The 70,499-nt window shown below is 49.7% G+C and overlaps 2 protein-coding genes across 4 annotated transcripts; one reads left to right on the top strand and one right to left on the bottom strand.

The window, feature by feature from the left end:
- Positions 1–18,980: 18,980 nt before the first annotated feature.
- On the top strand, positions 18,981–37,151 carry SDCBP2 (syndecan binding protein 2). Of its 3 annotated transcripts, none has more exons than XM_040247652.1 (9): positions 18,981–19,072; positions 27,822–27,956; positions 28,613–28,682; positions 29,303–29,403; positions 33,369–33,527; positions 34,358–34,533; positions 34,613–34,784; positions 36,333–36,424; positions 36,603–37,151. In XM_040247652.1, exons 2-9 carry the CDS (start codon positions 27,903–27,905, stop codon positions 36,655–36,657), a joined length of 879 nt encoding a protein of 292 aa, XP_040103586.1. In that variant the 5' UTR covers positions 18,981–19,072; positions 27,822–27,902; the 3' UTR covers positions 36,658–37,151. The 3 variants fall into 3 exon arrangements, with proteins under 3 accessions (XP_040103586.1, XP_040103589.1, XP_040103588.1); XM_040247655.1 differs by having other exon boundaries at positions 18,982–19,072; positions 27,884–27,956; XM_040247654.1 differs by lacking the exon at positions 18,981–19,072 and adding an exon at positions 23,540–23,885.
- Positions 37,152–37,701: 550 nt separating this feature from the next.
- SNPH (syntaphilin) lies at positions 37,702–52,395 on the bottom strand. Its single transcript, XM_040247651.1, has 4 exons — positions 48,183–52,395; positions 47,404–47,511; positions 45,110–45,259; positions 37,702–42,117 (listed from the first exon to the last, which is right to left on the bottom strand). The coding sequence occupies exons 1-4, from the start codon at positions 48,362–48,364 to the stop codon at positions 40,926–40,928; spliced, it is 1,632 nt and encodes a 543-aa protein (XP_040103585.1). The 5' UTR covers positions 48,365–52,395; the 3' UTR covers positions 37,702–40,925.
- Positions 52,396–70,499: the final 18,104 nt, after the last annotated feature.

Below are 70,499 nucleotides of genomic sequence, written 5' to 3'. Positions count from 1 at the left end.
AATAAACCTGGAAAAAATGCAAAGTGGAAAAAAACTAGAACAGAATAAGTACGAATTATGGCTTCTCTGGTGGCTCAGATGATAAAGTGTCTACCTGCAATGCGGAAGACCTGGGTTTGATTCCTGGGTTGGGAAGATCCCCTGGAGAAGGAAATGGCAATCCACTCCAGCACTCTTGCCTGGAAAATCCCATGGACGGAGGAGCCTGATAGGCTACAGTCCATGGGGTCACAAAGAGTCAGACACGACTGAGCGACTTCACTTCACATGGGACATTTAGGTGTGGCATACACATAATGAGAAAACCAGAAGAGAAAGAAGAGAGAAGAAATTACTTGTAAGGCATTGAAGTCATAATGACTTACAAGTTTCCAAAATTAATGATAGACACCAAACCACACATTCAAGAAGCTCAAGAAATACCAAGCAGGATAAATACCCAAAAATCAATGCCAAAGCATTTTATATTCAAACTGTAAGAAACCAAGGACAAAAAGAATCTTGAAAGAAGCCAAAGATGGATATGGAGGGAAATACCTTACTTGTAGAGGAACAAGGATGAAAATTACATTGGGCTTTCTCATCAGAAACCAAGAAAGGAAGAAGAGAATGGAGTGAGATATCCAAGTGTTGAAAGAAAATAACAACCAGCCTAAAATGTTGTATCCAGCAAAATTATCATTCAAAAATGAAGGAGAAAGAAAGTCTTTCTCAGACAAACAAAAAACTGAAGGAGAAAGGAGCTAGAGATCAAATTGCCAACATCCATTGGATCAAAGAAAAAGCAAGGGAATTCCAGAAAACCGTCTATTTGCTTCATTGACTATGCTAAAGCCTTTGTGTGGATCACAACGAACTGTGGAAGTTTTTTAAAGAGATGGGAATACCAGACCACCTTACCTGCCTCTTGAGAAACCTGTATCAGGTCAGGCAGCAACAGAACAAGCAGAACAAGCAGTTAGAACTGGACATGGAACAATGAACTGGTTCCAAATTGGGAAAGGGGCACGTCAAGGCTGTATATTGTCACCCTGCTTATTTAACTTCTATGCAGAGAACATCATGCGAAATGCTGGGCTGGATAAAGCTCAAGCTGGAATCAAGATGGCTGGGAGAAATATCAATAACCTCAGATATGCAGATGACCCCACCCTCATGGCAGAAAGTAAAGAACTAAAGAGCCTCTTGATGAAGGTGAAAGAGGAGAGTGAAAGTGCTGGCTTAGTACTTATTACATGCAAAAAACGAAAATCATGGCATCCAGTCTCATCACTTCATGGCAAATAGATGGGGGGGAAAATGGAAACAGTGACAGACTTTATTTTCTTGGGCTCCAAAATCACTGCAGATGGTGACTGCAGCTTGCTCCTTGGAAGGAAAGCTATGACCAACCTAGACACCGTATTAAAAAGCAGAGACATCACTTTGCCAAAGGTCTGTCTAGTCAAAGCTATGGTTTTTCCACTAGTCATGTACAGATGTGAGAGCTGGACCATAACAAAGACTGAGCACCAAAGAGTTGATGCTTTTGAACTATGGAGCTGGAGAAGACTCTTGAGAGTCCCTTGGACAGCAAGTTCAAGCCAGTCAATCCTAAAGGAAATCAATCCTGAATATTCATTGGAAGGACTGACAATGAAGCTGAAAACCCAATCCTCTGGCCACCTGATGTGAAGCGCTGACTCATTGGAAAAGATACATGCTGGGAAAGATTGAGGGCAGGAAGAAAGGGAGAGACTGGCATCAATGGACATGAGTTTGAACAAACTCCAGAAGATAGTGAAGGAAAGGGAAGCCTGGCTGCTGCAGTCCACAGGGTCACAAATAGTTGGACATGACTGAGCGACTGAACAACAGACCTGCCTTGCAAGAAGTGTTAAAAGAAGTTCTTCAGAGAGAAGGTAAATAATATCAATTGGAAATTCAGATCAACATAAAGAAAGAAGGTATCTGAGAAGGAAGGAAGGTATCTGAGAAGGAAGGAAGGTATCTGAGAAGGAAGAAATGAAGGTAAAATACACTCTTCATTGCATGTATACCTACCTAATCTTAGAGATAATTCTTTGTCCAAAGTAATAATAGCAACAGTGAACAGGGTGATTCTAGCATTTGAAAAGTGAATTGAATGGCAGCAATGTTATAAGGGATTGGAGGGAGGAATTGGGACCACTCCAAGGGACTTGGTATACCCATGAAGTGGTACAGTGTCATTTGAAAGTGGACTTATAAACAAGTATCAAATCATTAAGTTGTACACCTTCAGGTAATGTAACGTTATATCAATATGTCCATTGTCCCTCAGTAAATAAAAATATAAAAGAAAGTGGACTTGGATTAGTTGTAGACATACTGCACACTCCAGTGCAGCAGTCCCCAACCTTTTTGGCCCCTGGGACCGGTTTCATGGAAGACAGTTTTTCTGTGGACTGGGGTTGGTAGGCAGTTTTGGGATGATTCAAGTGCATTACATTTATTGTGCACTTTATTCCTATTATTACATCAATTCCACCTTAGATCCTGGAGGTCAGGGACCTCTGTTTTAGGGAAGCCGTTAACAACTTTTTAAAAGAAGCAATTGATATTCTGAGGAGAGAAAATGGAATCATACAAAATTGAAACCAAACACCGTCCACACTGCAGCACGTTCCAGCTCTACAGATAGCCAGGCGGCTGGAGCAGGAGAGGTAACAACAGGCGAGGCTGTGCCAGCGCAGGTTTGACTTCTAGAGAGGTGCCCAGGGATGCAGCAGGCACGCAGTGGCCACTTGCTTCTGCCGCTGGGCCTAGGCCCAGGCCCGGGAACACGGGAGGGATAACCCAGACCCTGAAGCACAGAGAGGGGTGTGACACAAACAGGTTATTAATGAGTTAGGCCTGGGACTCATGGACGATGGCTCCCTCCCTCCTTCCCTCATTCACCCCTCTCTGGGGATGCCCTGTGGTTAAATCTAGCAGTGATCATCAAAATGACACTTACCTGGAAATGAGTACAGAGGAGTGTCGAGGGTGGGCAGAGGGAGGCTTCCCAGTGTGGACTATGAGAGGGGTGTTTTCTGTAGAGAGTTGAGAAGCGGTAATGAAACCCCTGAAAGACGCCTGCTTTTTATTATCACTCTGCGCTAGCCGTTCTAATCCAAGTCAGTGATTAACTCTCTCCTCCTGGTAAAAATCTTTTGCGAGTCTAGGCTCTAAATGGTCACTGTGGTTACTGTTAAGTTTTAATAACAGGCTATTAGCACAGTTTAAAACTACTTTTCCTGTAATAAACACTGTGTTCTACATGGAAGTTAATCCAGAGAACTTTATTATACACTTGGCTCCCCCCACACACCCAGACTCAACTACAGGCATTCGTTTCTAGTTAGTAACAGTTAAACTCAACTCCAGACGCAGCTGGTGTGCCCTCCGGTGTTCCGCACACCCCTGAGTCTGATCAGCCAAGGTGACGAAGCAGTGACAGCGCTGTGACCGGAAGAGGCAGCAACAGGGCCCGCGCGACCTCCTGCTTTCACTGCACGTGCAGATCACACTCCAGACTTACCAGGTTCACTCTTTATTTATTTTTGCAAAAAGGAAAAAGACATTACAGTGACAGAAATATTAGTTCATCACTTTTCCTTTTTATGTACTGTAATACTATATTTGTTGATTTAGTTTGTTGTTTTTCACTGCTACAATTATATATATGTGAAGTCCAATAAAGAAACTTTTCCCACTCTGAATTTCTTTTCTGGTCATTATTCTTACAATTTATTTCGTGATTATTAATGAAAATTATGCTGCAGAGGAGGGAGCAGTGAGAAAATCGCTGAGCGTAAGCCCTGGCTTTGCCCGAAACTTCACATCGACTCCACAAGATGGGCTTCTGTAGCCCATTTTATAGATGAGGAAACTGAGGTTCAGAAAGGGAAGGGAAAAAAGCCCAGGATTACATTAATAAGTGACAGGAAAGGGGTTCAAGTCCAAGGTTGGCCCAAGTCCAAAGTCCATGTCTGAAATGCCAGCAGGTATTAAGGTTTTGCCAGAGCAAGACACAGCAAATGTGGACCTGAACTATGGTGGCCAGGGGGCTTCCTGCAGGATGTTGTGCCGGGATGGTCTGGGGGGAGGGCAGTGAAACCTGAGGAACTTGTGAGGAGACAGAGAAGAGGGGCTATCGCCTGAGCCCGGCCGCTCCCTGGCCAGTATGGCCTTGGACAAGTCCCTGGGTCAAGGAGTCCACAAATCAGGCTAGAACAGTGGTCTGGGCAGTGATTGTGGCTGGTGAGCGAATATGATCTTTCCCTACCCCGTTTAAGAACTGAACCCTCAAGTCCCCCTTGGCCCACACCCCCCAAACCCTGCACCTCTGGGGTTAGGAGTCCAGCTGCTGGCTGGAGGTCTAGATGGCGTTAGTTAGAAACATAAGCCTGGGTTCTGGACAGGCCTGGCTTTGAGTCCCAGATCCACCTTCTCAGATGAGTCACCTTGGACATGACTCCACTTGTTCCTGTTCTCAGTGTCCTAAACCATAAAGTTGGATCATTATATTGCTCTGAAAGAGTAGTTGTGAGAATGAAAAAACAAAAAACAAAAAACCTGATATTTACTGGAAAATTCTGGTACCCAAAGTTCCAAGAGTATGACTGATTTTTTTTTTTCATTAAATTTCCTAACCACCCTGTGAAGCTATTATTCTCATTTACAGATGTGGCAATGGAAGAACAGAGTGGTGGTGATCATTGCCCAAGGTCACACCCTTGTTCTGCTTGGCTTAGTGTCTGTCCCACAGGAAATGTCTCAGTTACAATTGTAACTAGTTCTGACACATGGGTCCCACACACGCATTTCCCTGTCTCTGGAATGAGAATGTGTCTGACAGCTGATGTCCAAAGAACATGTCAGCCAGCAGGCGGAGGGGGAGTTAGGTGTCCTCACTGTCTCTGGCCAGTTCCTCAGATGGCTGAGATCAAGCCTGATGGAATTTTATCAGATTGAATCCCTAATTATCCCTTACAGTGGCTTCTAAAATGATGCCACATGGAAATAGGTTATTGAATGTTCAGAAGGCTATCATCACCCAGGCAAAACAAACTTGCCAAATCCATCCAAAGAATGTGAAGAACTTTAATCTTTGATCAAGTCACCAAAGTGACCATGATATGCAATTTCAGAAATAAAATACACTACTGTAAGTTTTTTAGAGAACACACCTGATATGCCTTTTTCACCAAAAAGTTATTAAATAGATTCATTTTCTTTAGAAATCTTACAATTGATAACGTTATAAAAAAAGTAGAAGTAACTCAGATGTGTTTGACTCTTGGTGACCCCAGGGACTGTAGCCTGCCAGGTTCCTCTATTCATGAGATTACCCAGGCAAGAATACTGGGTTGCCACAGTATCAAATAAATCCAAAATGGTCATGATTCTTCCCATTGTGAGCACCAAAAACCCACTTTAAACTTGCTTAAGTGAAAAAGGTACTCTACTGGCTCTTGGATGTAGAAAGCCTAAGAATAGGCAATTGGCTTCAAAATCACTACAGATAGTGACTGCAGCCATGAAATTAAAAGATGCTTACTCCTTGGAAGAAAAGTTATGACCAATCTAGATAGCATATTAAAAAGCAGAGACATTACTTTGCCGACTAAGGTCCGTCTAGTCAAGGCTATGGTTTTTCCTGTGGTCATGTATGGATGTGAGAGTTGGACTGTGAAGAAAGCTGAGCAGTGAAGAATTGATGCTTTTGAACTGTGGTGTTGGAGAAGACTCTTGAGAGTCCCTTGGACTGCAAGGAGATCCAACCAGTCCATTCTGAAGGAGATCAGCCCTGGGATTTCTCTGGAAGGAATGATGCTAAAGCTGAAGCTCTAGTACTTTGGCCACCTCATGCGAAGAGTTGACTCATTGGAAAAGACTTTGATGCTGGGAAGGATTGGGGACAGGAAGAGAAGGGGATGGCCCAGGATGAGATGGCTGGATGGCATCACTGACTCGATGGATGTGAGTCTGAGTGAACTCCAGGAGTTGGTGATGGACAGGGAGGCCTGGCGTGCTGCGATTCATGGGGTTGCAAAGAGTCGGACATGACTGAGCAGCTGAACTGAACTGAACAGCTGAACTGGGAGCCTTTTGGTGGCTCAGACAGTAAAGAATCTGCCTGCAATGCAGGAGAGCTGGGTTCGATCCCTGGGTTGGGAAGATCCCCTAGAGAAGGGAATGGGAACCCACTCCAGTATTCTTACCTGGAGAAATCCATGGACAGAGGAGCCTGGCGGGCTACAGTCCATGGAGTTGCAAAGAGTCAGACACAACTGAGCAACTAACACACACACACACACACACACACACCTGGATCTGCCTCTCTGCAAAGGCTCCATTTCCAGCAGAGGCAGGACAGCTGCCAGCAACTCCAGCAGCCAACCCTCTCAGATTTGATGCTCCCATTCTTCTCAACATTTTGAATAAGTCCTAAGCCCAACTGCCGGTGACTGGAACGGGGCTACATGACTACCCTCTGGACAGTTCAGTGGAGGCTCAGGGAATGGAATGCAGGTCTGGACCTGGCTTAGTCACTATTGTCCCCTTGTAGTCAGGGGTAGTTTCAACTCCATCTACTGCCTGAGGCTGAGGTGGGGGAGGGGGCTTCCCCTGAAGAAAATCAGGGGTTGATTCCATAAGAAGAAGAAATGAATGCTGGATGACCCCAAAATTATAACTGTCTTTGGAAAATAATAATTGGTGATGAAAGGAAGTTTCAGAGAGGTGACTTGTACCAGATCATCCACCTGGCTGCTCAGGTGGCCTCAGAAGGGGAAAGTGCCATCATCAGACCACCTGTCAAGAGTGGGAAGAGTCCCTGAAGGTCCCTGGTGTGGTGGGGTGGGGAAGCTGGAGGCCTAGAGCTGGAGAATGATTGGTCCAAGGTCATACAGCAGCCCCTGGAGGAGATAAAACCAGAACACAGAGCTCAGATATCTTGGTCTCCCATCTAGTGGTCCCAGCTGATCTTGTGAGTACCCAAGGGGACTTTGGGATGGGGGTGTCCAGCTGGTTCATCATTCTTGGAGGAGAAGCTCCATCAGCCTCTTTGGGAAAGGACTTTCTCCCAGCAGATGTCATGGAGTGGCTTTGACAACCCCTGGCCTCATCCCTGCTGTACTGGGATCTCCAAGTCTATCTCAGTTGGAAGGGAGTTGGGTGAGCGGCCCAAGATTCCCACAGGCCTTCCCATTCCTTGGTGGTGCCAATCTGATGCCTTAATCTTGTATAAAATGGAAGCCCCAGGCCAGCGCCTCTAACTGCTCCAGTCACCCGGCCTTCTGTGGATTCTGGAGCCACCACTGCTAGCCAGGCTGGATCTTCCCATATCTTTTTCCACTCTGGGAAGGGCCACATCTTCACCCAACCACATCCTAAGAAACCGGCAGTGTTTCCTTATCTAGCGTTCAAAGCCAGGAACCCAGCAAGCACGAACCCACCAGCCCTGCTGTCTCTGAAATTCTCTGTGGTGGGGGAACTTGGGTGCACTAGTCTGATTCGGGGTGGGAAGAAGGCCGGGTAAGGCTTCCTTTGCATAATAAGTGCATAATTTTATGTAGATGGTGCGTCTTTTGGGGGTGATGGAGGGGCTTCTGATAGAGATTAGGAGGGGCTTAAGCACCCACTGAGCTTCCCTGGTAGCTCAGACGGTAAAGAATCTGCCTGCAATGCAGGAGATCTGGGTTTGATCCCTGGGTTGGGAAGATCCCCTGGAGAAGGAAATGGCAACCCACTCCTGTATTCTTGCCAGGAGAGCCCTATGGACACAGGAGCCACTTGCCCATCCCTGATGTTATTACCAATTTAAATTTGAGGAACCAGGCCTACCTCGAGGACAGGGCACCTTTGGTAGAAACGGAAATCAGGTCTTTCAGATAGTGGGAAAGACGTGGGGTGGGGGTCTGGGTGCAAGGACATCTTCCCAGCTTGTTGGGACTTCCAACAAGGACAACTGAGGACTGTATTTATGACATAGAAAGCTTTAAGTGAAAAAAAGGAAATTTACAAGAAAATGTGTGTGTAAGGAGGTAGGTAGGGTGTGTGTGTGAATCAAGTTTATGGTGGTCAAGAGCATAGGATTTGGAGCCAGACCACTCAGGTTCAACTATTGCTTTCACCCCTTACTTAACCTTGGTTATTTTATTTAAACTCTCTGTGCCTCGATTTCTTAATCTGTAAAATGGGGACAGTAACAAAGTGAAGACTCCAGGAGATAACTCCACCTAAAGCAGTGAACGCAGGTCTGGCACACCTGAGTGCTCAGACGGATTAGCCTCCTGTGCAGGGACCTCTTTCCTGCAATCAGCAGCCAGACTCCGGCCAGACCCCAGCTGGCCCCACCCTGGCTCCGGAAGCCAGCAGCCCTGCTGAGGCCGAGGTCCATTGTTCCCTCCTTCCTGCTCAGCTTCGCAGCTCCGGCAAGGGCGCATCCGGGCTGGGGAGCTCACCCTCGCGCCACCCCCACTCCACCCCCGCTGACCCACTCCCAGTCAGTCCCAGTCAGGCCCCTCTCATTCAGAGTTGGAGCCCTGGACTGCTCCGGGGCCTCCGTCCAGCTTGCCCCAGTCTCCTCTCTAGAAAAATCGAAAATAGCAAAGGCACCTCTCAGGGCTGCCTGAGGGTCCAATGAGATCATGAGTGCATGAGGCTGAGCTCCAGCTCTGGTGTCCCACCCAGAGTACAGCTGCCCTCGCAGGTACTGTCAGTCTGGGGGGATGGCTGTTCCTGCCAAGGTGCAAGGGGGACCGGTTCAGTCGTAGTGTCTGGGCTGGAGTGGATTTCTTAGATCACGCTGCCTCTCCTCACCCCACCACTCAACCTCTTCCCTGGCATGAGGCAAAAAGTGGGTAAAAGGGCTGGACAGCTTTCCCAGGCTGGCAGCTGGAAGAGATGGGCTCTGGAGTCCTCGCATCCTGGCTCTGCCTCAGAATTGCTATGTGGCCTTGGGCAAGGCCTCCCCTTCTTTGTGCTCCCCTTTCCCTCCTCCCTGGCTGTACTGTGGCCATCTGGGTAATTGTGGGAAAGTTGATCCCCCCAGGACTCAGTTTGTCTTATCTGCCAAATGGCCTGCACACCTAGATTAACAAGGTGGCTGCTGATCTCAGGAAGTTTCTTTCTTGTCAATCTGCTGCCCTGCCCCCCATTTCTCTGCTCAGACAAGCCCACCACGCTGGGCTGGCCACGGGAGGCTTCCGGAATAGTACATCCAAGTCTTATCAGTGTGTCTCTTTGTGCTGGGCAGGACCAGGATTGGGTTTTTGATATGCTTTCTCTCTACCCTCAGCCCAGGAGGCAGAACGGGCCTCCCTGTCCACAAGTTGGCTTTGCCGCAACATGAACCATACAGGCAGCAGGCTGAGTGGCCACTGAGAGGCCAGCAGCGAGCCTCCCGTCATCAGAGGGAGCTCGCGCAAGACGCGAGGCAAGGGGATGAACCAGGGCTCACATCACATCACAGCTTCAAAGCCTCAGCCTATCCTCAGAGTACCCTCCTGCGGCCTTCATGCTCCCATGGAGCCTCTCTGGCCATTGCCTTCCTGCCAGCGGCTGTCATCTTGCTGCCTTCCCTCTCCTGCTCCCCTCCTTTTGCTCCCCCATCCTTGGACTGCAACAGAAACCCCTGAATCTTCTCTTCCCGTTATACAAACAATTGGTTTGTTCCCAGTTTCGATAGGGGCAGTTGGGGGGGCTTGGATGCTCCCATGCTGTGCTGTGCTTAGTCACTCAGTCATGGCCGACTCTCTGCGTCCCCATGAACTGTAGCCCACCAAGCTCCTCTGTTCATGGGGATTCTCCAGGCAAAAATACTGGAGTGGGTCGCCATGCCCTCCTCCAGGGGATCTTCCCAATCCAGGGATTGAACCCACCTCTCTTGCATTGCAGGCAGATTCTTCACTGTCTGAGTCACCAGAGAAGCCCATGAATACTGGAGTGGGTAGCCTATCCCTTCTCCAGGGGATCTTGGTGAGCCAGGAATAGAACCAGGGTCTCCTGCACTGCAGGCAGATTCTTTACCAGCTGAGCTACTAGGGAAGCCCGGATGCCCAATAATCTCCATTGATTCCCCCCAAATCATCCCAAATAGACAAGGTCACCCCCAAAGAAATCTTGGGGGTATTTTCTGCTTTATAAACCCAGTCTTAAAATAAGCCCGTTGCCTCCCCTAAGCCTCTCTTTGCCAACCTTCTGCCCTCAAATTTGTCCACCCGAGCTCATCAAAGGGCTCGGTAGGGCAGAGGGTCTTCCACTGAAAAGTATTTCCTTCCATGAAAAGCTGCTGGGAATATAAAAGGCACATTTCCCCATGTTACTTTTGTATTTTAATTACTCTTCACCATAACTGCTGTTTGAGAAGTATGGGTTTGATTTTGCAGAAGAGGAACCAGGCGGATTGGAAGGCCTGTCTGGCCTGACAGCCCTAGGCTCAGGGTTGTCAGATGTCTTTCTTCTCTTCAGCACCTCCACGCCACGTAGGTCCCTGCTGCTGGCCTCAGTGTGGCCTCACCCCCACATCCAGGACACAGAGGCTCCCTCTGCCCCTGCACAGGTGACCACAGTCGCCTGGTGACCCCCCAGACAGAGGCCTGAGGTGGTCCATAGTGTCAGTCTCCATGTTATTTCCCAGGTTCTGCCCTCCAGGCACGTGGGGAGATGGCACTTCCTGCCCCCTTGTGATCGAGTGGGGTCATCTCTCTAGCCCTGGCCAGTGTGGTGCGTGTGAGCAGAAGCAATCGTCAGGTGCAGACGCTCTTCCTCCATCGTGGCTTCTGCTACCCTTTGAGCTGATGGCTTCTCCGTCGCCTGTGATGGGAGAGCCCCACCGGCTTTTGATGGATGTGCCGGTGCCGATAAGACTTGGGCGGTTTGTTATGCAGCGCGTGTGACCTCTCCTCCCTTGACTAGTACATTTCTCCAGAAAGCAGAACCAAGGTGGAGCTGAGAAATGGGGTGGAGGATGCTCAGTCTGGAGATCTGTCTTCTGTTCTTTTATGAGATGGTTCATCAGGTGTGACCATGGAGCCGGCAGAGGAGAGGCTCAGGGAAACAAAGGTTCTACGCATGCGCAAGTCTAGAGACAGGAAACATACGTGCCATGCGTGGCAAGAACACAGGGTGGTCAGGAGCAGGAGGGGAGAAGGCTTAAGCCACAGCCTTTACTGGGGTTTCCAAGAAAAAGGCAAGGTAGGGCAAGGTGAACAGTTTGGGAAGGACTGGTCCCAATAATTTCAGTGGGCTCTGGGCTGTAGGGGGATTTCCAGGTGCCGAATTCCTGGCCCTGGGGTGATTAGGCAGAGGGATTTCGCCTATCAGCACGGGCTGATAGATATCTGGCTCTGAGTGTATGATGCCAAATGCCCAGGCTGGATACCTGTGGTGTCTCGGGCCCAGCGGGGACCGACTGAAGCTGAGTTGGCCCTTTGCTGGATCTTAGAACATCTTGACATGAGGGGCAAAGACTGCTTGTTGCTTACCCAGTACGCATGCTCCCCTTTTCCTTTGTAACAGAACTCCAATATTATCTTGTAATGCACCCAGCCTTGCGTGCAACTGTGTGGCCATATGATTAAATCCTTGCTACCTAAGTACCTAAGTATGAAGTCCGCCTGGACTTCTTGGTGGGCTTCCTATAGGGGGTCACTCAGTTGGAGGTCCTTCTGCCCTCTCCTTCCTGCTATTGCAGCTGCAGCCCCATCCGCGTTCTGAGTGGTGCAGGTGGTACACAGTGAGTGTGAAAACTGTGAAGACTGGAAAGATGTTTCAATAGCTAATGAAGATCATAAAACCTCCTATAAAAATCCACTGCCCAAGAAGATGGGCCCCAATTCCCATGTGTTTTGTACCTGGCTAGCAAAGCCCTACAGTAAGGGCTGGAAGAAATATCTCTGGGTGGGCTGCAGGGACTGGGGACACTTTTCTGGCCCTGGAGGAGAGCGTTTCTTTAGCAAAGCAAATCAAACAACTGGGGAAGTGGGGCTTTGGACATACATTCTAGGGCTCTCTTTGCCTTCCTTCTCCTCCCCAAGTTGCACTAGGGCCCATGCACCTCCACCCCACAGCCTTCCCCAGAAGCTGGCTCTCTGCCAGGCAAAGGCAGGGAAAAGGGGTGTTCCCAGCTGGCTCTCCAAGCTCTCTTCAGAAGGGAAGCCGGGCTTCCCCAAGAAATGGAGCAGAGAATTATTAAGAGAAGACCAGTGTGGGGAGACCCCAGACCTCTCATGGCTGCTCTCTGAGCCAAATCCCTCCACTGACTTGGGTTCCCACCTATAAGATGGGATAATAATACCCTGCCTGCCTCCCTCCCGAGGATGTTAAGGGACCATCCTGCAGAGCTCAGAGGCATGCAGAAGGCAAGGGAATTACAAGGGTGCAATCTGGAAGTGTGGGGTTGGCCCTCTTACAGGAAGCAAAAAGCAGTGACCTACGTCTTGGTGATGGTCACCAGCCCTGGCTCAGGTCTAATGGACCCAGATCAACAGCGCTCATGCCTCCTGTGATCCTGGACCTGAGCTTTCTCATCAGTAAACTGGCATTGTTTCTGTAAACAAGGATGGAAGCCTTAGATGTGAACCACCGGGCGCAGCACCTGGTCCACGGCAGCTCTCAGAACCGGTTGGGTCTTCGACCACCCACCCCTGGTCTTAGTGGACATGTGCATTCTTACTGGATGCCCTGTTTTCAAGCCGCCTTTATGTCTGGTGAATGCCCCACCTAATGACACTAATGAGGGTGAAGGACAGGGAAGCCTGGCATGCTGCATGCAGTCCACAGGGACGCAAAGAGTCGGACATGACTGAGCAACTGAACGACAACAATGATACTTCCAACAGAGCAGCCTTAATTTACCAGATGCTTTGCAGTGAGGGCTGGGCACACGACGAAGACTCCCCCAAGTCATGTGCCCTCAGTGCAAAACTTTGGGGGATCCATGGCCCAAGGAGACAGGGGCACACAGACCCACTTTGTCCATGCCCACATCCAGGGTCTGGAGTCACCAGGGACAGAGGTTCTGCAGGGACTGGCCAGGTCTGGGAGTCAGTGAGATGGGTTGCCATGTCAGTGTCCCGTGATTAGGGGCTGAGAGGTGATCTGGGCCATAAGACTTCCACGCTGGACTCTCTGACTGACTTAGAGGTGGTGGGCTCCCCAGTAACCTTTAATAAGTTCCTTTCTTACTTAAGTAACCCATAGCCAGCTTCTGTCGATGGGCGATCACAAACCCTGGCTGACTCCCCTCCTCAAGCCCAAATGCCGACACTTCCCCTACCCCCAGGTTGCCTGTGTGTGTTTAGATGCTCCTCCTGTGCCTCTGGTCAAGCAGCTTGGCTGCTGTGACCAACTTTCACCAGCAAAGTACCAAGTTAGACCCAGGGCCAGGCTAATGAGGCTGGCACAGCCGCCACAACCTGCAAGGGGGAAAGCAGACAGATTCTAGGTTCAAATCCCAGTTCCATGGCTTACCACGTGTGATCATGGGCCCTCACCATACCTGTCTGAGCCTCAGTTTACTTGTCACAATACCCCAGTGGTCATGCTTTAGGGGTTTCAAGGAGGTAAGGGGTGGAAAGCCCCTAGCCCCATGCTTAGCACACTGTAGGCACTGGATCTGAGAAGAACCTGGGTTGGGAAGGAGTAAGACATTAGCTCTCATGTTATAGGTTGTGTCCCGGTCACTTGGAGAGGTGAGTCAAAGGCAGTAGGGTGCAGCAAGCCTGGTTGTTCCCTGGAATCTGTCTTTTTAACAAGTGTTCTCTACCCAGAGGTCCCTGTTGCAGGTGGCTGGGGTCAATGCCCTTGGAGAAATACAGGATTCAAGGGGAAGATTAGAGGAAGCGAGGGCCCAGATGGTGGGGCCACCACAGTAGTGGGCCATCAGGGGACCTCAGCTTCCCACTTGCTGGCAGCTTATCCTGGGAGAAGCTCCAACCTGGATGGATGGTCCAGAAAGGATGCAAGTAATTTGTTTATTTGATCTCTGATTACATTTAAAGCAGTAATGGATACACTTTTTCTCACCTGGATAAAACAAAATTCAATAATGTGGATATTATAATAATTCAAATCTAGCTGGCTCTTCCCACAGGCCCTGTGTCATTGCGTACTTTGTGCTAATAAATACGAAGTGAAATCATTCTCACAGGTGAGGAAACTGAAGCCCAGAGAGGTGGAGTGACCTGCCCAAGCTCACATGGCCTAAGCATAAAGATTTTAGCCCAGGCAGGCTGGGATTCCGCAGCCATACAATATGCTGTGCCCCCTTTAGGATATCACTTTCGGATATTTTTTGAGTGGTTGGTATTGTAAGGGGTCTCTGGCAGGAGCCTATGCTTCCAGGCAAGGGGCTAAGTAGAACTAAATGGGGTGAAGCATGAGGGAGTCAGCCCTCTGGCTCTCAGCTCCCACCTGAGAAATCCATGACTCAGCTCTGTGGGGATGGGGAAGACTTCCGGAGCCCTGATGGCTCCATTCAGTTCACAGCCATGGCCTGTTCACACCCTCGGGCTGTGTGTGAACCTTGCCTTAGGCAAGGTGCTCCACCCTCCCCATCTGGGGGCTGCTGGGAACAACCTGAAACGGCTCTACCCCATACTCAGCAGAGCATGCAGATGGAGCACTTCCTATTATCATTTAGCTGTACTGATGCAGCTGGGGTGACGTAACCCGCGTTTTCTACCCCATCCCAGTTCTAAGCAGAGGGTAGAAGTGTGCAGTTGGCACTTCTCTCTGCCCAGCAGCCATTCCCCCTTCTTCCATGAAAAAAAACAACCCTGTTTTCACTTGAAGCAATTGACTTTTGTTTCAGTTAACTTGTAGCTGGACTCCTTCCAAGAGGAAGTTGGAAACATGTTTATGGAGTGTCAGCTATGTCCTAAGCACTGCATATGATTCATTTAATTCCCATGACAAGCTGGTAAAGCAGGTACCATTGAAGCTCAGAGAGGTTTAGTAACTTGTGCAACGTCATAGATCTGAGACAGAGATCTGGTGCCCCAGCCCAGCCCATCTTTTAAATGAGTTAGTCATTACATTTATATCTGTGATTGACTTTTCTAGGAGAGCATGCATTCAGTCAGTAGATACTTACTGAGAGCCTATTATATGCCAGGCAGGGTGCTGGCCCTATGGATGAGAATCCCATAGACAAGTCCCTGCTCTCAAGGAGTGCCTATTCCAGATGGCACAGAGGTTTCATCTCACAGGCCAAATCCAGGTGGTATTAGTTACCTGTCACATTATTCTGAGAGAATTCTGAGCTGCCTCTGGGCTTAGCAGCAAGGGGTGTTACTGGCTGATTACTCAGGTCTGTGAAGGGTGCTGTTACAGAGTTTCTGAGTGTATGGTGCATGTTGGATACCAATGGTTTAGATTTTTGAAGATGGTTATGCAAGTACATAACAAAGCAGAAACATGTCCTGGTCAGAGCACAGCGTCTAGTTTTCATTTTGAAAATAGCCACTGTAGATCTAATAACTAGGCCCTACCCTCAAGGAACTTAGGCTCTAATTGGTGGCCAGCCACCCTGATGGCTCAGATGGTAAAGAATCCACCTGCAATGCGGGATACCTGGGTTCAATCCCTAGGTTGGGAAGATCCCCTGGAGGAGGGCATGGCAACCCACTCCAGTATTCTTGCCTGGAGAATTCCCATGGACAGAAGAGCCTGGCAGGCTACAGTCCACGGGGTCACAAAGAGTCAGACAGGACTGAGCAACCAAGCGTGCACATGCTTAAAATATAAAAAAATTTAAAGAGGACACATGAACAATACAAGATGATTACTATCAAAGAACAGAACGGATCAGCACAGTCTGATCCAGAGCTCAGAAGCAAGATAGGCCACACGGATGGAAGTAATCATGGAGGCTTCCTGGAAGAGGAGCTTGGAGTGGGGGCAGGGGGAAGGCATTCCAGGAGAAACAGCAGCAAAAACAGAGGTAGGGAAGCTTGAGGTGAGAGTGGAGAGGCTTGCAGCCTGGCTGAGGTAGGAGCGCTGGGGCAACAAGGTTGAAATGGTGATGATGATGAGATGGGCCATGGAGTCTCAATGTCAGGCCTGGGGATTCAGTCCTGATCCTGACCTCCCTCTCTCCCTTCAGTTGTTGTTCAGTCCCTCAGTCGTGTCCGACTCTTTGTGACCCCATGGACCACAGCACGCCAGGCTTGCCCGTCCTTCACCATCTCTCGGAGTGTGCTCAAACTCATGTCCATTGAGTTGGTGATGCCATCCAACCATCTCATCCTCTGACGTCTCCTTCTCCTCCTGCCTTCAATCTTTCCCAGCATCAGGGTCTTTTTCAGTGAGTCGGCTCTTCGAATCAAGTGTCTAAAGTATTGGAGCTTCAGTTTCAGCATCAGTCCCTCCAATGAATATAGGAGAGACTATATTCAATAGGGAACCACTGAAGACTTTGAGCAAGGCAATGGCAACCCACTCCAGTACTCTTGCCTGGAAAATCCCATGGATGGAGGAGCCTGGTAGGCTGCAGTCCATGGGGTCGCTAGGAGTCGGACACGACTGAGCGATTTCACTTTTATGCTAGAGAGAAGTATCAGTTCTTCTTGGTGACTGCAATAGGGGAGAAGTCAGAGCTGGAGGTGGCTAAAACAGCAGGGCATGGAGGGAGCACCCTGCATGTAGGTGGGCGTGAGGGGACATGGATCTTGTCCCAGATCTGTGTGGACAGACATGCTGTGTGACCACAGGCAAGTTCCTCACCCTTCTGGGCTGGTTTCTTCCTCTTCTCGAAAAGCCTGCCCCTGAGGCTGGCAGTGTCTCCTCCATGGGCTGAACACTCTCTGGGCCCCAGCCAGGATCCGACGCCCCAGTGCCCCTCTGTCCAGGCTCCTCACAGGGACTGTGACGTGGGCCTGCCCGGCCTGCTGAGCCACCCTGACGTTCACCCCACCCTAGGCGGCTGCCCTGCATCATTCCTCCCAGAACTGCCCAGCACACGGGGGCCGGCCCTCCCCAGGCACCAGGTGTGACGGTAACCTCTGTACCACCCAACCCACCAGGACCATCAGCTAAATTCTTCCCTGCTTTCTGTTTATTTTACATGATTATTTGGGGGGATGGTCAAATACATTAAATTTTTTCAAAATTTAAAAGGCACAAAAAGTGTGCTATTACAAAAAAAATCCCCTCCCACCTCAGCATTGAGCCCCTTAGTTCTCCTTCTTGGAGATAACTCATCTAAATTCCTTTTTAAAACAATTAACCTTAATTTGATCTCCCTTACAAAAATCATAAACATACAAAGCAAAAAATAACTTCAAAAGAAAACCCCATCACCCTGAAACAGACACAGAAATACAAAGCCTATCCCCACAATCCCACCATCCGAATTTCCAGTGTTTTAGAATGTGACTACTCAGTTTTCTGTGCATATTTACTTTTTAAAAAATGAAAACCAAACACAAGATGGACATCATAATATTGACTTTTTTTAATATATTGCAAGAACATTTCCTCATGGCTTTTAAAAAAAAGAGACCATATTTTGTATTTTATTTATAAATATATATTAAAATTATAAATGTTATATATTTATATAATTAAATTATATAAGCATATACTATTTATTATGTTAAAATCTGGGATACTGTTGAGAGGATTACCAAATTTTTTGGTTTTGTTTTTGGTTCTTTAATAATTTTGCCTTTTCTGAGCTTTCACAGTTTGTGGTTGTAAGTCCATAGTAAATTAAAGCTGTTTTGACTCATAAGAGAACAAACCCAAGGTTACCAGAAGGGAAGAATTCAGGGAGCAGACAGCCAGGGGGCCCAGGATTGACATGCACACACTGCTACATTTAAAATGGATAACTGACAACTACACACTGCACAGCGCGGGGAACTCTGCGCACTGCCACGTGGCCTGGATAGGAGAGGAGCTGGGAGGAGAACAAACATGTGTGTACAGCTGAGTCACTCCACTGTGCACCCAAAGCCATCACAACTCTGTCAATCAGCTATACTCCAATTCAAAATACAAAGGTAAAAAAATAAAAACCTTACAAAATAAGCCAAAAGAAAAGAGAAAGCTCTTTTCATCACTCATACACATGTACCATAAGATTTGGCCACTGATTTAGATGTAGGAAGTATAAAAGAAGTGGAGATCTTAGATGTGTCTAAGTTTTCTCATTTGTGTTACTAGGTGACTACTGATCACATTTACTAAAATAGGCAATGAAAAATGGAAGCAGTAATTTTGATGAGAAAAAAGTTATAAAACATATTTCAAATGCCTCTAACTAAAACAATACTGATAAGAAAAACACACTTAATCCTTGTGTTTTTTCTTAATCACCATCTTTTTAGAACTTTGTGTTTATCTTTGTGTACTGATGTGGTACCAAGAAAACAGACTCTGTACTACAGGATGTAATACAGGATGCCTCATTGCTTCTTTAAATGACATTGATGGCTTTCTGATCTTCCAGACACCTTATTTAACTGACCCTGTGATGGGCATTTGGAGATTTCTAGATTTCCCTATTATAAGAAACACAGTGATGGGCCCTGAGACCCAACCCTATTTATTTTCTTATGACAAATCCCTAGAGGAAGAATTGCTAGGTTACAAGGTATGGCCATTTTTATTTTTATTTTTTATTATTTTTTAATTTTAATTTTTACTTTACTTTACAATACTGTATTGGTTTTGCCATACATTGACATGAATCCACCACGGGTGGCCATTTTTAAAGACCCATCAAACTGCCTTCATGTTTAGAGGAATAGGTGTCCTATCCAAGTCTGATTTCCTCAAGGCCAAGAAGTCTGGTTCATACCCCTCCCCACAGGAGCTGTGAGCCCCTAGCTCCATTTCTACATCCAGACTAAGGCCAAAGCCCTCCTCTGAACCTGGTGACCTCGGGCAGGTTGACCCAAGCCACAGGGACATACTTGGGCCCATCCCAGGCCCGGGTGAGTCAGCTGACCAGGGAGCAGGAACCCAGCTGGGACAAGGGCCACCACCTTCCAGGGAGGGACCAGAGTTCGCCAGCAGTGGCTGGAGAAGGACGAGCAGCAGCACCTGACTACAGGTAAGAGCCGGGCGCAGGGCCCCTTGGCAGGGGGGTTGGAGGGGGCGAAGAGGACACCTGCTCTCACCTGTCTTCTTTCCCTGTTTCGACCCTTCTGGGACTTCCAGGCCTTTTCCTCTCAAGGTGCTTCTCCCTGGCAGTGAAATGTAAACTGGGGTTTCCTCTTCTGAGCCCAGCCCTGGGCCAGGTTCAAGGGTAGGTGATCTTTATCCAGACATCACTAGGGCTCCATCCAGGCTCCTTCTGACTGCCTGGGACAGTGATCACAGGGATGGGACCCATACTTTGTTCCTTACAATGGGCCCCTGGAAAACCAAAGAGCAATCTCTGCAAGGAACTGAACACAGGCTTCAGTTTCTGTTACTCACTTCTCTGCCTGAAGCTGTTTCCATCAACAAGCTCCCTACCAAGGAAGGAGAACCTGCTGGGGGCCTGGGCAGACCCAAGAACCGGTTTCCTCCTGCGGGGACTCCCACACAGTTGGGGAAACTGAATGAGGTCATGGATATAAGGAGCAGGCCTCACACAGCTAGCCTTAGAAAATGGGGCTTCAGACGGGGCTGCTATGTGCTGGGCAGGCACTGCACGGGCTGTTGTACATACGGTGGTCCAGACTACTAACTGTACCACCATCACCTCTAGCCCGGGCTCTCTGTTCACTCACGCTCCCTCTTCTATCTTCCAAATGAAAGTCTGACCATGTCATTCTGTTGCTCAAAATTCTCCAGTGGCTGGCTCCCATCTCACAAGTCTATGCCAAGCCCTCAGCATGACCCTCAGGCCATAAAGGATCTAGTCTCTCACCACCTCTCCAAGCTTCTGTCCTACTACTTCCCCTCTGAACAACTGACTTCACTCTCATTGGTCAGACATTCCCTAAACAGAATAGGCACTCTCACCTTAGGGCCACTGCAGTGGCTGTGCCCTAAGCTCACTGCTTTTCCTTCCCCATTTAGGCCACTTGCGGCCTCCACCCTCAGCAGTGAGCCTCTTCTGGACTTCCAGGCTCTATCCTCCACTCCCTATCACTTCCCTAATCACCTAACTATCTAACACTGCAGACGCACTTAATTATCCAGCTAGGTGACTTTCAAAGGCACGTTTTTCTTTTATTCCCTGCCTTATTACTGGTACTTAGAACAGTACTGGGACTTAGGTGCTAAGTGAATGTACTGAATGAACAGCTAAGGATTACTGCATGCCCTTTATTGTGGTAGTACTTTCTGTACACATCTCAAGAATCTAACCTCCACAACAACTCTGTGATGCAAGTATTGTTATTCATATTACAAAGGTATAAATGACATGCAGGAGGGACTTGTCCGTGCTTGCTCTCCATCCAGAGCACGTCACCCCATCCTGCCTGCCTCCGAGGTCCTTGCTCTTGTCCTGCCTCTCCTGTGCCTGGGTTCAGAAGCATCCGCACTCCTTGAAAGAAGTTCACAGTTTTTCTTCAGCAGGCAGTACAGCCTGAGAGAAGGAGGAGGGTATAAGCTGGTGGCCTAGCAACAGCCTCTTCTTTTGCAACTCACCATCCCTGGGCTAATTTGGCCTTCCAGGAGCTATTCCTCTGACACTCTAACCCACGCTTCCCTCCTGCACACTGTCTTCTAAAAGATGGATGAGTTGTCCACAGGAACAAGTGGGCGTCCCGTAGTGTCAGCTCTCTGGAACAAAGTGTTCTCATTTCAAAGCCCAAAGATGGGGGCTGGTGACCCCTTTTCAGCCCTGCTGGTCTCTGAGAACCTGACTGCTGCTCAGTTGTGGGAGTTGCTACCACTCAGAATACCACAAAGTATAGAAGCTCAGGGACGGAAATCGTGGAAAATACAGTGGGAGAACATTTCTCTGGGTGAGCTAGGTTAGGTGGGTTCTTTCCTTTCACAGGAGCCAATTAATTGTAGGAAATCACCAGCATCATATTGAGCAAACTCTTCCATTGTCATTGCAGGAGCCAGCCTTTCCATCTCCCTCATCAGGGCACTGTTTTATCTCCCTTTCTAGGCCCAGGGTTTTTCTTCAAAGGTCTTTTTGGAACTTTTTGTCTTCCCCTTGGGGCTGCTTTCTGTTTCAAGAAACAGTAACTGGACCCCTGCTGTATGCCAGGGAGTGCACAACACTAGGGCTTCAGAAATGAGCAACATTCCTCACCAGAGAGGGAGACAGGCAAACAAACAGAGTAGTGGAAATCCAACTCAGGAAATGCAGACCTTGGTCACAGGAGGTGCTTAAAAAACACTAGTGGAATGAATGATGAGATTAGTAGTGGAATGAGTAGGAGATTCTATGGTTTAGAAAAGGGAGACTTGCTTATTTGTGTTTGGTTTGGGGAATTGGGGGGTAAAATGAGTTCACCAGTTGAACAAAGTGGTGGGGGCGGGGGAGATGTGAATGGCATTCAAGACAGCGGGAACAGCTCCTGTAAAAGCACAGAGGCATGAACTAGCAGGGTGAGTTACGATCAACAGGAGTCTGGAATGAATGAAATGCAGGGTAAGTGCACAAGAGTGAGGTTATCAGGAGTCAGTGGAGAAGGTACCTGGAGTCAGGTCAGGGAGATTTGAACATCAAGTTGAAGTTGGAGATTTTACTCTGAGGGCAGGAGCCAAGGCTAACTCCCAGGTTTCTGGCTCCGACCACGGGGTGCATTTGGTGGGGTCACTGTAGAGAGGAAGCAAAGCTGGGAAAAATGAGTTTCAACCAGCGGAAGGTAGTAAAGATCTGGAAGGTCAGCTGGACTCGGGTCTGGGCCTCCCATCCCTGGAGTAACATGCTCCACTCTCCTCCTCTGGAAACTCCATTCTTCACAGTCTAGTCTGTGCTCCCTGGCTTCCTCTGGGAGGCCTTCCCCCTTGCCCCAGGCTTTTATCCTGCACCCCACAGACCCAACTGCCCGAATCTCTAATAACGAGCAAGTGGGTCGTTTTGCTGTGGGAAGTGATCTGCCAGGCCAAGCCCAAGACCCTCACCCCGAGTGGCAGGCCCTCAGTCATTCTCGGGTGGGATCCCAGGGTGAATCTTCCTGGTCAGGGCGGGACAAGAAACTTGGGAAGGTGACGTCTCAATGGGTGGGAAATACTCGGGGATTCAAGGTGCTTCCGAAACCCGCGGGAGCGCTGGAGCTTCCTCTTCCTAAAGAGCAACAGGCAGCCCGGAGCGCAGGCGTGTCAACTATGCCCTCCTCCCTCCCACAGCTGCCTCAGAACGGAATCCTATCAGTCAGGGGAGGGTTCAGCCGCACCCGCTCTCCTTAGGGAAGCCGTTAATGGACTAAGGCTCAAGGGCGTGAGGAGGTGTAGGGAGACATTAGAATTAAAAGCGCAATTTGATTCGCGTAGCTTCCACACCGGTAAGAGGCGATGCGGAGCCCAATCGAGCCTTTCCACTCCTTATTCTGCTGCTCTACCTGATTTTGTGTGTGTGTGTGTGGATGTGGGTGCCAGCCACGAGCGCCTGGAAAAAGCAAGAGGCCGGGGGGAAGCTAGGATCCCACCCAACCAACAACCCACAGAGGAGGCTGCCATTTTCCACCCGCAACCGCGGAGCACCCTGGGAACGGCGTGTAGCCACGCGCAGCCCGGGATGGATGAGACGCATGCGCTCTAGCCGCCTCAGCGCGCCCTAGCGGCCTGGCGGAGTCTTTGCTGTAACCCATAGCAACCAGGGGACGTCGCTTCTCTCATTCCGAGCAGATACTCCGAGCAGAGTTCGGAGCTACAGGAGGGTCAGAATGGGAGTCTTTTGGAGATCTTTGATCAGTGATCGTTGGACAGATTAGGAAAGAGGCCCTAGGGGCCTGTGGTGCTTTCTCCGGTCCCCCTGTTCACGGAGTTGTGTGCCTGGCTGCTTCAAAAAAGCAGGAAATTGAGGCTGAGGGAGGGGGTAGGTTTGTTCAGAGCGGTTTTTCACCCCCACCTCCTTAGGAGGCATTGCTGTGAACAAAGCTAGTGTAGGTGATGGAATTCCAGCTGAACTATTTCAAATCCTAAAAGGTGATGCTGTTAAAGTGCTGCACTGATATGCCAGCAAATGTGGAAAAACAATGGCCACAGGACTGGAAAAGTTCAGTTTTCATCGCAATCCCAAAGAAGGGCAATACCAAAGAATGTTCAAACCACTGCACAGTTGCACTCATTTCACATGCTAGCACAGTAAGCTCAAAATCCTTCAATGGTATGTGAACTGAGAATTTCCATATGTACAATCTGGATTAAGAAAAGGCAGAGGAATTAAAATGCAGGGACATCACTTTGCTGACAAAGGTCCGTAAAAGCTCAGACTAGGTTACACCGGATCACACTTGTACTTAAATTGAGGAAGTTTGGATTTTGGATCTGTGTGCTCAGACGCTCCGACGTGTCCTACTCTCTGGGACCCCATGGTGTAGCCCGCCAGGCTCCTCTGTCCGTGGGTTTCCCCCAGCAAGAATACTGGAGCGGGTTGACATTTCCTCCTCCAGGAGATCTTCCCGACCCAGGGATCCAACCGGGATCGTCTGCTTGTAGGCATTCTCCTGCACTGGCAGGCAGATTCTTTGCCACTAGGGCCACCTTGGATTTAATAGATAGTATTCAGCTGAATTTTGCCAAAGTTTATATTTGGCGTCTTGAGTCAAAGCGTAAATGTATTTGTATACAGGCGTGGAGTGACTGTGACAGGGACAAAGGCAGACACACACGAGTGTGTTCTGGGACCTCCCCGTGTTGTGGAGAATTGACAATGATTTTTCAAAATGGTGAACAAAACCAAGAGTAACTTCCTCAGATAAGCTGGTGTATACATTTCTGGATGATATATTATATATTAAAACCAGGTAAATTTTCATTGTATTTGTATATAAAATGTTATACACAGGTATTTTTGTTGTTGCTTCCATGAAGGTTTGGTGGGATATTGGAAACTTGTGCGGGACAGTTTGTTGTGATGAGCTGTTCTGTGCATTACAAAAGGTCCTGGTCACTACTCCCTGCTTCCTAAATGCTAGTGTCCCCTCAGTCCTGTGACATCCAAGAATGCCCACACAAATTTCCAGTCTGTTTCTTGGAAAACCACTTATCTATTCAGTCAAATAGCAATTTTTGTCGGCATCTGTGTGCTGGGTGCTGTTTGAGTGGGGAGGCGTAGGGTGATGAACAGGACACAGTCCCTGGCATTCTGAGCTGGAATTCAGAATGAGGGGATACCCAGATAGTAACCGTATAATATGATAAGTAACTTGACAGTAGGCGCAGTACCAGTCAGTTTGGGAACACAAGAAGACCTAGCCAACTAGCCAGGGGTCCCACAGCCTGAAAAAGCCAAGCAGAGAACTTGCATTTAAGTTGAGTCTTGAAAGGTTTGAAAGGCTATGGAGAGAAGGGTGGGATGGCAAGCAGAGGGATCTGTAAAACAAACAGGTCCAAGGTCACTGGCACACAATGGACACTCAAATAGTGTGAATGAGTAGATGATAATTGAATGAGATATGCATATTTCCTGGCAGGAGCCATTCCCCACTATATTGTGAATTGCTAAAAGGCAGGGAAACACCTGCCTCTTGATTCCACCCAGATCCCTAACCTTGGTTGAGACCCAGAGAAGGTGGCAGTGGTGAAAGTGTCCCAGACCCGGAGGACGGGTTGTGTGATCCCAGCCTGGAAAGGATCTCCAGAAAGTGGATCTCAGATTCTGCTCGCCCAGATGACAGCTGCTACAGATATAAAAGCTCTGCTACTTCAGTGTTTGAAAAAGCAGGGCAGGGATGCCTCTTATTTTCACATCTGTAGCTCATGTGTGATCCAGGGCGGTACCTTTGATGGGTGGTACCTTCTGAGGACTGTCCCAAGATCCAAGTCTCCTGGAGTGTGTGCACAGAAGGGAAGACCACAGGCAAAGGGGCCTCTCCCCGCAGCCGGTTTAAAGCAGGTCAGAGCCTGTCTCCCTATCCCCATTGGACCATCCCTGTCTCCTTAAGATGGTCATTTCTGCCCCAAAGACCAGATGAGGGCAAAGATCTGGAACTGCCTGCCCCCAGGAACCCAGGGGGCAGTGTGAGCCAGCTGGATGGGTACTTTGGGAAACAAGAGATGTGTGCAACCTCATCTAAGGGCAGGCTGTGACTCTGGCCTGGCTGACTGTTGATGTGTATGATTCCTGCTCTTGCATTGCTAAGTATTTTGTGTTTTTTTTTTTTTTCTATACAAGATAGATGAGGAGAATTTTATATTTCCAGATTTTAAAATGTTGACACTAATTCAAATGAAAACAGAAAAAAACAAGCCAGTGAAAGGCAAACAAAACCTGTTTGGGACCTCACATCCTGGTTTCCATCCCAGGAAGGTGCACGTTCATAGGACATTAGTGCTTTACTTTACAAGGAGAAACGTGGAAGCCCAGGCAGAATGTATGGCTTCTGGAAATATTGAGTTGATGTTCACACTAGGGGCTGGGGCTCCACAATAAATTAGAAGGTCCAGTTTCTGCCCATTTGGAACTCCCAATAGGTAGATCAAGAGGCAACTTCGGAGCAGTGAATGATCAATAGACTAAGAACTGAGCTGGGAGAGGAGGTGAGTGTGTGGGCAGGGGGAGCAAAAATCAAGGCAAGTTTCCTGAAGAGCCCTCTGATATGGAACTTGAAAATAATTGGAAGTTAGCCAGGCGGGGAGCAGAGAGGGTAGAAAGGTATGCCAGACAGAGGGCATAATAATACACGCAAAGGCCTGGGGACACGAGGAAGTTCAGTTAATTCAAGGGTCTAAAAGTAGCTCGTGGCTGAAGCTGAGGGTGCGGGTTGGGAGAAAGACGTGTGGAAAGAAAGAAAGCGGGAGAATTAGGCACGGGGTGCAAGCAAATGTCTGTTGGGACTCAGGGCCAATGAGCACATCGGTCTTGATGTAAGAGACAACAGAGGCTGAGGGGGTCTGGGGCACCCGGGAGTCGGCTACGACTCAGATGTAGCCACTCAGCGGTGGTCCAGGGTTGCTAGAGTGTCCTGGTTTTTCAGGAGCAGTGTGAAGCTAGATTATTAAGTGTGGTGTCTCGAGTTCTGCATTTAAGCTTTTAACTTTGAATGTATAAAGTCCTTGGCAAGGTTAAACAACATCTGTTCGCATCTGGCCTGTGAGCCACTGGTTCCAATCTCTGGAGGAATCGTAAAGGGCGTGTGGACTGGATTCTGAGAGTGGGGGAGCCACTGGGCGCGGGGGCGGGGGGTGGGCTTTAATCAGGGGCATGGCGTTCCAGGCTCACACAGAAAGCACCTGTTGGCTGGAGAACAGCAGTCGAGTTGACTCATTGGAGATGTTGTGGTTCCTGCAGAAGAGCGAGGAGATGGAGGAGGACAGCGCGAGGATTAGTGATGGGATGTGGGGGTGATAGGGTGTGATGGCAGACCAGAAGGGACAGTGTGTGCTCGGGGTCGTTGGGGAGGCTTAAAGTTGATACATGTCAAGGCAGCAAGTGCAGAGGAAGGACAAGGAAGAGTAATGGAGGAAGATGACCTTGACCCCTGGGGATCACTCCGGGGAGATGCCCAGAGATTCTGGATCTGGTCCAGGAATGTGGGCCCAGTGCAGTGAATAGGACCCCCTGGATCGCCAGGAACTGCAGTTCAGGTGGGAAGACACACTGAGGACAACTGAGGAGCCGAGGACCGGAGGCTGGTCCGAAGTCTCTGCTGAGGGCAGGGCCCTGGGTGGGAGCAGCGGTGACCTCACTGTCTGAGGAGCCGGGGGGGGGGGGTGGGGTAGGGGCTTCCAGCTGGCGAGGACTGGCCCAGCAAAGGCCTGTAGATATGATGGAGCCAGTGTGTTAGTGGGTAAATGGAGAAGAATCCAGAAAGACAAACTGCTCCTGGCTCACATTTCATCTAGGGAGGAAATAAAGCTTTTCTGAGGGCAATTTCTTTGAATTTCTTTGGGTACCTTGCTCCAAGGTCCTGCTGGTTCTCCCTCCAACAGGTAGGAAGGTTTTTAATAAATGTTTATGGTCCCCCATCATTTCTTTATCCCTCTGAACAATACTCTGCTGAGCATATAAACTCTGGTACAGTTTGTGTGCATGTTTTTAAGAGTTTCCATTGGCCTTCATCATGATCAAGATCAAGACTCACCAGTGAAGCCAGAAATGGCAGTAGGGGCTCAAATGCCCAGAGATGGAGAGAGGTGGGCAGGGGCAGGGGAGGAATTCTAAAGTGCCTGCTGCCTTTCTGTTGTAATATGAAGTCCCCAACTGCTTGACACTGGACTGAGCCCCGAGTAGTTGTGGGAGGATGCTGCACAAAACCCTAATGCTGGCCGGGTATACAGTAGGTGCTCACTGTGCACCAACTGGACCAGGTTTAGGTCTTGAGCGATAAGATCTTGTAAGGCTGTCTGACCTTTGAAACATGGCAGGGAAGGACATGGTTCCTCAGTCCTGCTTTGCCTGGTTAGCATGTCCTGGGTGACCCCTGGGTCCAGGTTCTAAAGCCCAGAGTCAGCTGAACATGGTAGGGTGGGATTTTTCAGGAGTGGAGAACATGGGCTTGGGAACCAAACAGACTCTGGCTCAATCCCAGCTCCTCCATTTCTAAAATGGGGATAATAATACCTATTATATAACTGGTATAATATATATTATATATTATTATATAATATATAAATCTATAATAATATAATATATAACAATATATTATATGTGATTAATATAAAATATGTATTAGATATAATCATGTAATAGTAGTGTAATAATAATACTACCCTTCCTGACGTCTTTCTCATCCTGAGAGTGCTGGGTGGCACATGTCTGTGCCTCCTCTCACCCCTCAGCACCCCGCTCTGTGCCCTGCAGGGTGTTCCAAGGAGCAGCCATGGCCACCCTGTACCCATCTCTGGAGGACCTGAAGGTGGACCAGGCCATGCAGGTAACCTGCCAGGCTGTTAGCCTGGGTGCCCTGATGGGGCTGCAGGATTACCCCAGGGTAGCTAAGGGAGGCTTGTCTTGGGTCAAGGTTGGAGGCCCTTGGGAGTTCCTTATTGGCTCCAAGGCATGCGGGTCCCCAGTGCAGGGGCTGCTGGCAGAGCAGGTGTTTAGAGGCCAAAGCAGTGGGATCACAGCAGGTGGAGAAGACGAGCAGCTGCAGACAGGCCTATGTCTGGTGCCTGCTCAGTCCCAGTGCTTCCTCCATTGGGGTTCGTGCAGACCCCATGCTCTAGGGCAAGCTTCCAGGGTAAACCCTGTGGCTGTGGTGTTTGGCCTATTCAGTCCCCAGAAGCCCTTTCCTCCTTCCATCCTACATGAGGTCCTAGGGGGTTTTGAGAACTGGGGGCTTTTTGACTGAAAATTACCTTGGCCACCGCAGGTAGTAAATGAGTTGTGACATTCGGTGGGTTGCAGGCCCTTGGGAAAACCTCCCTCCTGAGGCATGGAAGTGTGCGAAGCCACATTTATTGAAAGTTTGGATACCCGCTCAGGCCACGAGCATACCTATTGCCCTGACCCCCAGCCTCAGGGAGCCCCAAGCTCCAAGGGCTCTGGGGTTCTGACCACAGCTGAGCGGTACTCCCCTTCCATCCCCAGGCCCAGGCCAGAGCCATACCCAGGATGCCTGCCCTGCCAGTACGGAGAAAAGGGGACTCCCAGCCTCCAGGTGAGTGATGGGAATGGGGTGCTTTGAGCCGAGAGTGACTTCTGCTGGCCATTTCCGAGAGCCTGCCTCTTGCCTGCCACAGAGCCACAGGCACTGTGTACAGTTGTCCCCTCTACTTTGAGGGAGACACTGAAAAGCTGTGACCTTGTGAGGGCCCCAATAACCCTGACTTAGGGCCACCAAGGAAGGCTGCGCGAGGAGACCAGGATGTATGCGGTGGCCCTGGGGCTGCTCTGGCTATCTTGACGGGTTCTGCGGTAGCAAACTTGAGCTCAGGCCCAGCTCCTCTCCTCACCATGCAGTTTCCCAGAGCTGCCTTTGAGTCGGCTGGTGCCAAATAAAGGTAACTGAGCTGAACACCAAAGTGATCTGTGAGGGGCTCTGTGTCCCAGGCTGCTCCTGGGGAAAGCAGACCACCTGAGGGGAGGACCCACATTGCCAGCGAGTGTTCCAGGGCTGCAGAGCCGTCTCAATAATATACTGCATTCCTGGGAGTAAACACCCTCTTGGGCCCTTTTGTTTTTTAACAAAGATGAGTGACCACTTGGGAGCCAGGCAGGTGTGGCCAAGCTCATGGCCAGAATAACATCTTTCTCTTCTTCCCCTTCCCTTCCCATCAGTTTTGTACCCTAACCTGGCAGAATTGGAAAACTATATGGGTCTTTCCCTCTCCAGCCAAGAAGTCCAGCAGAGCCTGCCTCAGACTCCAGAAGGTGCCAGTGTAGGTATTTGTCTCTTGCCTGATGCGGGCCCTCCTTCCTTGGTCTTGCATTTAAACAGATTTGCATCTCCTCTCTCTATAGCATCCCTGAGGTTCTGTTTCTTGATGATATGTTTCCCTTTGAACCTTCATGAGAAGTGCCGTGGCATTTTCATGGTTTCCTGCAGGCCCTGGGGCTAGAGGGCCACTGCCTGCCTTTTGACCTCTGACCTGCTGGCCTGAGCTTGCTGGATGAGAAGGGAGGACGTCAAACCTGGCCTGAGCCTGGGTGCTTCTAATGAGGGGCTGCCTGTGACTTGGGAGCAGCTGCATGGTTAGACAGAGCCTGTGAGGAGGAGCTTGTCAGCCCCCAGTCCCCAGATGAAATAATAATGCTTAACCCTTGTTCTCTATGACTTCAGGGAGAAAAAAAAATCATAACATAGAAATATTCACTCCTGAAAATGTATTCACTTATAGACTCAGTCCCGAAACTGTCTCCCCATCAGCTTCAACATTCCTGGTTGGTCCATTGTGCTGGTCCAGTGCAAATCGATTACAAAGTGCAAATACAAATCTTGGTAAGGCTGTGGGATTTCAAGAAACTGATAGAAGTGACGATGAGAGCTGCCACACTGACAAATGAGGATTTCACAGGAGAAATCAGCAAGGATGAGGACATGTAGGATCCTGAGCAAAGCTGGTGACACCCTGGAGTGGTTTTCCAAAATGACGCCCTTGACAGCCATGTAGGCAAGCACACACAGGAAGCAAAGTAGGTCACATTGTCCAATTTTAATCCACTGATTGATCTCTCTTTGGTCAATACCCCAGACAACCTAAATTTGATGAAAAAAAAAAAAGACAGATAATGCACTTTCATAATTAAAATTTTTAATTATTTTTAGTTTTTCTTTTTAAATAATCGGAGATTCAGTCAGGAAGTTGCCAAGACAGAGAAGTCCTCTGTACCCTTCAGCCAGTTTTCCCAATGGTTCCATTTTATGTAACTGTACTGTAATGTCAAAGCCAGGCATTTTCCATTGGTGCAGTGTGTCTAAGGTTCTGTGTCTTTTCGTCACCTGCAGCCGCCAGCACAATCGAGATACAGAACTACATCACCACAAAAGTCTCCCTCGTGCCGCCCCTTTGTGATCATGCCCAGCCTCCCCTCAGCCCCTTGGCAGTCACTAGCATGCTTTTGTCCCTATAATTTTATCATTTCAGAAGGTTATGTAAGTGAAATCACATGGTGTGCGACCTTTTCCGATGGGCTCTTTCCACTCAGCATTGTGCCCTGGAGATCCTTCCAGGCTGTCGCCTGTTGCAACAGTTCATTCCTTTTTATTGCGGGATTGCGTGGCTATAGCTCAGTTTGTTTAACCTCTTGAGGGACATTTTGGTTGTTTCCAGTTTTTGTCTATTATAAACTAAGATATTACAGATGTTTGTGTACAGATTTGTGTACAGACATAAGTTTTCGTTTCTCTGGGATAAACGCCCAGGAGTGCAATTCCTAGGTAGTGTAATACATGTATGGCTAATTTTTTTTTAAGAAAGAAACTGCCAAACGATTTTCAGAGTGGCTGTATTATTTTATTTTCCTGCCAACAATGCATGAGTGTTTTGTTGGCACATCTTTGCCAGCATTTGATATTATCACTATTTTAAATTTTACTCATGGCAGGTGTGTGGTGATGCCTTGTCATGGTTTTTATTTGCACTTTCCTAATGGCTAGTGATGTTGAACATCTTTTCATGTGCTTATTTGCCAGCTGTATATTCTTTTTGGTAAAATGTTTCTTCATACATTTTGCTTATTTTCTAAATGGATTATTTTTTAAAGTCAACTTTCGAGACCTTATTCTAAAGTCCTTTGTCATTTGATTTGTAAATATTTTTCTCCCACTGTGTAACACCTCCTTTCATTGTATTAAAAGAGTTTATTGGAGAACAAAAAGTTTTCAGTTTTGATGAGGTTCAATTTATTGATTTTTCTCTTTGTGGATCATGCCTTGGTGTCCTAAGAAACTTGACTGAGCTCTAGGTTCTGAAAAATTTTCCCTTTTACTTCTGAAACTCTTATAGTTTTTTGTTTAAATTTATGATTAAACTTGAGTTAATCTTTGCATAAGGCGTGAGGTCACGATTCATATTTTGCCTGTGGATGTTCAGTTGCTCCCATGCCATTTGTTGAAAGGCTCTTCTGTCTTCACTAAATCGTTCTCACACCTCTGTTAAGAACCAGTTGCCTCTACTTGTGTGAGGCTATTTCTGGATATTCTCTCTTCTGCTCCAAAGGTCTGTCTCTCCCCACTACCACACTATCTTGATGACTGTAGCTATACAGAAAGTCTGGAAATCTGGTAGAGTGATTTCTCCTGTTTTTTTCTTTTTTGTCAGACTAGTTTTAGCTATTCTAGTTCCTTTGTGTTTTCATGTAAAGTTTAGATTAACCTTGCCTCTATCTACAAAACATACAGACTGTGATAGGAAATGCATTAAATATGTATATCAATTTGTGGACAGTTGACAGCTTCATCTAGTTTTTCTGATCCATCAATACAAAATATCTCTTTATTTATTTAGACCTTTGATCAGGCTTCCCCAATAGCTCAGTTGGTAAAGAATCCGCCTGCAATGCAGGAGACCCCGGGTTGATTCCTGGGTCAGGAAGATCCGCTGGAGAAGGGAAAGGGTACCCACTCCAGTGGGCTTCCCTTGTGGCTCAGCTGGTAAGGAATCTGCCTACAATGCGGGAGACCTGGGTTCAATCCCTGGGTTGGAAAGATCCCCTGGAGAAAGGAAAGGCTACTCACTCCAGTATTCTTGCCTGGAGAATTCATCCATGGGGTGAAAGGAGTTGGACATGGCTAAATGACTTTCACTATCAAACTCACAATACATATATTAAAAACAACAGTAATGAGTACTCAAAATTTATCTTTTTAATAACTTCACTATTTTCTACTAATATCTATCCTACTGAGGTTATTTCAGTTTTTATCTAAAGGTAGAAATATCATATGATGATGTGATGAGAATTCCATGGATTGTACATTCCATGGGGTCGCAGAGTCAGACACGACTGAGCAACTTTCATTTCAGTTCACTTCACTTCTTTGATCTCTTTTATCAGTGTTTCGTCATTTCCAGCATACAATTCCTGTATATGTTTTATTAGCTCCACACCTAAGTATTTCTTTCTTTTTTTTGTAGCTATTGTAAGTGGTATTGTATTTTTAATTTCAGTTTCCATGTATTCATTGTTAGTATATAGAAGTACAATTGATTTTTTTTTGGTATGCACTGGTCTTGTGTCCTGTGACCTTGTTGAACTCACTTATGAGTTCTAGGAGTTTATCTGTAGATTCTTTGGAATTTTCTAGTAAAGCATCGTCTCATCTGAAAATAGGGACCATTTTATGTTTTCTTTTCCAATCTATATGTCTTTTATTTCCTTTCCTTGCCTTATAGATCTGGCTAGTTCTTCCATTACTGTATTTAACAGTAGTGGTGGGAGTGGACATCTTTGCCTTGTTCCAGATCTTTTGATGGGGGGGAATAGTATTCACTCATCTTGATACTTTTGACAAAATTTTTTTCAAGGCAGAAATCAACTTGAGCTCCTTTACCCCCTCATTGTTCACTATTTTCTGTGAATCTTTTTATTTTAAATGGATTTTAAAAGGTTCTTCTGACACCAAGTTGTCTTGGAAAATGAGGACCCTTTTTCTATAATATGCACCTGTCCTCCCGTCTCTATTTTCCTGGCTTATTTTTTTGGGGTGTGGACTTTGACGCCCCCTAGCGGCTTCATGGCGCCATGTGTCCTCTTGCTCGCAGGAGGTATGTGTGTGGTCTGCGGTGGGCTGGAGCTCAGGGTCCACCCCGTTCTCTTTTCCCAATCCCTCTTCCCACGCTTGGACCCTTGAGGCACGAGGCCCTACGGCGCTGGCTGACCTCTGCTCCCCTGTGGTCTGCAGGCAGCGGTCTCAGGCCCCTCGCTGGGCCAGGTGGTGGCGCCGGTGTCCGGGAACAGCCTGGGCGCACTGCGTGCGGAGATCAAGCCCGGGGTGCGCGAGATCCACCTATGCAAGGACGAGCGTGGCAAGACGGGGCTGCGGCTGCAGGCCATCGACAAGGTGGGGCTGGGGTCGGGCGGGTGGGGAGGGGCCCCACGGAACGCAGAGAGAGAGAACTCGCGCTCTCCCGCGTGCTTCCGGGGTTCTGGCCACATTGCCCACCAGCGGGAGGTGGTGGACCACTGTCAAGAAGGTGCTGCGCAGAGTGGGAGCCAAGGCTCACCTGAGCCCTAGACAGGCTCGTCCTTTCCATCCCCTCCCATAAGGCACTAGGGCTTGCTCTGGGTTGTGCCAGGGACCCTCCACTTGCCCCTCCTGGGACTTCATGCCTCCTTGCTCCCCACTCACAGGGATCTGGCTTCTGGGAGGCTTTCTGAAGACACTGTAAGGCAAAGGGTGTGGGGGTGTTGGTTCAGATGCCAGCGTGAGAGGCCTTGTAGTCTGTTGACTGGGGATGCAGCCACTAGTTGGAATTCCTGAAAGTGTTAGTTGCTCAGTCATGTCCAACTCTTTGCGACCTCATGTACTATAGCCCCCCAGGCTCCTCTGTCTATGGAATTCTCTAGGCAAGAATACTGGAGTGGGTAGCCATGCCCTTCTCCAGGAGATCTACCCAACCCAGGGATTGACCGAGCCTCCTGCATTGCAGGCAGATTCTTTATCATCTGAGATACTGGGAAAACCCGTGAATTCCTGACTCTGTTTCTTCCTAGCTGTGTGGCCCGTTTCCTCACCAGGAAAATGGGGTACCCTGCATGTTGCTGTACAGAGCTGCAGTCCCAGGGCCCAGTAGGCTCTGAGAAGATCAGGAGGCAAAACAGCAGCCCAGGAGGAGGCACCTGGGCTCAGGTTGGGCTGGGGGAACTGACTGCAGGGCTCACCTCCTCCAGGGGCTCTTCGTGCAGCTGGTCCAGGCCAACACCCCTGCATCCTTGGTGGGGCTGCGCTTTGGGGACCAGATTCTGCAGATTGATGGACGTGACTGTGCTGGGTGGAGCACGGACAAAGCCCACCAGGTGGTGAAGAAGGCATCGGCCGAGAAGATTGTCATAGTCGTTCGAGACAGGTGAGCACCCGGGTCCCAGGAGCCTGTCTGTCTGCCCTTGGTTATGCCCCAGGCCCAGCTCACCGTCCCTCCCTGCCAGGCCGTTCCAGCGGACCATCACCATGCACAAGGACAGCACAGGCCACGTCGGCTTCGTCATCAAGAAGGGGAAGATCATCTCTTTGGTCAAAGGGAGTTCCGCGGCCCGCAATGGGCTCCTCACCAACCACTATGTGTGTGAAGTGAATGGGCAAAACGTCATCGGGTTGAAGGTAAGGAAGGCGGAGCATGGCTCCATCCCAGGACCTCAGGGACTGGGCGATCGAGAGGTGGTGGGAAGGTTCGTGTCTGTGGGTGGGCTGCCGCCCTCACCCAGCTTCAGATCCTCATCCTAAGGCTGCTGCAGGGATTCAATGAGACAAAGGTACGAGCACTCCGAGCACAATGCAGATACTAAGTGCTCAGTAAATGCTCGCTGTTGTTACTTACTCACGAAGGCCAGAGGTGTGACAGCAGGTGGTGGTGGCGGTGATGACGTGTGTAAGGAAACAGGTGTCCGGGGCGGGGGTGAGGGGCTCCTGGCTGCACGGACTACTCTGTGTGATATTTCTGTTTGTATCCTGGATCATGTTCACTAATAAGAATATTTTAGGAAATGGCTCTTCAGAAGCCCATTGCCTACCTCTTTCCTCTCCCCAACAGTGTGTGTGTGTGGTGAGTTTTATCTTTAAATACAAGAAGGAGCAAATGGTCTGGGGCCAGTGCTGTGATGTAGACTAGGGGACAGGGTGGGTGCCTTCGGGGAATGGACCCCAGAAGGGGATGAGTCACATGGCTTCTGGTCCCTGGACAAATGAGAGCGGTTTATCCTGGTTGATGCCACCAGGACTGAAAGCGGTTCTTAATTCCAGTTGTGATTTAGAGTCAGGGTCCCCCCCCTTCCAGCATCCATGGCTTTGGGGCTCGCAGGCAGGTGGAGGTGGCCTGGGGGGTCTTGCCTTCTCACCCCACAGATGACACAGTCTTGTGAGCCACTCCCCCTCCCTCATGAGGGCCATCCCCAGGTCACTCTTGTCACACATCTTCTCCCCCTGTGCCTGACGGTCTGGTCCCATCTGGCACATCTTCTCCCATTGATCCTGGCACAGCTAGGAAAACACCCAGCCAAGTTGGGGGTCTGTGTAAAGTGAAGGTCACGGTCTCCAGGTAAGGGCCAGAGGCTCAGCTCCTGCCTTAGCATTCAGCTCTGGGCTGTTCAGCACACTCTCTGTAGGTGCTTCTTGTGTCTTGTTCTCCCCACAATCTGAACGGCTTCGGCAGGCCTTTCTCTTTACTGGTCAACAAGATTAAGAGGAAGAGCTACCCCACGGCCTCGGCTCAGGCTGACAGGAGCCCAGAGAAGAGGGTGGGTGGTGTGCCTACCGTCCCCCCTTGTCCCCCCACTGCAGTGTGGTTCTCTTTCTGCTTTGAGGTCAGAATCCTGGTGTGACTGGGGCCCAGGAGACGGCATAAGCATGTGGTTGGTGGGATTCCTGGGGCTCTTTGGGGGAAGTCATGTCCGTGAGGCCTTTCGGTGTCAGGCCCACATAGGCCCTCGAGGTGAGGGTAGGAGAGGTGAGTCTGTTTTACTGAGAGAGCCTCAGATGGGAGGCCCACATTCTTGCTTGAGCTGGGGGCCTGCCACCCTCACTCAAGCGGCAACCTATTCCCTACCATCATTATCAGTGGTGGACTCCAGCAGGGCCATGCTGACCACTTCACAGAGGTGCCTCAGAGTTGCCCCTGGCCCTCAAGGTGACCGTCACTCACCTCTTCTCCAGGACAAAGAAGTCACAGAGATTCTGGCCACCGCCGGGAATGTCATCACCCTGACCATCATCCCCACCGTCATCTACGAGCACATGGTCAAAAAGTAAGGCTGCCCCCCTCCCCTCCGCCCCTCCCCTCCCCTCCTCCCTTCCCTCTTCCCTCCCCACCTTCTGGCTGCCGGCTTCTGGTAACTCGGGGTGAGGCAAGGGAGGCACAGGTTTTGGGGGGAAAGGGGAGAAGGTGCTGCCAGTTTTGGCGACTGTCCTTGTTGCTGTATCTAGGTTGTCCCCGACCCTGCTCCACCACACCATGGACCACTCCATCCCTGACGTCTGAGGCCTCGGGACAGCAGCTCAACCCTGTCACCCTCCTGCCAGAAAGGGAATGTCCGTGCCTGCGGAGGCGTGCTGCCTGGGGGCGGGGCCGTCTCAGGGGGCGGGGTCTTCTCAAGGGGGCGTGTTCCGGGCGGGGCGACATGGCATCTGGTGCGCCTGTCATTTACATACACTGGCCTTGGAGTTTCAGCCACTCAACTGGGCTAAGGCCGGGCAGGGCCCACAGGCAGCCATTCTCTGTGCTGATTTAAATGCTCGTCACGTCGGCCGGCCAGCTAAACACTTTCTAAAGTTGCAGCTGGGTCCCTTTCAAATTTTTGCCTCTACCAGTGAAACAGTTCCATGTTTTGAGAACAGAAATACATTTGTTTTGTTTTGTTTTGTTTTGTTTTTGGTAAGAATTGGTTCTTTTTCCTCTACTTGTTCTTCGTCACAAACTGTATAGAGTTATAACCCTTCACTGTCTTTTGAATAAAGATTTGATTTTAAATAAAATCCCTTCCTCAAAAGTAACTGATCCAGAATCCTCAGTCCCATTACGCACCAGTGTTGGTTGTCTTTTAAGCAGTGGTGAGACCGAGGCCTTTTCTATGCGTTGCCTCTGACAGCATGGCTTGGCTTGGCCTGGCCAGCATCACATGCCGCCTGTTGGTATGAGACTGGGATGACTGGGTGGTGGTGGGGGACAGTGTGGGCTCTGGAAGGGGGCACCAGCTTTACAGCGCCTCCTGCTCAGTGACTCCAGCTGGCTTCTGCATCTGTAGGTGTGAAAATCACCTCAGGGGTGCTGGAGAGGATGGAATGGGTGCATTCTCAGGGCCCAATGGGGCTGACACTGAGGGGGTGCCAAGTGACCCCAAGTGACGCATGGTAGAGCTGAGCCAGCTTGCAGCTCTCAGGTTCCCTCTACCTCAGGAAAGATATCTGCCCACTCAGCTCTTTCCAGGGTGTGAGTTTTGACTCCCATGTGGGCGGGGACAGCGTGAGCCCCCTTCATCCCCCTCACTGCCCCAAAAGACACAATATAAAGAAAACAGGCAATGGATCTGGTTGTGTTTTCATGCTTTAATCCAGAGCTGTTCTCTTGTAGGTACAACTCTGTCAGATCAAAAGGACAAAGGAGACAAAGTGAAGACCCCTCCCCACCTCCCACCCCCTTCCTGTATCCCCTGAATTCACTGTCAAGGGCATGGCTGAATATAACAGTGCACTATGACTTGTTTGCACTGACCCCTAGGTCACAGAGGGGTCATGAGTTCACCGAGCAGAGGCCCCTCCATAGGCCTCCACCCCAGAACTTTGTCACTTGCCCCCTGCGCCGCCCCTGCAAGGTGCTGCCAGGCACCCTGGTGCTACTGGTGACTGGGAGCGGTGTTCATCATAGAGCTAAGTTACCCCCATGGGAGATATTTGGAATAAACTTCACTTGAGGCCAGCTCTCTGAGCAGAGTACTGCCCCTGACTCTGATTCCTGCTTGAGCCTGGACCAGAGGAGTAGCAGGGCCAACCCCGGCCTGGACCCCACGACTGAGGCGAAGCCAATTCTGGCAGCGGGGCTCCAAGGGACCAGCAGTTCCAGAAGGTGATTCCTGAGAACAGTGTTGCTCAGGATCTAATCAGCTCCAGCCAGAGGCTGGGGAGAGGAGGCGGCCCCAGAGATTTCTGCTCTAGAAGCGGAGGGCAGGAGAGAAGGTCACAGCCCAACAGGAGGAGGTATTAAGCAGGAAGGAAAAGGGGAGCCTTGGAGGATGAGCACTCAGCAGGAGGCTCCGGGGCCCTGGCCTTGCCTCCAGCCCCACATTCTGGGCCCTGCAGTCTGGGCTTGGAGCCTGAGCCGGCGGGCCGCTGCCTCTTACTGCCAGAGCCGCCCAGGCAGCTCTGCCCCTTTTGCATAGATGCAGGATCCCGAACACACACACGCACACAGGCACAAGCTGGAGCCTGGCCGACACGGTCCCAGCACCCGTCCCGGGCTTGGGCCGAAGAGTCGCCTCCTCCATTGACAAGAGACAAAGCCTGTCGAAGGTCCCACCAGCCCCACAAAAGAGAGGACCCGGAGTGGGCTGGGGGGCCTCTGACCAGGCAGGCAGGTCTCAGGCCAGAGCAAGAGTAGAGGGTGGCACCAGTTCCTCTCACCTTGTCCACACACCTGAGTCCACACTCTTCCCGAGGGGCTTGTTCAGAATTAGGGACAGAGTGGACCACGGCCCCTGCCCTGAACATGTCCACCAAAACACAAGACACAGTAGGAAGGCCACAGACAGCAATACGCAGACAGGAGCAGAGGGGCTACGCAGCTCGACTAGATTCCAGGGGTGAAAAATATATAGATTTTATGTTGTCAAATATAGTCATACCTTTATTTTCTTGGCAAAGCTTTTGACTATTTCTAAGGAGACACTGCGCAGCTCCGTGAGTACACGGCACGAGGCGGGGTCCACGGCCAGTCTTAGCTTGGCTTTGGATGGGGGCTGTCCACTGCCCCTCCATGTCATGACCCCAGGGTCCCGTGGGGCAGCCCAGCCCTGCCCCCAGAGTTCAGGTTTGGTTCGGCTGGGATCAGGGGGAGCTCCACAAAGGATGGCAGGTCTGAGGCCTGGAGTGAGGACAGGGGGGCTTCAGAGGCGCAAAGCACGTGGCTGAGGGGCTCTCCCCCAGCTGGTGGCTAGGCTGGCTGCCCACCCCCAGGGCATGCAGGCGTCCCCCGCACCAGCGGAGGCACAGAGAGGAAGGGCAGAGTCCACGAGTCAGGTGACAGCTGCTGAAACAACGGGGGTGGGCAAGCCACTTGGGCAGAACCAGAGCGGCCCCCTAGGCCAGAGGGCTGAATAAGATACAGGGTCCCACCAATGCTCCCCACCCCTGCTCCAATGTAGGGCATAACTCTGAGGAGTGGGTGGGGTGAGCAGACAGGTATACGCCCTGAAGGGGAAGAGGAATGGGTTTACTCTGTAAAATAAGAATGTTAATAAAGTGTCAGCAGTTTTGCTGGGGGACCCAGACATGGTCCCAGGGAAGAAGTGGGGCCCAGTGAACCTTTCCAGGCTGACTGGGCTTGGGCTGGAAGCCCTACTCCACTCCCACCTAGGAAACATCCCAGAGCACCCTGCTTTGGCCTGGACAGACATTACGGCTTCAGCACCTCATTTTGCCATTTATCCTGCTGGATATTCCTCCAGAGGCAGATAGGTGTAAGATTTAGGAAACTTCATCCTAGAAAGCAAGCAGCCACCTCACGGGAGATCCTGGGATGCATGAGAACCAAGCCCCAAAATGAACATAGTGCAAAGCAGAAGTTGGTCCTAAGGTCCCTGAAGAAACTTGGGCAAGCTCCAGGGGCTGGAGTGAAACCAGCTGGGGTTGCTGAGCCCAGCCCTGCCTCCCAGGCTGCAGGGCCTCATCTCAGAGGCTGGAGAAGCCCCCTTGAGCTGCCAGCCCCATCTCCTTCTCTTGTGCTGGCAGAATCTCCAGATAGGAGCTGGGGCTCAGGCCAGTCTGGCTCTCACAGAAGAATGACTTGACACCCTCAGAAACTCCAAGAGGAAAAAGTGAGATGGGGAAGGTCTGAGATGAACAGACAGACAGGGGACCCATACTGTCTTCTGCCACCTCTTGCCCATCACTATCTTTCCTCCAGCCTGTAGCCTGATTGTGCTCCCAAATCCCAAGTGGGGAGAAAGAAGTCTGAAGAGGCTGGAGCTCAGCGCACGCCAAGTGGTTCCAGACCTTCTCTGAGTCCCAGTCCCCTGCCTGTACTTTGGGTCACAGCTGCCTCCATCTGAGGAGATAATACTGGCCCAGAAGCCTGGGCTGAGGGCAAGGGTGTGGCTTGGGAGACAAGGCCTGGGGTACACAGGGAAACAGACAGGACCTGGGGGTGGGGGATGGGGAGGCCGGGCTGACAAGTCAAGGCTGGCCTCCCCAGATCATCACAGGGGAGACTTCCTGAGCAGCGGCTGCCCTGTGTGGGGGGCCTGGTGGGCAGGGGGGCTGGGGTGGGGGCCTCGCCACTTTCTCTCTCTGCAGTGTATTTGATCAGCGGGCCTCCCGGCTGTCGGTCTCTCTTCCCTTCTCTCCTATTGCAGTTTTCGGACACCTTCCCCCAACCTTCACTCCCAGCCTCTGATACGGTAATCATCCTGAAAAAGCCACCTCCAAACCCCAAACTAAAGAAATAAGATGATGCCCCAGGGGAAGGTGTGAGAGGGAGGGTGGCACCCCTACAATCAGTAGTTGGGCTGTGGGAGCCTCTGCTAGGGCCGGCCCTCCTCAGAGCTGGGAGCTGCCTCCAGCGGTCGTGCCAGCGGCGCTCGGGCCTTGATGGCTCAGCGAGCGGCAGCTGATCCTGCGGATGGAGTGCAAGGCCACGGTGCAGCAGCCCCGCAGCAGGGAGCTGATGTTGTAAATGGGCTGGCCCTGGCGCCGCTGGGAGCGGCAGAGCCAGGCCACCGTGGGCACGGCGGGCACCACCACAGCCAGCAGATCCACGATATAGTGGCGGCTCCAGTAGCTCTTGGGCTCCTTCTCGGCCGTGGCTGCCTCCTCCTCCTCTTCCACGGGGCATGCCACGCTCACCGATGGGCTGGGGTTTGGGTGGGCACCAGGGCGGTGTGGGGTGGGCCCCCAGGTGATGGGCTCCGGGGCCTCCAGCTCGTCCCCCACCATCACCACCACTGCAGAGTTGGGGTCTCTGGGCCCTGGGGGGTGGGGATCTGGCTCCGGGCGCCTGTCCCCTGACTCGGGGACCATCCCACAGACCTGGGCCTGGGTCACTTTCTCCAGGATGGTGTCCAGGTCAGGCTGGGATGGCACGAAGTCCGTCTGGATGGCGCGCTCCTGCATGCAGCTGGCCTGCACGCCGGCCTCCGTGCCACACAGCAGCTTCTCATACGTGTTGCTGGCAGGGAAGCGGGGCCCCAGGCTGAAGGAACTGTGTAGAGATGAGGGTTCCTCGGGGCCGCAGTCCACCCCTGACGACAGCAGGCTGCTGGCCTCCAATGCCTCCGTCCGGCTCAGGGTGTCATCGTTGGCCGCGAAGCCGCTGTCGACCCCATCCTCGGCCGAGGTGCCAGGGTGGTCCCCGGGCGGGCGGTCGCCGCAGACAGCGGGGTCGCTCAGCTTGGTGTAGGTGGAGCTGCGGGTGAGAGAGCGGGCCGGGGAGCCGCCGGCCGACTCGGCCGCACCGTCCTCCTTGGCCAAGCCGTTCTGGGCCACTTCCATGCTGTGCAGCAGCGTCTCCAGCTTCTTGTTCTGGATGTTGATGTCCACGAAGTACTTCTGCAGCCCCTTGTCCTTGTCGATCAGGTTGTTCTTGACAGTGTCGATGACCTGCTTAAGCTGCTTGATCTCCTTGCGGGCCTCCTTCAGGGCCAGCTGGGCCTCCACGCGGTGGCACTCCTCCTCAATCCAGTCCTCCTGCATGCGCGACAGCTGCGTCTTCAGGTCATCGATCTCTGTGTCCCTGTGAGCGGATGAGACACCCGCGCTCATCACCTGGCCAGGCACTCCACTAAGGACAGGCAAGGAGGGGGTTGTCCCCAAGGACAAAAAGCACTAAAAACAAAGGAACGACTCGATGCCTTCTTCCTCATCCTCTTTATTCCACCGGGGAAGCAGTGGGAGTGGGAGAGGGGTAAAGGGTCGGGACAGAGGAGCCTCCTCCTTGGGGGACAAGAAGGCACCATCGCATTCCCACTCCCTAGAGCCGAAATGCTGATGACTGTCCTCTTTGACAGCCACGACCCAAAGAAGAGAGTCGATGATGAAGACCTCAGTTTAAAAATGCAATTGCTATAAAAACTTAATACATCCATTTAAAACTCTTTAACATAAAACAACAAAAATGAAACCTAAAATCTCTGCTCTGCCCAGAGCGATGTGGCCTCCTACAGAAGCTGGTGGTGGAAATTTTCAGTGGAGGGTTATTTGGTCAGAGACTGCGGGGAGAGGGCGACAAACCACTCTGTTTTTATGAGAGAAATTACTGCCGTGAACGTAGCTGATAATGTTACATCTTCCCTCTAGGGGAGGGTGAGAAGTGGTGGATGAGTCTGAGGAGCGTGATGAGAACAGAGTGGCTGTCTTATCTGTGCCAGATGTGCCCTTCTTGTAAGTACTGTTGAGAGGAGAGGCCCAGAAGATTGCTGAAAAGGGCACACAGCTACTCCCAAGAGGAGAGGCAAGAGCAGGCAACAGACTGTCAGAAGAGTCTCGGCCAGAAACTCTCAGGCTTTTAAAATCCCTGAGGCTTAGATGAATCTGGGGGGCAGTGCAGGGGAGGGAGGTGAAGTAGGAAATGATGCCATCTAGTCCAGAGGAAAAGCCGGGGTGAAACTCATCAGGATGAGCTAAAAGCAGTAAGAAAGGAGGAAAATCTTTCATGGAACTGAACTCAGCCTGCATGCAGCCACTCATCCCAAACCCTCCATTCACATAAATAAAATCCAAATGGCATGTCCGTCACCTTGGGGTTTATAAGGCCAGCAGAGTGACCAACCCAGATCCAGCATCGTGTTCTTTTCAAAGGCAAATTAGAAATTCAGGAAATGGGCCCAGGAAACTCACTCTACAAAACACTGAAAGGCCTGGGCCTGGGGGGCTGCAGGGGCCACAAGATCAGCAATGGCTCAGAGCCCCCACAGGTGCAGAGAAGACTGTCAACTCCTCCTGCTTCGGGATGGAGGGCTCACCCTAGGGTAATCCTGCTCACTGACGCTGAGCCCTGGGAGGAAGGGTGAGTTTGGAAGAAGGGACTGGGTGTGATCAGCTGGGCTGGGCCCACTCCTCCTTGGAGCTGGCAGGACCCCAGAGCTGTGGCTTCCCAGCCCTGTCTCGGTCTCAGGTGGGCTGTGGGATGTTATACTTGAACTGGGTCTTGAAGGATAAATTTGCCAAGGAAGTGAGATGGGGGGAAAGGGCGTCTTGGAAGTGGGGATACAGGGTATGAAAGCACAGTGTGTAAAGCCATCTTCGAGGAGCAGGCAGACTACTGCGGGAATGAGAGCATCCCTGTTCGCAGCGTGTGTGGAGGGTGACAATACAGTAAGCAGAGAATGGCCAAGTTGCTGCATGAGTCGTGGGTGGAGAGGCTGGAGAGCCGAGGTGCAGGCATGTCCAAAGCAGGGCATCCTGCCCAAACCACACAGGGCAGGTGGCCTGCTCTGAGCCGCAGGGCAGTCCTGGAAAGGCAGCAGGGAAATGGGCTGTCTGCTCCCTGAGGACATCAGAGCAAAGGGCCAAGCAGACCCAGGGCATCACTGAGAAGAAAATGGGAAATAGAAATCCTGGCTCTGCAGACAAGGAGGCCCACAGAATGCCGCCTGTGACCTCCTCAAGTTCCAAACCACAACAAATACAGACTGAATGGGCTACTTGGCAAAGCTCTGGTCAAGAAAGATGTGGTCTTACTTACTTATTATATATATATATATATATGTGGATATATATGTGTGTGTGTGTGTGTGTGTGTATGTATAGTAGACACATTCACAGAGGGAGAAAGATTAGCAGCTGCCAAGGATGGGGTTCTTGGGGGAGAAATGGGGGCATGATTGCTACTGGGAACAGGGTTTCTTTCCGGAGTGATGAAAACATTCTAGAATTAGATGCTCTTGATGGTTGCACCATTCTGTGAATGTACTAAAAACCACTGAATTGTTTACTTTAGATAAGTGAATTGTATAGTATGTGAATTATATCTCAATAAAATTGTCATATTAAAAAAAGAAAAGATGAAGGAAGGAGTCGTCATGGTGCCCTGATCCCTCAGTGCCCTGCACGGCACCTTGTCCAGCTCACAGTTAACTGTGTATCTGAATCCATACAGTTTGGAGAAGATGGGTAGATGATGCAAAGGTCAGAGGGCAGCCCTGAAGTTTCCATCATAAAGATGAAGCCGCCAGCCTGGAAAGCTGAAGGCTGGGAGGGTCAGGACTGGCCCTCAGGTCTGGAGAATGAGCTCAGACAGGCTCACGGGGTCTCTGGGAGATCCCTGGGCTGGGTGGGCGCTCAGAGAAAGGTTCCTCGCAATGGATGAGGAAGAAGGCACCTGGGCCTGAACGGTGGGTCAGGAGCCCCTGGTGACCCCTGGGAGGAGGCCAAGGAGGGTTAACAGGTTGTTTCTCCCCCCACCCCGCTCTCCCCCGCCCCCCACTCCGCGATGGGCAGGTCAGCTGAGAAGAATGCCCTGGGCTCCTACTCCCCAGGTAGAAAGAAGCCAGGGCACGAGAAGTGGCCAAAAGGGGCTGCCAGGCTCGACCGAGAGAGCACTGCCTTGGAGTGAGAGGGGAGGCGGGGAGGCCAGGGAAACTGCTTTCAGCCTGGCTCTAAGGAGCCACCTGAAGCTTCAAGGAGCAGCTGAGGGAGGGAAGGGACAGGTGGGCTTTTGCGGGAGAGAGGAGCCCCCAGCCACTTCTTCCTCCCAGAGATGCCGCGGGCCCTGGCCTCCCACTCACCGGTCCTGGAGCCGGTCCTGCGTGTCCTTCAGCCGGGCCTTCAGGTGCCGGATGCACACCTCCTTCTGCTGCAGGGGCGTCAAGTACTGCTCCGGGGTCGGGGGCTTGATTCCATGGTTGTCACTGCACAGCGTGTACTTCATGGAGCGCCTACCAGGGGGCGCTCGTCAGCGGGGAGCGAGGAAGGGGCCTGGCGATGCGCTGTGCCAGGAGTGAGGGAGCCCCGCCTACCCATCCCTGTGCCCCGCCCACTCACCCTGGAGCCCCGCCCACCCATCCTGGTGCCCGGCCCCCCTCTCCCGCCTCCAGCGCCTTGCAGGCCAGGCCTCCCCCTGTGCCCCTGTGGGCACGAGAACACCTGGCCCTTCTTCTGAGGGAAGAGCATAGCGTTGAGGTGGGGAGGTCCGGGCTTCTCTAGCTCGGGGTGGGGAGATACGTCACAGAGCAGGTGGACAAGCTTGGTACCACCTAGGGCAATGCCATCTCTGTCAACCCCATCCCAGCGCTGCAGCCCAGGGTTCAGTCTCCCATCCCACAAAATAAAGCTGAGGCAGGGAGAAGCCTCCCTCTCCATGTAATTATCCCGGGGCCTGCCTGGTAGGCAAGGACTTATCTGTTGTATATGTGAGTGAGTTGGTGTGGAAATCTAATCACTGTACCGCAAGAACCATATGAGCTGGCTCTGTGTGGTCATCATCACCATCACCTAAACGTTCATTCTGTGTAAGGCAGGTACCGAAGTGGTAGCCTGTCTCCCTGGTACAAGGTGGGTGATAGTTAATATAAAATTAATAGTGTGTAAGTTTTCTTACTGTTCTACAACTGTGCTTTCAGAAGATCCCATTACCCTACAAGTATGCCTTTCTCTTGTAATTGGAGAAACTGCATATCGGCCTGTCATCACTGTAAGTGGTTTTTAGAAAAATGTAACAATGTTTCTCATACCATATTATGAATATGACTGTAATACTGTATGCCATAAAATTTTTATAACGATTCATTCATTAGATAGGCTAGGCTACCGTGAAGCAATCATATTGCTGCTTCTTTGTTATCAATGTGTATTGTTATCAATACATGCATTATACCTGTAAGTAAATATGAATTTCTTTTTCCACATGATCTTAAATACAGTGCTGTAAACATATTTTCTTGTGCTTATAATTTTCTTAAATTTTGTTTTCTCTAGTTTACTGTATTGTAAGCATATTGTTGATAGTAAATATAACACACCAAATATGTGCCAATCAACTGATTATGTTATAAAGGCTTCTGCTCAACAGTAGGCAGTTATGTTTTGGGGCAGCCAAATGTTATATGTGGATTTTCAACCGCACAAGGGGTTCGTGCCCCAGCCCCCTTGTTGACCCCCTTGTTGGTCAACTATTCTAGGACACCAGCTCATGAACACGTTCACACAAATGCAGGTGGATCCTTCCCATCTGCAGTGCCCACTCATGTTCTAGAGGCACATGGGAGCCCAGATGTGCATCGACTGTTCATAACATCGACCTGTTCATAGCTGTACCCTGAGGTGGAGGCAAGCTGGACACGCCCCACTCCCAGCAGCCACACTCCCCCGCATGGGGTGGTGCAGACGTGCATGTGTGGTGAGCACACCCAGGTCCCACCAGTGCCAAGGACGAGGAATTCCCACCCAGAGGAGGCGGAAGGGCCAAGGCTTTCATCCAGGGGTGGGGAGCACCCCAATCCCACCAGCAGACCACGGCCTAGTCTCCTCAACTCACAGCTTCCTGCCTTCTCCCCAACAGAACTCCCATTTTGCGTAGCTGGCCCTGCACTCAGAACCACTAACCCTCCCTGAAGCCAGTCAGTCACACCTGGCACCCGCCAGCACAGTGTAGACAGAATTTACTGGGGAACGTGTCCTATCTCAGAAAACATGAGCCTGGCATAGAGGGGAGGGAGGGTTGACCTTCTGCCTTCTTCTTCCCTGGATGTGGACCTGATGCCTGAAGGTGTCAGAGCCAGCTGTACACCAAGGATGGTGGAGGTGGGGTCCTCGACACTTTAGGGAGTCGCCCACCTCTGGCCCCTTGTTCTGAAAGCATCACCCCTAGTTTGTCTCAGCCACTGTCTTTGGTTATGTGCAGCTTGAGTATGATCATATCCATCTTACAGATGGGAAACTGAGGCTCAGAGAGAAGGGACCTGCTCAAGATCATACAGCCAGGGAGTGTGCTGGAGTTGGGGATGGTTAGAACACCCACACCCCCCAGGCCCCAAGGCGTTCAGGATCCCCTCTGGCTGGGAGGCAGGGAGGGGCTGGTTACCTGGGCGTGGGGCTGCTGTCACTGCCCTTGCAGGAGCCTGAGTTGCTGCTGCTACTGAGAGAAGAGGTGCCGTAGGCATCCCGCACACTCACGGGTGGAGAGGTGCGCCTGGAGGCAGGGAGAAGAGGCAGGTGCTCGTTCTGGCTGGTGGGCAGCTGTGGACACTGGGCGAACACCGCCAGGCCGCTGCGGCCCAGAGGGCCCCCACTTTGGGGTCACCGCCGGGGAGAGAAGCAGAGGGGAGGGTGGGGGGACAGAACAGACAGTGCAAATGAAGATGGAAAACCAGGAGGCAGGTCCTCCTGGCTCCCCAGGACAGAGGCGGAGGCTGCGCAGGGCTGTGGGCCAAGGGTGGGGCCCAGCTACCCCTAGTGAGGGTCCTCAACATCCAGGGTCCCCCAAGCCCAGAGAGAAAGGGCCCCGCGTGAATTGAGATGGAGGTGGAGACGAATGGGCAGGCAGGCATAGGGGCAGGAGGAGGGGCATATGTGGAGTCTGGGTGAGCCCAGGTGGAAGGCTACATGCTGTCTTTGTGAGGATGGAACAACAATATTAATGATGGGAAGGATCCAGTGGTTTAAGTCTTCAGAGAACCTTCCTATCCATGGTGTCATCTGAGCCCTTAAATAGTTCCTGAGGCAAGGGTCAGCAAGCCCATTTTAAACATGGGAAAAATGGGGGCAATGACTTGCTCCAAGACAAGTAGGTGGTGGACTGGAGGCAGAGACCCCCTCCCCCCACTTTCAGAGGCCAAGGCTCTGGGCAAGGGGGAGACTCACCTGCGGGATCCACCAGAGGCCCGTCTACTGCCTGGCAGGGACATGGCCATGAGGCTGCGGGTCCGGGTGAGGGGCGGGATGGGCGGTGTCCCCGGGGCTGAGGAGAGAGGGCGGGTTGGGGGGGCCGTGGGGAGGGCCGGGCCCGGCCACGTCATTCTCTCGCTGGGGCCGCTGCCCGGCATGGCTTCTCCTCTCACCCTTCAGCAGGACACCCAGGACCAGGTTGGGGGCTGACAGCCCAGGCTCTGCCCACGACTGCCTCCACCAGTGAATTTAGCAGGCTCCCACCACCCAACTTAAAATCACGATCGTCAGAGCCTCAGGACGGCCAGATATCATCAGTCCAGCCCCGTGTCCTCAGATGAGTGGATGGTGCCCCAGAAGAGCGAAGGCCTCCCCCCAGGTCACACTGACACTGGGGCAGGGCCTCCTGGTTGGCTCAGCCCAGCACTGAGTCTGGCTGTGAGCCAGGGTCCCTGGACCCCTGACTCTCAGACCCCCACCCCTGCGCTGGTCAATCCACCCTCCTCCTTGGAGGGGACTGCAGGCTGGAGGACTCCTGGAGCATCACCAGGAAGCCCAGATTAGGCTGGGCTAGTCTTGACGTCCTTCCCAGGGTGCCTGTTGGTGCGAGGCTTGGGGCTTCCCGTCTATAGGGGAGACAAGACAGACCAACACACCAGCACACATGTAGAAAGACATATGGATACACATGAACGTGAAAAGGTACCGCATCCCTGCCATTCCAAGGCGTGCCGCACAGGGCTCAGTGAACATGCTCAGGGGGCCTGTCCACAATGCAGGACATGCAGCCCTTGCCCGCCCCACCTCCACTACCCACATGCTACACACAGGTATGCCTGTGCCCATCCATACAAATGCGCATGCTCATTTTGGGATGCACGAGGAACTCAGGGCACAGGCTCAAAGCAAATGAGGAAGGAGACAGATGGGAGAAGAAGATACCGCCGCCCCCCGCCCCCGACACCCGTTCAGAGCATCACTGTAGGCTGGACCCAGTAGGAAGGGACCATGCCTGTGGAGATCCATCCTCGGCCCTCTTGACAAGTGGGTAGGGAGATTCAGATCTGAGCTCCTGCCCAAGGATCCCTAGGGCCCTTTCCTGGGTAGGGCCTTGGGTTCCGAGGGCAGCTCTACGGAGGTTTAAGGGAGGGAGAGGCCCCATGCTGGGCTGGTGTTGGCTGTTGTGGGAGGAGCCCTGCGCTGGGCTTCAGCCCAGAGCTCCGACCGGGGCAGGGAATGGGCCTGGACTGTTTGCAGCCAACATGCTAGTTCTGTGCCAGCTCCAGAGACCCTAGTCCCCTCCTTCCACACTCAGAGCAGGGACTAAGGGCAGTCGCCTGGGTTACAGGACTTGGCCGAGGACACCGTGCACTGGACCTTCCTCCATGCTGCGAGAGAAGCGGTTGCCAAGCCCTGCTCCACGCCAAGCCCCCGTGCTAACCACGTTACGTACATTACCCCATCGACTCCTCCCAACAATCCTATGAGGAAGTGCTGTGATTAGTCCCTTTGCAGATGAGGAATCTGAGAGGGAAGGGACTGCCTGAGTCCCTGCCCCAGTGTGGCAGGGCCAACACCTGAGCCAGGCCAACACCAGATGCTGAGGGGCTGGATCATGAAGCCCGGATCCCCTGCCCAGGGCACCACCCCTTCCCACATCAGGGCCTCTGAGGATCCCGGCCGCCCCGGCCAGTGGCGAGGCTGCCTCCTGAGCAGACAAAGGTGCTGCTCAGGTGGCCTGTTTCCTGGCTGGAACACAGACATGGTCTGTTCCCTGGAGGGCCTGGACACAGCCAGCATTGTCTGCCCAGAGGTGTCAGGTGCCAGGTACAGGAGCCGCCGGCACCCTACCTGTTATCTGAGCTGCTCGACCTGACTTGGCAATGCATCCCACCCACCATGCCTCAACCACCCAGGCAGGGCCTCCTGGAACTGCAGGGCTGGCCCTCAGAGGAGGAACCATGGGACAGGGGCTGGGGGGACAAGGGTGCTCCTCCATACTTGCCAGGAAGGCCACCAATGTGTTAACACCTCCTAGGCACAGGAGGGCCTCAACCAGGAGCATCGGGAGGGGCTGACTGTCCTTACTCATGGGTGGACAAGGGCTTCAAGGATCCTGTCTTTTTTTTTTTTTTTTAATTGGAGGATAATGGCTTTACAATATTGGGTTGGTTTTTGCCACATAGCAAAGTGATTAGCTATATGCACACATATATCGTCTCCCTTTTGAGCCTCCCTCCCACCCCCCACCCCATATTCTACCCCTCTAGATTGCCACAGAGCACGCAGCTGAGCTCCTTGTGCTATACAGCAGCTTCCCACTAGCTATCTGTCTTATGGGAATGTATGTACGTCAATGCTATGCTCCAATTCATCTCCCCCTTGATCATCTGTCATTGACAGAACTCTTCTGTCTGCTACCAGGTGACCATGCTGAGTGCTATTACGTGCCTTGGCCCATTATTCCAAATAAAAATCATTCGAGGCAGGATCTGTTATCACATTTGGGTCCAAGGTCGCACAGCTGCACGTCCAATAGACCCTGGCCTCTAGCCCCAGTCAGCCTGGCTTCACTGGCCATTCTCCCAACATCACTTCTGGCTTTTGGGAGGATGCTGTGCCTTCAGGAGGATCTTCAGCAGAGGCAGGACTCAGAGCTGAAGCCAGGCCTCACTCTTCCAAGCTAGCTCTGGTGAGTGTTGCTAAGGAGCTCACAAAGCCTGGGTGGAGCTCTAGGCTCCAGTCCTGGGAGGCAAGCACCAGGCCTGCTTTGCCTTGGAGCTGCGTGTGGCCTTGTACAATGAGGGCTTTGTCTCCATTCCTACCTTGCTTGGCAACCAATCCCACACCTCCCTCTTTTCTTGCTCCCTCTTTCTTCCTGTCTGGCCTGGGGAAGGAGGGGGGAAGGGGATGGCATTTGTACCTGGATGGAGCTGACAGTCTCCTGGGAGGCCAAAGACAGCCATTCATCCGGGACAGAGGTGGAAGTGGCATTTCCCCTGCTGGGATGAGACCTTGCAGGCTGGAGTCCCTCTGGGAGGGCAGAAGATACCCAGGCCCAAAGGGAGTCACCTCCCCAGGATCTAGCCCAGAAGTGTTGGTGAGCACCCTGTGCTCTCTCAGGTCCTCCCTCCCTTCTGAGCCCCAGAGAGGAGGTAAGTTGCCATGGCGTTTGTTGCCATGCCAACTGCTTGGCCTGGAGTCCTGTAGGCCTATCCCTAGGTGGCCACTGGAATGGAAGGTGGAAAGGAAACCCCTAAGTGTGGGGAACTGGGCTGACAGTTGCCCATCACCTCCACCTCAAGGTAAGCCCAGCCCCATTTCCCCATCCTGCCCACATCTTGGCAACCCCTTTCATCAGTCTCTCACACACCCAACAATGGGAGCTTGGGAGATGGAAAGAGTCGGAAATAGTCTAAGAGAGCTGGGCTCAAATCCCAGCTCTGTTATCCTCTAGCTGCCTGCCTTGGGCAAGTCATGCCACTTCTCTGAGCCTCAGCTTCATCATCTGTAGGTATAACAGAAAGCTCCTCATATGGTTACTGTGAGGATGAGATGGGATAATTCATGCATGGGGCTTAGCCCAGTGCCCGCCATACAATGAACACACAAAAATGGGAAATGCCAAGATTTGGGTAGTAGGTAACTGCAGTGCAATGTGAGCTTTGAAAGAGAAACATTCAAGGCATAATAGTGGCTTCAGGAAGGTCAGGGAAAGAGTCTTCCAAAGGAAATTTACACTGGGCCTTAAGGGGTTAACAGGGGTTCACCAGGCAGAGAAAGTGCATGGGAGGGATGGAGAAGCCTGGGCAAAGGCAGTGAGTAGTTCAACAGAATAGTGTGGCTGCTTGGGGAAACTAGGGGGCCTAGTGGAGGCAGGGAAGGGCACAGCGGGAGTGAGGCTGCAGAAGGAGGTGGGGCCAGACCACACAGCACCACAAAAGCCAGAATCTTGTCCTGTGGGCAACAGGGAGCCATGGAAGGGCCTTAAAACGGGGCTGGACATGATCAGAGCTGCATTTTAGAAAGTCCTGCATAGGGGACCTTTGTGGACCATAGCTGGAAAGGAAGAAGAATTGAGGCAGAGAGACCGGTTAGGAGGTTATCAAAAAATTAGAAGGGCCTGGTTCAGGGCATGGGCTTCCCAGGGGGCGCTAGTGGTAAAGAACCTGCCTATCAACACAGGAGACAAGAGATGTGGGTTCAGTTTTTGAGTTGGGAAGACCCCTGGAGGAGGGCAAGGCAACCCACTCCAGTATTCTTGCCTGGAGAATCCAATGGACAGAGGATCCTGGTGGGTTATAGTCCATAGGGTCACAAAGAGTTGGACACAATTTAGCGTGAATGAAAGCAGGGCAGCCCAGGAACAATGGAGAAAAGGGCATGGGGTCTCCTGGAAATTCATCAGAGGCCCCCAGTTAAGTAAAACTTAGGGCATAACTCATTTTTTTTCTTTTTAGGTAAAAATTGGATTTATTTAGAGAGAAACACACTCCATAGACAGAGTGTGTAGGCCATCTCAGAAGGAGAGAACAGCCTAGGGCAAAACTCTTGACCATGGCATTCAAGGCCCTCTGGTCTCTACCCTGTCCAGCCAGCTCTCAGCTGCTTGCTGACCCCCGAGGAAAGCCCTGCTTGTTGCTCCCATGTCTTTGCAAAGGCTGTTTGCCCAGCCATTTGCTCACTTTGTGTTAGGGTCTGCCCTGCAGGCCTTTCCTCCTGGGACTCCACCGGTCACTTACTCTCTTGACCACTTAGCATGCCATGGCTTAGGTTGAAACTCAGGGAAAACCACCCTCTGGGGAACTTCATAAAAATAAACACAATCAACACACAACTGTTAATAACACAATGGGTTAAACAGTCACATATGATAGACCAAGTGGTTGGATTAGATGGTCTCCAAGACAGTTCTGGATCCAACATTCTCTGATTCTAGGGCTGTGAATGAAATGATAGAGTCCTAATTGACGCTTTCTTCCCTTTCAATGACTAGAACCCCTGGGTTTCAGCTTCTCCATCTGTAAAATTAGGAAGCTGCATTCTTCAAAGCGAGACATGATGGCATTTTACTCAATCAGTGGGTCACGGGGGAGAAACCAGGCACTTGGGTTAATCTAATATGCTAGCTAAGTGAAAGTCCCTGTATGTACCATAAATTATCCTCCCCCCCTCCAAAGAATTAGCCATCAATAAAAGAAGAAAGCTATCCAAAAATCCAAGGGAACAGAACAATCTGTGTCTGATGACTCAAGCCTCTCACAGCTGTGGAAAGCAAAGCAATGCAACCTACAGACAAGAACTTGGGCAAAATCCTCTCTCTGCCAAGACTACACCAGAAGGCAGAACATTCCACCTGTCAAGCTGCAGAGCCCCTGGTGCTCCAAGAACGCTAATGCAGAAAGAAGTGGCAGGTGGAAGACAGGTCTGGGAGTGTTCCAGCCGCCCTCTCTGGATCTCCAGGTTAGTGTTCTGAGAGCTGCTTATGGCTGAGGGGTTTGGTAAACTTCCCCTGGCTTCAAAATCTCATCACCCACTACGCTTCTCCACACTGTCAGCAAAAGCCAGGACCTTTCCTCCGAGACACAGAAAGGGAGGCAGTGGCAGCACGTCTCCTGCTTGCTCCTTGTTTCCTACACAGGCTGCTTGCAGAGCTGGAGCCACAGATGCAGCCACTGGACTCCTTCTCACTGTGGCGACCCCAGCACAACTCAGGGCAGACCCACAACTTGGCCACACGCTGTGAAGGCTCTCAAGGCAACCAGGATGGGAGTGAGGGCGGAGGCGTCTTCTATGCTGGGTAGTCTCTGGTGGTTACACTGAGATCCCAGAGCTTGGAGGGCATGGAGCCCAGTGGTCTTCAAATCACCCAGAGAACTTGCCTCTGGGACTGCAAGGGGCTGTGGGCTCCAGCCTCTTTCCCCATTTCACCCAGAGAGGCTCCTCTTGTATCTGTTCTACCTACAGAAGGTCCAAAGTAAGACTACATTTTTGGGTTTTGCAGGTTAAACATCTATGCAATGTATAGTTTCCATGATGAGATACTCCTTCCTATCCGCTATAATAAAAAACACAGATAATAATAAACAGGGGGTGAGGATGCAGAGAAATTGAAACTCTTGGGTGTTGCTGGTGGGAATGTAAAACAGCATGGTATAGCTGCTGTGGAAAACAGGCTGGCAGTTCTTCAAAAGTAAAACATTGAATTACCAAATGACTTAGCAATTCCACTGGTGGGTATTTACCCCAAAGAATAGAAGATAGATGTTCAAACAAAAACTTACACAGGAGTGTCCATAGCAGCACTGTTCACAACAGCCAGAAGGAGGAAATGACCCAAATCAATGGACAAAAAATATGGTTTATACATTTGGTGGAATATCATTTAATCAGAAGAAGGAGTGAAGTATTAATATATGCAACAACATGGATGAACCTTGACAGTATTATGCTAAATGAAAGAAGCCAGACACCAAAAGCCACATACTGTGATTCCATTTGTATGAAGTGTCCAGAACAGGCAAATCCATAGAGACAGAGAGCAGATTAGTGGTTGCCAAGGGCTGGGGGAAGGAGGAGCAGGGAATGACTGCTAGTGGGCATGGAATTGATGAAAATGTTTTAGAATTAGAAAGTGGTAACAGATATACAACTTCGTGACTATGCTAAATCCTTTGTATCATACATTTAAAAGTGTGGATTTTATGGTATGTAAGCTATATATCACAGAGAAGGCAATGGCACCCCACTCCAGTACTCTTGCCTGGAAAATCCCATGGACGGAGGAGCCTGGTTGGCTACAGTCCACGGGGTCGCTAAGAATCGGACACGACTGAGCGACTTCCCTTTCACTTTTCACTTTCATGCATTGGAGAAGGAAATGGCAACCCACTCCAGTGTTCTTGCCTGGAGAATCCCAGGGACAGAGGAGCCTGTTGGGCTGCCGTATATGGGGTCACACAGAGTCGGACACGACTGATGAGATGCAGCAGCAGCAGCTATGTATCAATAAAAAATAAATATAATCTATATAATATTTATTTCAAATGAACTGGTATAAAATGACAGGCATGGTCCAAGAAGGGGAAGGGAATGGCCTAGGATGGCTCTGCAAGCAGAGACCAGACAGGGACCAGAAGCAGCCCTCCTGTTCTACCTGACTTCAGGCCGCTGGGCCCAGGGTGGCCGCTGCCCTGGTGCCCCCGAAAGCCTGGAGGAGACAGGTGACTGAGGCTGACCTTTTGAAGGTTTGGAATATCCCCAACTCCATCTGATTCTCACAAATTCCCTGTGGAGGGAGGCCAGGTGGAGACTGATCCATGGACACAGGGGAAATCTGAAGCTGCAGAGCTTTTGAGATCATTCAAGGTCACACCTGGACGTCTAGGTCTCAAGCGCCTGCATTTATACTGCATCATGAAGGTCTCATAGCACAAGAGATCCGGGACAAGCATTGTTATGCTGCACGAAAAAGCAAAATTCTACTTTCCTGAGAGATCCTAAAATACCGTGGTGGAGATGTGGGGTTACATCCCCAAATCCTGTGCTCCTCATGCTTCCATAAAAAGGAGGCCATTGCAGGTGGAGAAAAGGGAAGCCTCATACACTCTTGGTGGCAGTGTAAAATGAGGCAGCCTCTGAGGAAAACAGTGTGGAAGTTCCTTAAAAACTGAAAATAGAACTACCATGTGATCTAGCAATTCCATTCCTGGGTATATATCCAGAAAAACCAGTAACTTGAAAAAACATATGCACCCTAATGTTCAATAGCAGCACCATTTACAATAGCCAAGACATGAAAACAAGACAAGTACCCATCAGCAGAAAATTAGATTAAGAAGGTGTATGTGTATATATAAGCACACACATAAAACGAATATTACTCGGCTGTAAAAAGAATGAGTATTGCCATTTGCAACAGCGTGGATGGACCTAGAGAATATTATGCTTAGTGAAATGTCAGACAGAGAAGGACAAATATGCGATATCACTGATGTCTGCAATCTAAATAATAATACAAATGAATCTATATACAAAACAGAAATATACTCACAGATATAGAAAACAGACTTGGAGTTACCAAAGGGCAGAGGGAAAGGGAAGTGACAGATTAGAGGTTGGGGTTAACAGACACAAACTACTGTATATAAAATAAATAACTAACAAGGATATACTGAAAAGCAGTGATCCCCAACCTTTTTGGCACCAGAGACCAGTTTCATGGAAGGCAATTTTTCCATGGACCAGTGTGGGGAGATGGTTTTCAGGATGATTCAAGCTCACTACATTTACTGTGTACTTTGTTTCTATTATTATTAAATCAGCTCTGCCTCAGATTAGATCTGAGGCATTAGATCCTAGAGGTTGGGAACCCCTGCTGTCAAGCACAGGGTATTATACCCATTATCCTGTAATAACCTAGAATGGAATATAATTTGAAAAAATACTGAATCATTAAGCTGTACACCTGAAACTAACACAGTAGTATAAATCAACTATATTTTAATAAAAAGATGATAAAATAATACACTTCCTGAGACAAAAAAGTGGGACATCACAAAAACAGGAGGTTAGCAGAGCAAGAATGATTATTCAAAAAGAAATTCTTCATATGTCTTCTCCCTAACCAGCATAAGTCTTTCCACGTCCCTCTAAGAATCAGCCATGTGGGCAAAGGAGAAGCCCTCATTGCAAGGACCATTGTGTTCAACTCTTCCAACAGCTGTTGGCTGCACCCTGCTCTCTAGACCAAGTGCTATGTGAGCCCAGCACTGAGAGACCCTCAGTTCCCCAAGCCATATCACAGGGTCACTGTTTGTGACCTTGGGCCCTTGACATGTCTGAATCTCAGCTGCCACACAGGTTCAGTGGGAGCCACCCTCCTGACCTTGCCTGTCTCTTTAGGATCCAACCAAGGCAATGAATGCAGCAACGGAGGAGGTGCTTAGACAAACAGAAGACAGAATATTTCTTGCCATTACTATGAACATCACTACCTTGAAGAGATCTTCTCTCCTTTTTCAGAGGTATTATTCTTTGCTTTATGTCAAGTCCCACAGGCACAGGGGGTGACTCTTGAAATTACTGGCACCCTCTGCCAGGCCAACTGCCCTGGGCTGGCTCTCCAGGGCAATGCCTGCCAGGTCTCCTATATGGGGAGGGGCAACAGGGGGTAACACTGGTTTCTATCCCTCCACCATCCAGCGTGCCAAGGCTGCCCCTCTGCAGACAGCCACAGGGAGGCCTGAGGGACAGAGGGGCCCTGGTGCAAGCCCCAGCTGGGCAGATGCCTGGCAAGTAGCTCCTGGCAGATGGAGGCCCTCCAGTGACCTTGGACACAGCATATGCTTCCCTGGGCTTCCTGGCTGATAGAGCTGTCAAGCTATCACCTGGCTCCTTTCCCTGCGGCCTCCTCTGCCTGAGGTTCCAGCTCTAAAGCCTCACAGGATGGGACCTCTGGCTCTATGGATTCTCTCTTTTTCTTTTCAGATCTCTGCCTTGGTTCTCAGGATCCTTGAGTTGGTGTCCACGCCTCTCCTAAATTTACCCCAAGTACCTCCAGGGGCTAACATCCTCACAGAATTCTAGAATCCTGGGTAGACTTTGTCACAACCCATCGTTTTACAGAGAGACACTGAAACCCAGGAAGACCATGCAATTTGTTTAAAGTTACCCAGCAAGTAGGGGATAGAGTCTGGGCTGGGAGTTCAACTCTTGGCTCCAGTGACAAAGCTTCTGCACTGTGGCCTCCACCCCCACCCCCATTTGAATCCAGGCAGAAGTTTGAATCCAAGCAGAATCCCACACCCCCATTTGAATCCAGGCAGAAGCATCCTAAAAGATGATGCTGTTAAAATGCTGCACGCAATATGCCAGCAAATTTGGAAAACTCAGCAGTGGCCATAGGACTGGAGAAGGTCAGTTTTCATTCCAAATCCAAAGAAAGGCAGTGCCAAATAATGCTCAAATTATTGCACAATTGAACTCGTCTCACATGCTAGCAAAGTAATGCTCAAAATTCTCCAAGCCAGCCTTCAACAGTACATGAACCGTGAACTTCCAGATGTTCAAGCTGGATTTAGAAAAGGCCGAGGAATCAGAGATCAAATTGCGAACATCTGCTGGATCATCAAAAAAGCAAGAGAGTTCCAGAAAAACATCTATTTCTGCTTTATTGACTATGCCAAAGCCTTTGATTGTGTGGATCACAACAAACTGTGGAACATTCTTCAAGAGATTGGACTACCAGAGCACCTTATTTGCCTCCTGAGAAATCTGTATGCAGGTCAAGAAGCAACAGTTAGAACTGGACATGGAACAACAGACTGGTTCCAAACTGGGAAAGGCTGTATATTGTCTGTATATTGTCACCCTGCTTATTTAACTTATATGCAGAGTACATCATGTGAAATGCTGGGCTAGATGAAACACAAGCTGGAATCAAGATTGCCAAGAGAAATATCAATAACCTCAGATATGCAGATGACACCACCTTTATGGCAGAAAGCGAAGAACTACAGAGCCTCTTGATGAAAGTGAAAGAGGAGAGTGAAAAAGTTGGCTTAAAACTCAACATTCAGAAAACTAAGATCATGGCATCTGGTCCCATCACTTCATGGCAAATAGATGGGGAAACAATAGAAATAGTGACAGACTTTATTTTCTTGGGCTCCACAATACTGAGGATGGTGATTGTAGCCATGTAATTAAAAGACACTTGCTCCTTGGAAGAAAAGCTATGACCAATCTAGACAGCATATTAAAAAGCAGAGATATTATTTTGCCAACAAAGGTCCGTCTAGTCAAAGTTATGGTTTTTCCAGTAGTCATATATGGATATGAGAGTATAAAGAAAGCTGAGCACCGATGAACTGATGCTTTTGAACTGTGGTGTTCGAGAAGATTTCTGAGAGACCCTTGGACTGCAAGGAGATCAAACTAGTTAATCCTAAAGAAAATCAGTCCTGAATATTCATTGGAAGGACTGATGCTGAAGCTGAAACTCCAATACTTTGGCCACGTGATGCAAAGAAGTGACTCATTGGAAAAGACCCTGATGCTTGGAAAAATTGAAGGCAGGAGGAGAAGGGGACAACAGAGGAGATGGTTGGAGGGCATCACCGACTCGATGGACATGAGTTTGAGCAAGCTCCAGCAGTTGGTGATGGACAGGGAGGCCTGGCATGCTGCAGTCCATGGGGTTGCAAAGAGTTGGACATGACTGAGTGGCTGAACTGAGAAGTTTGATAAAATAAGAACTAAAGCTAGCTTTTTGAGTAACAAAGTCATGGAAGGAAAGCCGAGGGTAAGCCAGAAATCTCACCAACTTTAAGGCAGCTCACAAATGACACAGTAAAATATACACTGAAACTGAGGCCTGTGGAAGAAAGGGATACCCCAGCCTGACCACACATACAAACGTGTTGGCAATAATGAGGTTCAGGGTCCACTCTGAGCTTCCTGTCCACCAAAGCAAAAAGAGAAATTATGCCCAGTTTTCTTGTTCTTATAGTTAGGGGAGAGTGGGAAGCAGACTAATTCTTCAGCATAAATAAAGATCTCCCTAAAATGATTGCTAAAAGAAACATTATTGCATGGGATTTGCTGTAGGGATAGAGGACTCCCCATTGTGAACCTAGGTGAACGAGGGTCCCAAGGTAAAGGAAAGACTGTTCTCTCAGAGCTCACCCAAGTTGCCCTGTGTGTTCTATGCTCTGCTGACATGAGATTGAAAGACCCATGGAACATAAGGACCAAAGGCTAAAAGGATGTACAGATATGATCTGATCTGCCCGGGACCACAGCCCCTTTCCATGGAGATAGCCCCACCCAACCTGAGATGAGAGAGCTTCTGTCTTTCCGTGTATCCAAACCAGGGAACCACAGAAGCTCACACTGTGTCTTGCATTTTTTCTCCCACCCTCTCTCCTGGCACTTCATGACAACCTGTCCAATGGCCATATTTTCTAAAACATAAAACCAACGACTTGCCAGAGGCCATGATGTGAGGTGCGGGGCCAGGGGATAGGAGACTGAAGGTGGGCCAGCTGATTCCAATCGCACCAGCCACTCTGGGCATGTTGCTTCTGTTGGAAGCCAAGTCTCATCTATCTTCCGGAGGCTCCTGGGGGCTTGGAGACACAGGCCCGGTTCACCCAACCGTTTCTTGGCCCAGAGGCCATGCTGATCCTACATCAGCATCCTTCCCCTCTCCTCCCAGGCCCTCCTTCTTTCTCCAGCTGCCAGCTTCCCTGCCATCCTCGGCAGCTGACTCCTACCCAGCTGATTTCCAATGGCATGTCCTTTCTCAAGCTGGATTCTTTTGCCTTCACCAAGATCCAAGGCTTTTGACAGCACCCAACATAGCTCACACTTTCTGGAAGAGGGTGGGTAATTATAAACTCCTGTTCCCAAAAGACTTCCTACTCTGGAGAAGCTGTGTGTGTGTGTGTGTGTGTGTGTGTGTGTTAGTTGCTCAGTAGTGTCCGACTCTTTTGCGATCCCAGGGACTGTAGCTCGCCAGGCTCTTCCGTCCTTGGAATTCTCCAGGCAAGAATACTGGAGTAGGTTGCCATTTCCTTCTCCAGGGGATCTTCCCGATCCAGGGATGGAAGCCACATCTCTTATGTCTTCTGTATTGTCAGGTGGATTCTTTACCATCTGAGCCACCTTTTTTTCAAATTGATGAACCCTTGGGGTTCTTCAATGAATATTGGCTTCCAGGCAGCCAATATCTTTTGACTCAAATTGGAACACAGATCTAGGCCTCTGGCCTTGCAGGCAGGTTCTTTACTGTCTGAGCCACCAGGGAAGCCCCAGAGAAGCTCCTCTACCCCTTAATTTAGCTAAAGTGAACATTTACAAATGTTTTAAAGGGGAGATTCTGCAAACATCTACATCTATATTAAAATCCCTTTGTCCCAGAATGAGCTTTTCCCCTTTGCTAAGAGACTAATTTAATAGAAAGACATGACTTTGGGCTCAGATAATAAGTCTGGATCTGAATTCCAAACTGAACCATCCACTATCTTCATGACAGTGAGAATCCCACTTTATTTCTCTAAACCTCAGTCTCCTTATCTGTAAAATGGAGCTAATTACAGTTGTTGTGTACGAGTATAGTCACGATTAGCAATTATATGTGTGTAGTTAGCTATTATATATGTGAAATGCCTAGCGAGGAAAGCACTCCATATGCAATGTTTATTTATTCATCTAAACAGTCTTATTCTTGGGCTTCCCTGGTGGTCCAGTGGTTAAAAATCTGCTTTGCAATGCAGGGGACACACGTTCAACCCCTGATCCAGGAAGATCCCACATGCCGGGGAGCAACTAAGCCTGTGTGCCGCAACTACTGAGCCGGTGCTCTGGACCCCACAGGTTGCAACTACTGAGCCCATGAGCCACACTTACTAAAGCCTGTGCACCTAGAGCCTGTGCCCTGAACAAGAGAAACCACTGCAGTGGGAAGTCCACACACCACGACAAAGAGTAGCCCCCACTCTTGGCAACTAGAGAAAGCCCAGGTGCAGCAACAAAGATCCACAGCCAAAAAGTAAAATAAATAAATCTTAAGTCTTATTCTTAATGTTATTCATATGTGGTACATTTTTATCCCGCCTTAAAAGCTTCCTCTGAAATATTATCATGGTTTGTGTTTCAGGGGGCCCTCTGTTTCTCCCCTTGCTTTGTTTCTTCCATAATCCTTAGCCACAGCTCATATATTTACATATTTTGTTTATTGTCTCTAGAACACAAGCTCCAGGAAGGTAAGACTATTTGCCCACTTTGTTCTTAATATAGTTCCCAGCACCTAGAGGAGTGCCTGGCACTCTGCACGCCCTTAAGTATTTTCTGAATGAATTAGTGGTTCTGCATTCACTTGGATTGATGTCACTACCCAGGTAAAAGCAGGCTTCTGAGCAAGTCAAAATGGGGCAAAAAAAAGTTGAGCAGTACTTAGTCTGTTTCTTTAGTCCTTTTCACACATGGTGTCCTATTTAGGTGGGCTTGTCTCTCCTGCTAGATTTGTAAGCCTGGGTTTTTTTTAAATTAATTTATTTTTTAATTGAAGAATAATTGCTTTGTAAGCCAGGGTTTTACCTATCTTCGTATGTGTAGTATCTAGCAGCACCTTGAGTGCAAAACTCTTAAAACCTGTATCTTAAAGGAAGGTATGAAAGCAGCACAGTGTGAAAGCTGCCATTTAACCAGTCTCTTGGTGGCACTGTCCTGCGTGTGCCACATTTATCCTGTCAATTCACCCTTATATTACAGGGTATTCTCTCTGTTGTATCACCGAGGAAGCTCAGGCTCCAGAAACCAGTGAACTTGCATGAGGGCAGATGGCAAGTAGGTGGTAATGCTGAGAGAAGAACTCAAGCCGTTCCAGCTGCCCCTCCAAATTATTGGATTGGCCAAAAAGTTCATTCAGGTCTTTCCAGAATATCTGCTGTAAAAACGCGAACGACCTTTTTGGCCAACCTGATACATCTCCCCACTCAGAAAATCCAATTCGCTGTGTCAACAATCCCAAATCCTAATAGCATCCCTCAGAGAAAAATGAAAGATACATTACAGTGGATCCTCATTGTTTGGGGAGTCCATAGTTGTGAATTCACTTACTTGCTAAGCATTTATTTACAAGCCCTGTCAGTTGCCTGATGCCCACATTCCCAGCTCAGGTGGAACAAGGCAACCTTCTTATTTCTTTTCTTTCTTTCTTTCTTTCAAAATAAAATCTGATAAAAAAATTAGTATTTCAAACTGGAGTCACCAGGAGTACCCAGTTATTAAAAATATACATACTTCACTTGGCTTGTTTCATTTCTTAAAAACAAATGTCTTTTTGTGGCTATTTAGAGCCATGTTTTAACAGTTTTGTGCTTTTTTTTTTTGCAGGGTGACTTTGCTATTTAAAACAGCCTGCAAGTATAGAGCTGAAGTGTTGTCCACTGTTCCTAAGCTCAGGAAGGCTGTCAGGGGCCTTACAGAGAAGATAAGTGTCAGATAAGCTTCACTGAGGTGTGAGTTACAGGGTTGCTGGCACAAATTCAATGTGAATGTATCAACAATGTATATTAAAGGCACTGTCTTAAAACAGAAACACAAATAAATAAAACAAGTTTTTGTTGATCAGTTGATGAAAACCTAACAAGAGACTTCCAGGAACCTAACTCTGTTTTCCCTTGGGAGCAATGGTTTCGCACTAACTCAGGGTTCCCAGTTGGTTTAAGTGATAGAACGTGACTATTGCAAATAAGAATTGACTGTTCTAAGCATAGGTGCCAAGTACACAGATTTGCACAAAACAGGTCGAGTTGTATCCATGTGCACACTAGTACACACATATAACTATGCTCATCTGTGTGTGTGCAGTCCATGTACTCAACACTGCCATCAGCACCAGCACAAGCCAAGCATTCCGAGGGGCTGAGGAATAAAGGCAGGAACTCAGAGGGTAGAGCCAGATGCCCCTGGATTCAAATCCCAGCTCAGAGGGGAGCTGTGTGCCTGCAGGCCAGTCACAATCAGGGCCAGTTTCCTTATGTGCACATGAGGTTAATTACTCACATGGTGAAGTGGGCCTGTGCATGTTAAGGTGCCAAGCACAAGGCCGAGCACACCACAAGCCACAGAGAGGAGAGGGTTTGGAGCAAGCAACAGGACAGAGCCTTTTAAGGCCCTTGTTATCTATTCCAGTAGTCATGTACAGATGTGACAGCTGGTCCATAAAGAAGGCTGAGTGCTGAAGAATTGATGCTTTCAAACTGTGATGCTGGAGAAGACTCTTGAGAGTCGCGTGGCCAGCAAGGAGATCAAACCAGTCAATCCTAAAGGAAATCAACCCTGAATATTCATTGGAAGAACTGATGCTGAAGCTGAAGCTCTGATACTTTTTGGCCACCTAATGTGAAGAGCTGACTCATTGGAAAACACCCTAATGCTGGGAAAGGTTGAAGGCAAAAGGACAAAAGGGTGGCAGAGGATGAGATGGTTAGATAGCATCACCAACTCAGTGGACATGAATTTAAGCAAACTCCAGGAGATGGTGAAGGACAGGGGAGCCTGGCATGCTACAGTCCATGGAGTCCCAAAGAGTTGGACATGACTTAGTGACTGAATGGCAACAATAACAATCTATACAGGGCATGTGTGGGGGCCCAGGAACCAAACTTAGGGCCTCCTCCTTAGCACACTGGCCTCCTTGCTTTCACAGACCTGGGCTTCACTCTGCCCAGTGTTACTTCTAGGAACACCTGAGGCTAGGAGTCCAGGAACCAGAGGTTTGAGAAATGAAATATTTCATGTCATATCAGTAAACAAGGGTGTCACAGTCATCAGTGATGGTAGGTAGCCTTCCAAGCCACTGAGCCCTAAGGAAACTCAGGAAGGTGGAGGATACCTGCCACCTAGCAGCCATCAGACTGCAGCCACTCTCTACTGTGACCCCTTAGGAATATTGGCCCCAGATAGCTGAAGTGCAAATCAAAAGAATGATGATTTCAGCACAGCCAAAAATATAGAAATATATATATATATATATGAACGATTTCAGTGAGCCCAGACTCTTGCATCTTCTCCAAAATAGAAAAGCACTAAATTCCTTAACTTGGGAAATTCAGCTTTCTTTAATTAACAACAATCTTTTGATGTTCAGACTGCCTGTCCTTTGTTGCAAAACTTCTGTATAATCTGGCTCCTTCCCTTGCCTCCTCAGAACCGTTGTCTCAGTGTAACTTGAGATGCTGTCTCTTGGGCTTGAAGTCCTAAAAATCCCCACCAGATGAAACATAACTCTCAACTTTTAGGTTGTGAACACTTTCTAAGCTGACAGGGTCAAAGCCAGAGGGTGCTCAGAGGCAGGAAAGTCCAGAGGTCCCAAACTGGCAGCCCGCAGGCTATGTCATGCAAATAGACCAGTTTGCTTTGGCCTGCATGTGTGTGTATTTTATTTTCAGTCAACATTTATAACTTGAAAGATTTCATACTTAAAAAACCCGGAGATTTCTAGCCTGTCTTAACCCCAAAGATCCTGTGGCTCTGTGCCCACATTCCTGCAGGGCAGTGATGGACTGAGGCTGAAAAGTGGCTCCATTTGGTCAATTCTCACCTGCACTCTTGCTCTTTACCTGTTTTTTTTTTTTTTTTTTCGGTTAGCTGTCTGGTGTTGGAGTTTGGAATCTCTAGTCTAGTCTGATCCCATTTTATAGGTAGAGGATGTGAGGCTGGGGGAAGGGGTGGCCCTTGCCCAAAGCCCCAGGATGAACGGGTGGAGCTGAGACTCCAGCCCTTGCAGTTCTGAACCCAGGGCACTGGACATACAGGGAAGTTGGGAACATGAAATGAGGGACTTGGGCTGAAGGGCAAATTCTGCTTAGGAGAAGTCTGCTGGGGCAGAAAGGTAAAGCAGAGACCAATAGCTCTGGCTACAGTTAGCACAAAGTTCTCTCCTCCCCACCTGCTGGCAAATACAGCCTCCTGACTATATAAGCTAAACTCTTGGCTGTGTTGACACAAGGCTCTCAGGTGTCCCTCATCCTGACTTTTCTCCAGAGCACACAAACATCTTCATAATCACAGGGGCCCTTGAGGAGGCATGCAGAGCAGGGGCTTTTCCCAGGGCAGAATCCATCTGGAAAACTTAATTCTCAGCAGAGGACTGACCATGGGCTTTAGCTTCCTCATCTGCAACATGGAGTTTCCATTGGGGATTTTAATCAGATAATGCTTGTGAAGAGTCCTGGCACACACTACCCAATGAGCAATAATTCCATTTCCTTATTTTATAAACCAAGGCCCAGAGACATAACTCATCCCAAGAAGGTCACAAATTAGCTACAACTGGATAATTTTTAAATGTTAAATATAGCTCTATTTATGAATATTGTTACTACAGCTATAGGGCTTTGCTGGTGGCTAAGATGGTAAAGAATCTGCCTGCAATGCAAGACACCCGGGTTTGATCCCTGGGTCAGGAAGATTCCCTGGAGAAGGGCATGGCAACCCACTCCTAGATTGCCATATTCTTGCCTGGAGAATTCCATGGACAGAGGAGCCTGGTCGGCTATAGTCCATGAGGTTGCCAAGAGCTGGAGATGACTGAGGAACTAACACATTCCAACTATAAAAGTAGCATGCACCTTAAAAAAAAAAAAACCTAAGAAAAAAAAAAACCCTCCAGTTTTGCTACTCAAAGATAAACCACTGATTAATTTTATTGTTGCTCCTTCTAGTTTTTTCTAAGCATAAAAGAAAAACTGTATTGGTTGGGGGGGGAGTGTTATTTTTACACAGTTATAGCCATGGTAGTGGAGAAGGCAATGGCACCCCACTCCCCTACTCTTGCCTGGAAAATCCCATGGGCAGAGGAGCCTGGTAGGCTGCAGTCCATGGGGTCACGAAGAGTTGGACACGACTGAGCAACTTCACTTTCACTTTTCACTTTCATGCATTGGAGAAGGAAATGGCAACGCACTCCAGTGTTCTTGCCTGGAGACTCCCAGGGATGGGGAGCCTGGTAGGCTGCCATCTGTGGGGTCACACAGAGTCAGACATGACTGAAACAACTTAGCAGCAGCAGCAGCCCCAGCCATGGTAGAGAGGCAACTTTGTATCTTTCAAAAATTTAACACAGTTTATGAATTGCCCATGATATGGCATTTTCTTTATAAAAAGTATTTTATGGGCTGTATAATAGTCCATTTCATGGCTCCATCATGGTTATCCTTAACATCCCCTTTTGTTGAACACTTAGACTTTTTCACTCTCAAAAAGGATGCCACAGTAGGCATCTTCATACATAAATGTTTTTCTGTATTTAGAATTATATCCTCAGGATGAATCCCCAGGAGAGATTTGTAGGGTTAAAGAGTATGAATATGCTGCCAACTGCTTTGCTAAAGGGTTGAGCTGCCAGTTGATTCTCCCCTCATAACATATGCACAGCAGCTGTATTTCCCCTTGATAAAACCACAGGCACTTAGTTATGCCTCCTAAAAGGCAAGGAGTTCCAGTTCAAACACAAGAATTACCCAAGATGGTCTCTCTGCATCTCTTTGGCTAGTGACAAGTATTCTCACACCATGTGGCAAAGAGGGAAACTGAGGCCTCCTGGAGAGCCTGAGCTCAAAAGTGGCCTACCTCCATGCCCCCTCAAGCTTTCTTCCTCTCCTACTCACAGCCCTTCTTATCTGTGTGGCGGCTCACTGGGTTCTCCCCAGTGGTCCCAGTAATCAGAGTGTGTGTCAGGGAGGGGCTGGGCAGAGGATGGAAAGTCTCTGCAGAACTCAGGAGCAGGTTTCTGTGGATGGACGCAGAGCTGTCTGTGGGGATCATTCCAGGTTGAGCACAGAGGGTGGGAGTCAGCACTCCAGAGGCCTGCGGGAGGACAGCAGAGACAAGGGGCTGGGCACACCGGTCAGACAGTGTAGGGCCCAGAGGGAGCACAGGGGAAACTGGGTGCTGTGGGAGCACCTTTTGAGGCTACAGTAAAAAGTTATGGGCAGAGGAAGAACAAGCTCAGGTTTAGAGCACGGAAGGCAGCCCTGTACCAGCCCTGCTGAGAGTGGGCTGAAGAGATGAGGAGCAGCACCAGGAGACAGAAGATGGGAGAAAAGGAGAGGAAGTGAGAGAAGCAAAGACGGCTTTGAGAGAAATTTATGGGGAAGACAGGGCTCGGATGAGATGGGCAAACCAAAGAGAGGGAAGAACCGTGATGATGCCCAGGCCTCTGGATAGGTGGGGGTGATGGGCACTCATCACTGCCCACTGGATGTTCCTCTCCCCTCTTCCCTTGATAACAGAACACTATTTTTGTTCAGGGGGAGCTATACACCCAGTTTAAAACATACAAGTGTCCAGAGTGGCAGTGGCAGTTCTGGCCTGTGCACTGTGAGCAGTAACATGCTGGCTAGAGTCAGGCTAGCTGTTGTTCAGCCTGTGAGGGCCAAAAGAGAAGTGGGCATCACGCCTTCAGTGGCTCAGAGTCTCCCAGGTGCCAGGAACAGGTTTGCGTTCAGAATCAAGGCCTAGCGGACACCAGCTGAAGGAAGTGAGGCAGCCAACCAGGTGATCAGGGCCTAAGAACCCCACACAGTCAATGCAGGCACCCAGGAATGGGCCCTGAGCGAGTGTCACCATCCATCTGTCCTGGGACACAGCCCAGGAGAGAGAGCATGGCACTGGGAACCTGGACACTCAGCTCTGCCACTGACTCACAGACCTGAGGGCGCCCCTCTCTTGAGCTGGTACCTCAGTGTCCCCATCTATAAAATGGAGGAAACACCTCAACTTCATGAAGCTGTGTGACCACCTGGCCTCTGCCTTCCTTGTCAGCCTCGCCTCCCATCACACCTTCCCAAGCATCTTCACTCTCACTGATTTATCCTGTGGATTCATCACGCTCTGATATGTGCAGTGCCCTCCACCTAGAGCGCCCTTCCAAGCTTCTTCCACCTGCTTATCTTCCAAGTTGAATTCAAGCATAGATGCCTGTGTGTGACTCCACAGAAGATAGAGTTCACAGCTCAGCCATGGTGGCCGAACTGTACCTCTGACTTTTGGAGCACTTGTTATGCCAATAAGACAGGGGCTGTTTATACACATCAGCTATGGATCACTGTCTTCCATCTTTTGAGGGTTTCTAAGCCTACACACACACACACATAAACACAAACACACGCAGCATGTATCCGCTGGAGAGCTGCAAAAGGGTACTGGCAGAAGAGATAATGATGTCCTGATCCAGGCTCCACATGCCCAGAGCAAAGCAGAGAAATTTGCCCTGCACTGTTCCAGCCCGTGCATCTCAAATCCAGTCTTCCTTAATGAATTCATGGCGCCTCCTCCTCTGTCTCCCGAAAGCCTTTTGTGGCAACAGGTGGTGCTGACACACTCCTTGTCCTTGGAGTTGGGATGGTCAGGGAGAGAGCTCTGCACCAGCCTCTCACCCACAGGAAGGCACAGTTGTGCCCACAGAGCAGACAAGGGAAGGGAGGCGCAGAGAGGAGACCTGCCTCTCTGGGGTCACAGGAATCAAAGACATCGAGACCCCCAGCCTGGGCCCTCTTCTAGAGATCAGAGGACTGTGTGGGCTCTGATACCACACCCCACGGTCTCAGGGACTCAGGCCCCCTGTTTGCAAAATGAAGTTGTTGAGGTGTGTGAACCTGAAGTACTTCTAGGTCTGTCCTGTGATTCCACATGCTAGTAGAGAAGGATTGAATTCAGAGGCTAGAGTCTCCCAGGAAGCTAGTTTCTCTCTCTTACACACACACGTACACACATGCATTGAGTCTGAAACTCCCACAGGGCCCTCTGGGGCAAGACAGAGGTTGGGAGAAAATAGTTGCAAAATATATATTTGACGAGGAACTTGTATCAAGAATGCATAAAGAACTCTTACAACTCAACAATAGTAAGACAGCCAAACAGTTAAATATTTAAAAGTCGGAAAAATTTTTGAACAAATAATTCACCAAAGAAGATATATGGATGGCAAATAAGAACATAAAAATATGATCAACATCATCAGTCATTAGGAAAATGCAAATTAAACCCATAAGGAGATACCGCTATACACTTATTGGATGATTAATGATAAAAAGACTGATCATACTCAGTGCTTTGAGGATGTGGAGAAACTAGAACTCTCATACATGCTGCTGGGAATGTAAAATGGCACAACCACTTTGGAAACACTTGGACAGTTTTAACTTAAATATGTATTTACTAAAGGACCTAGCCATTCCACTTCACTCCTAGTTTACCCCAGAGAATAAGAAGGTATATCCACAAAAAGACTTATACACAAATGTTCACTGCAGCTTTATTTGTAATAGCAAGAAACTAGAAAAAAAAACAAAATGTCCGTCAACAAATAAAGGGAAAAGCAAATCATGGTTTACCCTTACACACAGTGGAGTACTACTCAGAAGTAAGAAGGAATACACTATTGATAAACACAACAACTTGAATCTCTAAATAATCATGCCAGCTGAAAGAAGCCAGATCCTCTCCCCCAACCAAAAAAAGTATATGCTATATGGTTCCATTGATATAAAATTATAGAAAATGCAAAGTAATTGATAGTGACAGAAAGCAGATCAGTGGTTGCCTGGGGAGGGGAATGGAGAGGGAAGTATGAGAAGAAGGAATTACTACAAAGGTGCAAGAGGAAACTTTGGGGGTTGATGGATATGTTAATTAACTTAATGGTGGTGACAGTTTCATAGGTCGCATACCATGGCAAAAGTTACACTTCTAAGTAGGTGCAGCTTGATGTATACATCA

This window comes from Oryx dammah, unplaced genomic scaffold (genome assembly GCF_014754425.2).
Source record: "Oryx dammah isolate SB20612 unplaced genomic scaffold, SCBI_Odam_1.1 HiC_scaffold_10, whole genome shotgun sequence".
In the NCBI taxonomy this organism is placed as follows: domain Eukaryota; kingdom Metazoa; phylum Chordata; class Mammalia; order Artiodactyla; family Bovidae; genus Oryx; species Oryx dammah.
This window is presented reverse-complemented; position numbering and strand designations above follow the sequence as displayed.

Bases quoted from the DNA above. Each gene is read 5' to 3' on its own strand.
- SDCBP2 (XM_040247652.1), top strand. From the start codon at position 27,903: ATGGCCACCCTGTACCCATCTCTGGAGGACCTGAAGGTGGACCAGGCC. The intron at 28,683-29,302 runs GTGAGTGATGGG...CCTTCCCATCAG, and splicing joins AGGGGACTCCCAGCCTCCAG to TTTTGTACCCTAACCTGGCA. The intron at 34,785-36,332 runs GTAAGGAAGGCG...CCTCTTCTCCAG, and splicing joins AAAACGTCATCGGGTTGAAG to GACAAAGAAGTCACAGAGAT.
- SNPH (XM_040247651.1), bottom strand. From the start codon at position 48,364: ATGCCGGGCAGCGGCCCCAGCGAGAGAATGACGTGGCCGGGCCCGGCC. The intron at 47,512-48,182 runs GTGAGTCTCCCC...CCCTGCCTCCAG, and splicing joins GCCTCTGGTGGATCCCGCAG to GCGCACCTCTCCACCCGTGA. The intron at 45,260-47,403 runs GTAACCAGCCCC...GCCCCCTGGTAG, and splicing joins GACAGCAGCCCCACGCCCAG to GCGCTCCATGAAGTACACGC.